Here is a 72089-nt window from a genome sequence, read left to right as displayed (position 1 = left end):
GCATGAAGTAAGTTGATCGGAGAAGGACAAACATATGGTTTCACTAATACACGGAATATAAAAATAGTGAAAGGGATTATAGAGGAAAGGAGAGAAAATGGGTGGGAAAAATCAGTGAGGGTGACAGAACATGAGAGACTCCTAACTCTGGGCAACGAGCAACGGGTGGTGGAAGGGGAGGTGGGCAGGGGGTTAGGGTGACTGGGTGACAAACACGGAGGGGGGCACTTGGCGGGATGAGCACTGGGTGATATGCTATATGTCAGCAAATCAAACTCCAATAAAATATATACAGAAAAAAAACTAATCCTCTCAAGAGTAACTGCTTCTCAGTCCTAGTAGTAGTACAGGACTATTGTCTGTTATATATATATATATATATATATATATATATATATATATATATATATGAGAGAGAGAGAGAGGGAGGGACAGAATTACACTGTGTGCACTCTTTTGTGTCTGGCTTATTTTGTTCAACTTTTGTGAGATTCAGTCATATTGTTGTATGTAGTATTTGTCCATTTACTTCTCTGAACTATGTAGTATTATATTGTAGGAACATACCAAAATTTACTTATTTTTTCTACAAAATTATCACTCTGATAAGTCAAGTTACCATTTGTCACCATACAATGTTATTACATTATTACCAAGTACATTATGTGGTATTTTACATCTCTGTAACTTAATTATTTTATAACTAGAAGTGTGTGCCCCTTAAACCCCCTCATCTATGTCACCCACTCCCCCACATCCCTCTCCTCTGGCAATTCCGTTTGTTCTCTGCATTTATGAGTCTTCTATTTTGTTTGTTCATTTATTTTGTTTTTAAATTTCCACATATAAACAAAATCACACAGTATTTGTCTTCTCAATCTCAATTATTTTACTTAGCATAATACTCTCTAGGTCCATCCATTTTGTCAAAAAATGGCAAGATTTTATTTTATTTTTTTATGGCCAAGTACTTTTCCATTATGTATACATGCCACATTTTCCTTAGCCATTCAGCTATTGATGGACATTTATGTTGCTTTCATACACTGGCTATTGTAAATAATGCTGCAATGAACATAAGAGTGCATATCTCTTTTGGAATAAGTATTTTCACTTTCTTTGGATAAATACTCAGAAGTGAAATTGCTGGATCATATAATAGTTCTATTTTCAATTGTTTTTAGGAAACTTCTAAAAAATTAAAGAACTACTCTATGATTCAGGAATTGAAAAGGATACAAAAATACAGATTCGAACCAGTACATGCACCTGAATGTTTACATAGCAGCAGCATTATTAATAATAGCCAAACTATGGACAGAGCTCAAATGTTCTTTGATGAATGGATAAAAAGATGCAATATATATGTCACACACACACACACACACACACATATACACATACACATATATATATATATATATATATACACATATACACACACACAAATATATATATATTTGGAGAAAGAGAATGGAATATTTTTCAACCACCAAAAAGGATGGGATCTCGCCATTTGTAACAACATGGATGGAGCTAGAATGTATATACTAAGTGAAATAAGTCAGTCAGAAAAAGACAAATACCAAATGATCTCACTCAAATGTGGAATTTAAGAAAGAAAACATGAACATATGGGAAGGAGGAAAAAAAAGGAGAAAGGGAAACAAGCCATAATGGACACTTAACAATAGAGAACAAACTGAGAGTTGATGAAGGGAGGTGGGTGGGGGATGTTCTAGATAGATGATGTGTGTTAAAGAAGGCACTTGTGATGAGCACTGGGTGTTGTATGTAAGTGATGAATCATTGAATTCTATCTATTCCAGACCAATATTGCACTGTATGTTAAAATTTTTTTTTCAAGAACCTTCATACTGTCCTCCATAGTGGCTGCATTGATTTACATTCTTACCACCAGTGTGCTAAGGTCTCCTTTTTTCTCCATCATCACCAGCACTTGTTATTTCTTGCCCTTTGGTGATAGCCATTCTGACAAGTGTGAGGTGATATGTCATTATAGTTTTGATTTGCATTTCCTTGATGATTAGTGATGTGGATCATCTTTTCACGTGTTTGTTGATCAATTGTGTCTTCCTTGGAAAAATGTTTAGTCAGGTTTTCTGCCCATTTTTTATTTGAATTGTTTGTTTGATATTGAGTTGAGTTAATAGGAGTTCTTTGCATATTTTAGATATTAGCCCTTTTTAATTTTATTTATTTTTTTGAGTAGTAGTTTTTTTTATTGTAGTTCAATTTGCCAACATATAGCATAACACCCAGTGCTCATCCCATCAAGTGCCCCCCTCAGTATTAGCCTTTTATCAAATATATCATTTGCAAATCTGTAATGGCTTCTCTGAACTTTCTTGTCAGCAATTTTATCATTCATGAAATAGTAAAAAAAAAATGCCTTGTATTGCTTTAACAAAGTTTTAAGAGTGCAATAAAGTGATTAATGTGAAAACATTGAAACTGTAAAGAATTTCAATTTAAGACACTTTTTTCCTATAATGTAACCCATTTGAATAATTTCAATTATTAGAGTTTTCTGAATACTCAAATCTGCCTCCTTAAAGTAATCTGCCCACTAAATTGTTTCCTATGGTATTAAAGGTTTAGATTCTTCAAACACTTTCCAAATCTTCCACCTTCCTTTTCATAAATTCAGATTTGAATACTGTTATAGATTATTTAGCATTATTTTTTCCAAAACTTACATAATCCTCTAGATAAGCTCCAGTATGAAAGCAATGTTACATTAAAGGGATGCTTAGAAATAAACGTGGTATGACCAGAGCAGATAATAGGGCACTCCAGGGTTTTCTGGAGTACCTAACTTATTTTCTCAGTAATTATACGTAGAACATTTACTATTAAAGCCTGTCTTTCTTTTTCTTTCTTTCCTTCTTTCTTTCTTTCTTTCTTTCTTTCTTTCTTTCTTTCTTTCTTTCTTCTTCTTCTTTCTTTCTTTCTTTCTTTCTTTCTTTCTTTCTTTCTTCTTTCCTTCCTTCCTTCCTTCCTTCCTTCCTTCCTTCCTTCCTTCCTTCTTTTTTCTTTTTACTTTTTTATTGGCCTCCATATTTCATTAATGCTGGATTTTGAATGTACCCATTGAAATCTTTAGATATTTGCTATAAATCTAGAATGGTGTTTGATCCCACATATAGGTAAATTTTAAAGAAATGTCATACCTATCAAATGATTGAACTGTGGATTTAAAGACAAAGAGAGAAATGTCAAAATTTCCATATTTATTCCAGCACTTGTCTCTGTGTGTCTACATATTACAATCTTAAATTTGGATTCACCAATATAACTTGTAGAATTATGAACAACTGAAATGTTCTTTGCATCATACTAAGATCAATGCTTCTAACTCAGGCTCCCCTGCCTCCCACCCCCCACCCACACACACTTTTAAAAGTAATAATGCTTATAATTAGAGTTTTCCAATGCCTTAAAGACTTTTTAAGAACATGGACAGTAGGGCCGCCCGGGTGGCTCAGCGGTTTAGCACTGCCTTCAGCCCAGGGCGTGACCCTGGAGACCCGGGATGGAGTCCCACCTCGGGCTCCCTGCATGGAGCCTGCTTCTCCCTCTGCCTGTGTCTCTGCCTCTGTGTGTGTGTGTGTGTGTGTCTCATGCATAAATAAATAAAATATTAAAAAAACAATTAAAAAAGAACATGGACAGTAATAAAATATCATAAATGGTGATTTGAAAGAATGGGAAACAGTGAATGAATTAGGCAGAGCATCCAAAGAAAAAAAAAACTATCCTATAAAAGCTAACACTATATTGTCTTATTTGTAAGCTAGTTGACATTAAAAATTCAAGCTAATTAAAGAGGTACTGATATAAAGATATGTGTTTCTCCTCAGAATAAACAACTGAGGTCAGAATCTCTATGCCATTAGAGAATCAACAAAGTTCACTCTGGTACCTGATAACAAGTTGCCCTAAATTACAAAATGACAAAATCCAAATAGAAATTCTCTTTAAAGAGATAGTTATAGAGCAAACTTAAGCACCTAGACATATTTAATCTATATATTTTTTTCTTTTGAACAGAGAGACTTCTCAGTCTTAATCTTGGTTACTTGTTGTATCTCTTCCAGTAATACCTGCCTGCTGTATTCAGAAATCTGTTACATTTTATCCCTTATAATATGAAGTAATTGTACTCTTTTTTTTTATTGAAGTATAGTTGACACACAATGTTCCATTACTTTCAGGCAGCAACCCTTGTAATATGAAGTAATTTCACTCTTTATAACAAGGAATAACTTCTTGTGTATGTGTGTGTGTGTGTGTGTGTGTGTGTGTGTGTACAAAATCATGATTAAAGGATTTATCTCTTTAATTCGTTTGGACTAAGCTTATTGACTAAGAAAAACTTCCAATGGTAATATTATTTATTTTATCTTTTTTAGTATAGTCCATCAAGTATAATCCATAGAGGCAATCTTAGTTCCTACACAGTTATTTTTTTTGATCCTGAGCTATTTTCTCTCTTATGCAGGAAAATGACACAACTTCCTCCCCACTCTCGTCCATGTGGATGTCATATGCAGCCTCATTGGAAGCTGCTTACTCAGATAGTTAATAGAGCAGAAGGACAGGGCAGCAAGCCTATATAGTGTTATAGTAAGAGTAGGAATATAATGAGGACATATTAGAAAACACTTATTTTATCTCAAGATTCTAGACTGAAGTTCAACAATTCAAATGCTTTAAACAATAAAAGAGAATCTTGACATTTTCTTCTTGGGCATATAAATGCTCTTTGTCATCACAGAAATTAATTATTGCAAAGGCAGATACTTCAAAGCAGAGAAACAGTGTTTTGTCTCTGGAACAGATCCCAGTGAGAAAAGTGAAGATTGAGTAGCTTTAAATTAAAATGGCATTCACATATAAATATTAAAAAGACACTAGATATAGATTAAATAGAAGTATTATATGAATATGAACTTTATAGAAATAAAAAACAAAATATAAGCAATTATTGAGAATATTCCAACATCTGAGCAAAGTAGATGCTTTATAAAATATGTCTCAGATATTAATAAGTTGATTCATTAATTCACATTAATATGAATACTCTAGAGACCAATTTTTTTAATCTTACAGGATGTTTTCCATGACTATTTAACTCACTTTTCAGACTGGATTTCAATTCCACAGTTTATTAGTTATACAGATGTGGACTTAGATTATAAAACACTAGTGTTTCCATTTCATTATATATAGACTGAGAATAACAATACTAGCTTCAAATTGCTTTGATAGTCAATTGATTTGATAATCCACATAAGGCGGTGAGAAAATACTTGCCACATGAGTGCTCAATAAGTAACTTATTATTAATGGAAATGTATTATCTATATTTATGACCCTAAATATGGTGACAATAATTTGTATAAATTTGTGATGTACAATTTGTGATTCTCAGAAGCCCAAATGTTGTGACTCTGCTTTGTTTTTGAACAGTGTTCACTTTTAGGTGACATAAGACTTTTAGGTTTAAGCTTCCAAATTGTACAAGTTTTAGATGATTGACAATTATATAAAGTTAAGTAAGTGGGTTGAAAATCATGTGATATTTCATGGATTCAGGAAATAGGAAAAGGAAACAGAAAGTTTCCCAGTACCAGCATATCCCATCCTTTCAATAATTGAGGTAGGTGGCAAAGAAAGAGGAAGAGCAAGTGGAAAGAGCTCCCAAGTATCAGTTTCGTCATCTCAAAATAAGCACAGAATGAAATTAAAATTTAAAAAAATTCTGAAGGAACTCTCCTTTTCTTAGAGCAAACATTTCTCCCTGTGTATTCACTACAAAGAAATAATATATCATCATCCAATAAAGAATAGAAGCTAAAACTTAACAGACAAATAGATGAGGTTATAGGCTAAAATACCATAAATAGAACATCCCTGGTACAAGAAGAAAAAAAGGAACTTCATGCCAATAGATACTGATCTGAATACAAGATTCACTGAAGCAGAAAGAGAGAGCAAATGAGTTTGCAGATCCTGTTGGGTGTCACTTGAGAGAACATTTGAGCTATATTCTGGTTCTCTTTGAAGATTTCCTTCCAGGCAAGTACCAGATGGATTGTGTATTAGAAAAGATTTCATCTGGAGCATTTCCAGATGTCATTATATAGATACTTTCTTAGGAGTCTTTGCTGTAGCAATCTAGGTCAAATCCCTGAAGAAACCTAAGCAAGACTTTTATTTCTGAGTGAAATATAATATAATGTGAATGTATTGTGGCTGGAGGCCAGGTGTTTTCCCTTTTCTTTTTTTTTTTTTTTTTTGATTCTTTGAAACAACCTATTTTGTAAGTTGTAAAATGAGTATTTAATAGATTGGTATCCACTTAAAACTGAAAGAATAAATATCCTAGATAAAACGTCACTTGCAAAAGAAATCTATATTTATTGCCTGGGAAGTGACAGAGCCAAATGGCATTGATTCTGGTATAATCTATGATAGCCCTCATCCATCTGCTAGAGACTTGATGTGAGGTTCAATTTGTTCTTTGCCTGGAGAAGTACAAGGCATTCTCTGGCTTTAAACATAGAGTCTCTGCATTGCTGACGTGATTAAAGAATAATCAAGGTCTATTTTAGAAGCTTTATTTCCAACACAATGTAGAAGGACAGTTTTTACTTCAAATTTTTTTTCTGATCAATATTTGATTTTCATTTTTTTGTTTATTGCAGTTCTTGCAAATCTATTTTGGGGCAGTTTTATGACTTATATCTGTTGAGACTTCCAAATGAGACTAAGTAAAGGACATCTGTACAACAGTCTAAAACCTAGCACTAAGTACAATGTAACTCTTTTTAAATGATCAATAAATATTTATGTTGGAATATTAAAATGCAGCTTGAATATTTTCTAAGACCTCTGCTTTGCCAACCAGTCAGTATTATATGCTTTAAACAGTTGTCTACAATTTTGTAGATTTGAGGATTGTTTCAAATGCTTCTAAATTTGTTGGTAGCTTTTTTCTATGCTAAAAATAAAAACTATGAAATCTATAGTTTAATGCTAGAACAATTTTAAACTATTAAAATTTATACTGCTTTAATAATTTTATGGACATTAGTATAATACACTAGACATCTGAAGCATAGTGTTCATCAGTTTAAATATATTTGCATAAAGGAGAAAACTCTGTTATTCCAAGGCAAAGAAAAATAAAAGTTTTATGTTAAAAAACATTATAATATAAAAATTCCTGCAATACATGCTTTCCTTCTAGATGGGGATTGGTGGGGGAGGGGGATGGACTTTGAGATTAAAAAAGTAACTGGATAAATTATTATATAGTCTCTCACTTTCTTTCCATACAAAGCTAGCTCTTACTTAAAGGACTTTTTTTAAAAATGCATTTGAACCAAAAAAAGTAATTTGGAATGAAAATAAAAAGCAAAGATAAACATTCTCACACCACTTCAAATATTCAATGATTCCAACTGATTAGATCCAAGGCAAATCAACTGCGAAGCAGTGACATTTACTTAACAGATAACTGTACAATTATGTCATGGTTTCAGAAAATGTTTCACATATTTTAATTTTATATGAATGGGTATCCTATCAGTATCAAAAACATGCTTCATAGAAAATGAAATTTTGGGCACCTGGGCAGCTCAGTGGTTGAGTGTCTGCCTTTGCCTCAGGTTGTGATCCCAGGATCCCAGGATGGAGTCCCGCATCAGGCTCCCTGCAAGGAACCTGTTTCTTCCTCTGCCCATGTCTCTGCCTCTCTCTCTGTGTCTCTCATGAATAAATAAATAAAATCTTTTAAAAAAAGGAAAACCAGGTTTATTTTTTAAAAATTAAATTATATTTTATAGGATTTTACTTATTTGAGAGAGAGACAGAGAGAGAGAGAGAGAGAGAGCATGAGTGAGGGGAGGGGATGGAGGAAAGGCAGAGGGAAGAGATGCAGACTCCCCTTGTGCATGGAGCCTGATGTGAGGCTCCATCCCAGGATCCTGAGATCATGACCTGAGCTGAAGACAGATGCTTAACCCACTGAGCCACCTCAGCACCCTGAAAATCAAATTCTTGTTTGGACCTTGATTCAAAATGGAGCCACAGTTACCATTAAGGACAAATAATGGAATATGATGATTGTTTTTCAGTTGTCATGCTATCCAAATATGCCAGGCTTCACAGTGACTAGCAGTTGCTATCCTATAAAGAATTATTTAACAGCTGATATGAAATCCGTTTGTGATATAAATTTTGTTCCTGGTGACATGTGGTGTAAGGGTTAAAGGACAGTTTGTGGAAAACACCTGATGGAATTTTAAGGTAAAAAATGAAAAAAAAATGACCTAATGAAACTTGAGTGGGAATAGAAGATGTCATGTTAATAATTATCAAGAAATTATAAATCCAATGGCAGACAAGATTTTGAATTATTTTATATTTTCTTATATAGGTAGAGATCTTTAACTAAAATAGTTGATTATTCACTGGACTATAATATTTTCTATATGGTGTAATGATGCAAAATATTATCTGTTGGATTAAGGATTGGGTTTATGACATTGGTATCACTGATTATCAAAAAGTCCAAGATTGTTGATACAGCAGTTATCAATTTCTGGTACGGATAGAAAAGTAGAATTATACATTTAACTGAAATAAAGACAATAATTTAGCCTGTAGACTTTACAGGGATGACTTAATTACAAAAATTTGAACATCAAAAATTATATAGTAAATTTTGAATATATATGTTAATGAAAACATGGAATAAAATATATTCAGAATTTGCTTTGGGATATTTTATGACCTTTTAAGTTGCTAGTCAAAAAGAGTGTTCTGAGGAACAACACTAAGTTTGGTCAAGAAGACAGTCTGTCACCACTCCTTAAGATTTTGTATACTTTTTCAGTATATTATATTTAGATAATGTCAGAAAAATGCAATCACATATCTCTAGGAAACAACAAATATTCTTCATTCAACATCTTCATTTTATAGACTTAAATATGCTGATAATCAAATGAACAACTTACTAATCGAATCCAAATAGAATCAAGTTCCCCTTACATTATATTCACATTTTAGCTTGCTTTATAAATGTTTCTTCCACTCATGTACAAATACTGTTTTTTTTTAAAAAAATAGGATTGATATTTTAATAGGGTCTATTCTACCAACAATGAAACAGTATCTTCTCCAACTTCAAAATGATATCAGGAAACTGTTGACTGGGTGTAAAGTCCTTCTAAAGTTAATATTAAATGAGGCTTTGGGAACTCTTAGAAATTAAGATACAGATCTTATAAAAAATTTTTGCTTTTGGCTTTAGGACACAGTGTATTTGAGTCCAAGTACAAAAAGAAGAGAAAGAGAAGAAGGAAAAGGGAGAGGAGAAGGAGAAGGGAAAAAGAAGAAAATGTACAATAGAGAGGAACATTTTTTATTTAGCTGGATTATCTAAAGGCCAAGCTTCATTAACTTTAAACTCTTCATGTCAAGGTAATATGTTAGCAAGAAAATTTAATAAAATATTTTTTTGGAATCTGTCCAGTTTAATTTAGTATTCAATATAACACTTTACAAGTGTCACAATACATTATGCTTTACATGATGTAATATACAAATAATTACCAGCAAGTTAACACATGTCTTTTAGGGTTGCCTTTAAAAATTCAATATTAAAGATCAAAGGAGAAAGTATTTTTAAATAAAAGAATATTTCAGTATATACATGTTGAATTATTTCCTTTGCTGGTACAAGGGAATGAACACTTGGATCATTCTATTCCTCCCAAAGAAAATTATACTTTTGCTAATGATAAAATGTGTATTTTGCACAAAATATGATATACATTGTATTCATGTAAAATATTCCCTCCAACATTCTTTTAAATTTACCCTGTTGAATTCTTTTTGCTTCTTTATTAAAACCACAAAGGATTATTTGCAGAAGTAATACATTGTTGTTACTGTTGTTGGTAATGGGAATGCAAAATAGAGGGCTAATTTTATTAATTATCAATAATTATTTTTTGTTTTTTTTTAAAGATTTTATTTATGTTTGAGACACACACACACACACACACACAGAGAGAGAGAGAGAGGCAGAGACACAGGCAGTGGGAGAAGCAGGCCCCATGCAGGAAGCCTGATGTGGGACTCAATCCCGGGTATCCAGGATCATGCCCTGGGTTGAAGGCAGATGCTAAACCACTGAGCAACCCAGGGATCCCATTTCCTTGGTCTTAAATACTGCTGACCACTCTCTACAGTGTTTTGTCTCTGTGTGTCTGGCAGGAGGTGGGGCAGGAGAGAGATTGCTCATGTCATTCTTTGTCTGATACTTCTCTGTTAGTATTTTAACTTCAGTATAGGTAACACACAATGTTATATTAGTTCCAGGTGTACAGTATAGTGATTCAACACCTCCATGCATCACCCAATGCTCATCACAATTTCTCTCTTTAATACTCATCACCTTTTCACCCATCCCTGCCCTGCCCACATCTTCCCCGGTAACCATATGTTTGTTTGTTCTCTAGAGTTAGTGAGAGTTAGTATCTGTTTTTTGTTTCTGTCTTTGTCTCTGTCTCTGTCTCCCTTTCCCTCCTTCTCCCACCCTCCCTCTCTCTCTTTTCCTTTTTTTTTTTCTCTGTTACTTTTAAAATTTTTCTATTTCTCATTGATTCTTTCAATGATCCTGAGGCCTCTATAAATTGATAAGTGCAGATATGTAATATGGTTAGAAAATGATAAAGCTTGGAGAAGGGCACTTGATTTTTTAAGATAGAATCTTGAGAATGTTTTAAATTTAAATGTAATTAATTAACATAAAGTGTATTATTGGTTTCAGAGGTAGAGGTCAGGGATTCATCAGTCTTATATAATACCTAGTGCTCATTACATCATGTGCCCTCCTTAATGCCCATCACCCAGTTACCCCATCTCTCCACCCACCTCCCCTCCAGTGACCCTCAGTTTGTTTCCTCTAATTAAGAGTCTCTTGTGGTTTGCTTTCCTCTCTGATTTTGCCTTGTTTTTTTTTCCTCTCTTTCCCTATGATCCGCTATTTGTGTCTTATATTCCACATATGAGTAGATCAAATGATAATTGTCTTTCTCTGATCGACTTATTTCACTTAGCATAATATTCTCTAGTTCCATCCACATTGTTCAGGAGGGCAGTTAGTAGTGTGCAAATAATTGAAAAATCATGCAAGAAGGGGCAAAATTGGAAGAAAAGAAAACATCATTAAGGGAGAGATGGAAAAAAAAAGGGAGAGATGGAAGCACATGGGCCTCAAATCCCAGGTAAGAGGAAATGTCTGGAGGAGAGAACATCCACATTTTTCTCTAACCTGAGGGAAGAAATAAACCCAAATGCTTTACGTAGCATGAGGATGGCAGGCATTTATTTGCCTGACTCAGATTTAGCAAACACCCAGAGACAATAATATGAATAATTTGATATTTTGGATTTTAGTTGAAATCTAGATCTTTTCTTGTGCCAAAATAAAGAATCCATACATTTCATATAATTAAGTAAAGAAAAAGACATTATTTCCACAATAAAACAAAAGTAGGTAAATAGCATCTGTAAAAGTTTAATGGCCGAGGTGTCTGAGCCATTACCTAACCTTGACATTGATTTAAGAATCTGATCCTTAGTATCTGTGTACTAAAACAAGACTAATTCCATTCATCCTGAACACAACTTTGAGAAAGTACATTATTTGACAAATCCCTATTTATTCATTTATTGTTTATACAAATTCTACAGTGTAAGGATCATCATCTGATTTCAGAGATGATAAAATTGAGGACTAGAGAGATTAAAGAAGCTACCCAAGGTCATATATCTAATATTTGATGTAAAAGAGATTTAATGACTAGGATTTTGCATAATGTATGTACTATCTTCATACTTTACTTAGTGCCTGAGTAAGCACAAAGTAAAAAAAAAAAAAAAAAAGCAAACAAACAAATACTCTGATGATGTGATGATGAATCATTAGTTTCCCCAAATAGGGAAGTAGTTTTATCTTTAAGACATTTGAAAATATTGTTTCTGTTCATTAGCATATTTATTCCTGTCATTTTTTTCCCTAACCAGTTTCTTTATCCCTTTCATTTTTATGTTTGGCTATTCCATGCTAACAATTGGGAAATTTTCCTGTTATAACAGACTTAATGCCCATTCCATGCCTCTCTCCTTGGTTCAACAAATATAATTTTGGGAAAACTCCTTAGATCCAGGAGTGAGCCCTGATTAGTTTAGCCTGGTCATGACACTCCTAATCATGACACTTTAGCCTAGTTATGGCATCTCCTTTGTCGGTGTTTGGCTCACTGGTGGGGGAAGCATTAACTTTTACCCTGCATGCTCCAAAGAAAGGCCTTCAGTCAGCTCCTGGGAAAAAAAAAAAACAAACCTGAGTCCTTGGAATATTCCGCCTCATAGGAGGTTTGCCCTGTAGGCTTGGGCCATGCTGTATGAATGGATAAGTATATCCTACCTAACAATGTGATAGACCATAAATGCCTGTAATGGTGAGTGGGGGCTGGAATCTGAGTAGCTGAGGTGAGTCACCCAGGCACTGCACCTGTGACACCAAAGCTTGGGTGAGCTCCCCAGTTTGGAAACATTTTGCACAAGTTGTTATACACTGTTGCTGGGAGAATTAAGTGCATCCTCACAGGATTCCAATAGAAAGGGGTAGCTGGAAGCTTGAGTCTGGTTTTGTCTGGACTGTGCCCCATGAACCCTCTTTGCTGATTTTGATTTGTAATATTTATGTGAAATACATTGTAATTGTGACTATAACAGTTTCTGAATTCTATGAGTCCTTCTATTGAATGATCAAACCTGAGACTGGTCTTGTGGACTGTCAACCCATTCAGAAACCCAAATTAAGCTACTTTCAAGGCAGTAGTTTCTCCTTAAATATAAAATAGGTACAAAGCCTCAGTAGGCCCAATGAGACACACACACACACACACACACACACACACGCACACACACACACACACAAACTTTAATATCACAGTACTGCTAGATTTTGTTATTTCCATATTGTTTCAGTTTTACTGTTTGTTCTTTCTTTTTTTTAACTATAGTCTTTTTTTAATTTATTTTTATTTTTTATTTATTTTTATTTATTTATGATAGTCACACAGAGAGAGAGAGAGAGGCAGAGACACAACACAGGCAGAGGGAGAAGCAGGCTCCATGCATCGGGAGCCCGACGTGGGATTCGATCCCGCGTCGCCAGGGTCGCGCCCTGGGCCAAAGGCAGGCGCCAAACCGCTGCGCCACCCAGGGATCCCTGTTTGTTCTTTCTTTACAGCCAGAAAGCATTTTAAGTAAAATACAACAAGATATATTATGTCCATACAACACGTGGTTCCTTTTGGGTTCAATATTAACCCAAATGAAGAACTTACATCACCTTTAGTATCAAAGCTTTTCTAGAGTTTAAGGGGCATTTTTAAAATAGCATGCTGGTAATTGGATTGTCTCCAATTATATTTATATATATAATATATAAATATATTTATATATAAATATAATTATAAGCAATTATATATAATTGTATATATTATATACATATATATGTATATAATATATATTATAGTATACATATATACATGTAGTATACATATGTATAGTATACATGAAGTATACAAACTCTTAGGGAGTAGTGACAGACTCTCTTCTTGACCAAATAAAATCTTAAAAAAAAAAAAAGACCAAGGAAAGAAAAAAAGTGTAATGTTAAATTTATACATTTAGTGAGATTAGGATTAAATATTCATTTATTGGCTATATAAGATGTCTCTTTGATGCCTGATGGCTTTTGTTCACATTTTTCATTTGAAGTAACATTTGAAATAAAAGCAGTAAAAACTCAGTGGTAAATTTTATTTTTCAAAAATTTTAAAGGAATTTATTTATTTATTTATTTATTTATTTATTTATTTATTTATTTACAAGAGAGAGAAAGAGCATGAGGGACCAGGGGAGGGGCAGAAACAGACTTCCCACTGAGCAGGGGACCTGACTTGGGACTCCATCCCAGGACTCTGGGATCATGACCTGAGCCAAAGGCAGATGCTGAACCCACTGAGCCAGGCAGGCACCCCTCAGTGGTAAAATTTAATGACATTAATATTAAATAGAATATTAGTTTATCTAATTTTTAGATAGAATTTAGATAAAAAATTTTAGGTAGAATTTAGAGTTTAGATAATTCAATCTAAAATTTAATGACTTTAATATTTAGATAGAATAATTTAGTAGAATCCATGTATGCAAAATATCTCTAAGGGAATTTATCTATAATAAATATCTTCCTCACAAACTCTCATTTCTACTGATTGAAGGGAAAGACAAAATGTGGAGAATTATATATGTCATTATTTCCCCCTCTTTGTGGTTTAAATGAGTTATTTCTTGAGTTATTATATGCAGTCAATTCAATGTTCTAACTATCTGCTTAATCTGCCCCCGGGGTACTCCCACACCCTCCTCACTTCCTGATGCATATAAGGACAGAGAACTACTACTTATTTTTTCAAGAAGAGGGTCCAGCCACTCTCTGAAAGATGCCCTGACCACCAGTTGTGTTTGGCCTCTTTAAGCTGGTGTGGGAATCAAACTTTCTCCTCACTGAACCTGGGCTGGAGCGTTTGCAGTAAAAGAAACTGTTCAGTCTATTCCCTCAGGGCAGGGCGAGAGCTCCCTGGAATCCAAGAGCTACTTCCTGCCTTGGCATCTCTTGCTTCTTACTGGTCTGCGTGCAGAGCTGCTGATGTCTGGCTGCAAGTCCTAAGACCCCTGGCTTCCAGATCTTTCCTGGAGGAATCAGTTAAAAGGCCGTTAGCTCTTTGATGATGAACCTTCTCTGGTATCTCACCAGTCAAGTCTGCTGTCTGATATGAGGCTCCTCATAGCATACAGGACCTTTTTGTAGTCTTTTGGCCACTAATAAGGAAGAGAAATCGAGGAGACCTAGCCTGAGCAGACACTTCCCTTTGCTCTTTCTGCTCTTTTCTCCTGCACCACATTGTGTCAGTATGGACATAGGAAAATTGGGCAGGTATTCCTCTAGCCCTTTGAAATCTCCCTCTCTCAATGCCCCAACCATCCCTAGGTAGGATGTGCTGGTTCCTACTTCATTCCTTTTTTTTTTTTTTTTTTTTTTTTATTCTTCTTTCCTCTAGGTCAGTTTTCTTTCCATTCTAGCCTCCAGCCTTGCCATCTGGGAGGATTCTCCTCTTCCTTCCTAGACAAGAAGGTGGTGTTACCGTAAGCAATGTTCTTTCTACTTTGCGGATCTATATTCAGACACCACAATACCAGCACTGGTAAATAAAAAATGGTCTCATCCAATAAAAACAGGCTGTCAGAATTCCTGCCACAAAATCACTTCAGGAGATTTCATACTTAATGATTTAATCCACAGCAAATTTATATTTTGTGATAAGGCTTGGCATTAGGTTGACTTTTAAATAATTAGCATGGGGGCACCTGGGTAGCTCAGTGGTTGAGTATCTGCCTTTGGCTCACTGCCTTGAACTCAGGTCATGATCTCCAGGGTCCTGGAATTGAGTCCTACATCAGGCTCCCCTACATCAGGGAGCCTGCTTCTCCCTCTGCCTGTGTCTCTGCCTCTCTCCCTCTGGGTCTCTCATGAATAAATAAAATGTTTAAAAACAAACAAACAAAAAAACATGGATTATCAGGTTTTCCAGCGACATGTATTAACTAACCCATTCTTTGCTTACTAATTAAACTAACAGCTATATTGAATATTAACTTTTCATACATACTAAAATATCTTTATGGATACCTTGTTCTGCTTTACACATTTACTTGTTTTTCTCCTAAATCAATACCTTCTTGATTACATTATAAATTCTTCATCACTTACTGTGAAATTTGGTAAGTCAAGTTTGTCTTAGTGGTCTTTCATTAATAATATTTTTGGATATACTAATATATTTACTACCCCTATTAATTTCAAGACCATTTCATAGAATTCCCAAAAATCTAAATTATTTAAAGTCTAAAGGAAATATGCATAAAATTATTAAAAGTAACAATTTTCTATGACATCAAGCTTACCTCTCCAAGAACACTATCTGCCATCCCACTTGTTTATTTGTGATTTTGAGACTTTTTAACTATTATACTACCTGTGTTACACTTTTTTTTTAAAGATTTTATTTATTTATTCATGAGAGACACAGAAAGAGAGAGAGGCAAAGCCACAAGCAGAGGGATAAGCAGGCTCCATGCAGGGTGCCCAATGTGGGACTCCATCTCAAGTCTCCAGGATCACGCCCTGGACCAAAGGTGATGCTAAACTGCTGAGCCACCTGGGGCTGCCCTACCTGTGTTATTCTTAATTAAGGTTTAATCATTAGGCAAATCATTTTTACTCAAGACTGCATCTAGTAGCCTGTTATGTGATGCCATTGATGGATATTTGCATTTGTCAATTTGTCTGGACTAAAGGATGCCCAGATAGCTGGTAAAACCCTTGTATCACTTCCATTCACTATTGTGAATAATGAGGATCAACTTCATGGAGATGTGTTATTGTTGTGGTGGTGGTTTTCTCTTACAAAACACAATTTTCTGAGAAAGTGCTATTGTAACTCAAAAATATATGGTAGACATCTTTCATTTCTGAAGTACTGTTAAACTGAGAATTCTGAGGTAATCCCAAACTATTCCTCAATGAATAAAGGGAAAAAGATAATTCCCTTGGGAGAATTTTTTATGAGTGATTGCCTCAAACAGAATTTTCTTTCCTGGTGGCTTTGAAATTCCAGGGCTGACAGTGGCAAAATAAATTTATTTTACTCAATTCAAGGCAAAATAGTTGAAAGAGTACTGGTTGATTCAAATATGACCATAATAACTAATTGATCAAAAAGACAAAATGATCAATAATGCTTATTTCTAACCCTTTATTTTTAATAATTTGCAATCTTGTGCATATGAGAGTGTTTTTGTCACTTTATTGCAACTTGAAGCATTTTCATTCTTTTATCTAAATCTGGGAGGAGTTTTTCCAATCTCTGAGATGGTTTTGAAAACTTACACATGCTTCTTAGCATCTTAATTCAATTTTCTATGCATAAACATATCATTGAATATGTCTGAGATTGCACATGATTTCTTCTAAAGCTTTATTTAGCAATGAAAGCAGAAATTTAAGTGGTAGAAATTATATTTAGAATGCCACTGGAAATCCTGTTTTTATAGAATTAAAAATGCAAATAAAATATTGAAAACATAATGAAAGTGGCAATACAGCCATCATTGATCAAATAAACCTATATTTTAAAGTAAAAATACTAGAAAAAATGTAAAAATTCATTCAAAAAGCATTTAATTTTCTTAATCATCTATTTTCATGAAAATACATATATTTAGACAATCAATGTCTGAAGACAGGTAGATAATTGACTAAAAATTAAATAGGAAAATATCTGAAAAAGAAGTCCCCCCATACCCCCTTTGAAATGTTATAAACCCATCCCTAAGATGCAGACAGTCACACATGTGAAAACAATTAGTGACTGAAAATACATTTGTAATTTCCATCAAATTGCTTTAGAGCCTGGAGTAAGGGCACATAAATAGGTTTAATTGTCTCTGTTATTTTCTGGCAGTATTCAAGTCCTCACTGTATCCATAAAAATGACTGAGTTCAAATGTCCATAGGATACATATTCCATCGTTTCTTATGTGACCACAAAACAAAATTGAAAACAAATCTTTATTAATGGTATCTGACTTATATAATACCTTTAATGACATTTTACTCATCAATAGATTACATTTAAGCCTCTGAAAATTTATCTTGCCTAAAAATCCCAATAAGCGGGTTTATTGTACATGAATTCTTTATCTCTATGGTCTGAGATCATGCTGCTATAGGAACTCCCATTATCTCTTAGTGCCTTTTATTCTTTCTGGCTTCTGATTGTTGACAATACATTATAGAACATAGACAAGGCAAACAATGGAATTACTACGATCAGAATTGTCATTAAGAGACATGCTACAATTCCCAGAATGTTCCCTCCCAAAAGCTATAAACCATTGAATTTTAGGGGAAATGAGATGTTTTCTTAAAATATTAGAGAGCTTTAGGTAAAATAGTCTTACATCAAATATTAATCTTATTTTTAAATCTTTCTAATTAAATGTAAGTGCTAGTTCATAAGTAATAATAAATAATAATAAAATAATAAGTAACATGTCATCTCTTCAAAAATATATTACTTAGAATACCTTAGATAGAAAAAAATAAACCTCAACTATTCTTTTGATAAAATCATGCAACTCATTCAAATTTTTCCACTCAAGGTAGAGAATGTAGAAAGGCAAACCTCCCTCCTAACGGCCCCTTTATTCCAGCAAGGCAATTGACATTATAAAATAATCTATAACCTAGAGACTATGGAAAGCTGAAGGAAATTGAATGCACTGGGCTAGTGAATCTTAGGCTAGTGTTCCCATGGTATTAAGAAAGTATGTCTATTTCCCTCTAAGATTCCAGCACATTCCCCTATCCATCTATTATCATATTCAACTCTCGGGCATTTACAAGTCCTCAATTTATTGGAAAGAAATATCTTTTAAAAGACAACTTAGCACTGAGACTTTCTCATGGGATCAAAGAGGAGATTTCAACAGAGAAAGGTTTCTCTTGTGAAACGAAAACTGAAATTATTAAAGTTGTAAAATATGACTGTATTACACAGTAAATCTAAGGTTCAATGTTGAAAATGTTTTCCTGGGAGATTAACACGTTAGACTTCTATCAGTGTGAAAAATAATTCTCTCAACAAAAAAGGAAGAAAATCATTCTAGGCTTAAATTTTTGTTTATTTTTTAATTTTTATTCTTTATTTTGTGATCTTTAGCCCCACTGCTGGTGAAATATTTTGCTTACAGAAAACAACATATAAATATTCAGGTAAAATTGATGTAGAGTTTATGTTTGCCTTTCCATTTATCATGTATCAAGCCCACTAGACAGCTTTCTGAAACTCTAATTTTGAACTAGTTCACCATAAAAACTCTGATCTAGTTCTCCTTAGAATGAGATTTTCCATTAATGTGTTAATTTTTATAGAAAGCTGCTAATCTTAAAATGGTTTCAAAGAGACAATGTGCCTGGTAAATTAACTAACTTACTCAAGCTTCATTAAAATGCGTAAGTATTGACAAAAATCAAGACATTTCTACTTCTAGGCCAGAGTTTCTCAACCTTGTCACTATCTACATTTTGCCCCCAGATAATTCTTTGCTGCAAGTGGGTGTCCTGTGCACTGTAAAATGTTGTATAGTGTACCTGGACTTTATCCATTAAATATCAGTAACCCCACCGCTCCCAGTCACTACAATTAAAAATGTCTTCAGACAATGTCAAATGTCTCTTGGGAGATAGGGACAAAAATCATCCCTGGTTAAGAATAAATCTTTTAGGTTCATCTAAACTTGTAATACAATATGAGATGAAATTAGAATAACAGTTTAAGGACCAAAATATTTTAAAATAAGCATGAAAAAGTATGGCCTCTAAAATATATATTGTCAGATTTATCTGCATTCCTGTATCCTTTAAGAAATATGCAATAATAGTAATGGTAGCTCTACGAAACTTTTTCATTAATAGAAATGTCACCAGATTATTCATAGTGGAGCTACAAGAAAATTACCCGGGCATCATTAAACATGAGCCTTCACTCTAAATACTGAGGCAATTCCACAGGATTATATCACCTTAGGGTAAGGAAGGTGTGGTTCTTAAAGGGTTTATCACAAGGATGTATTGGCTAGTTTCAGGAGTAATTGGTCATGAATAGTTCTCAGAAGAGGGAGAAATTGCTCTTCCAATATAGCAGCCAGTGATGGACAATTTGGTTTCATCAAAAAAGGTAGGGAAAAACAACTAGGGGAAGTCAAGTCCTTTATGTCCACAATGAACATTTTTCATCCAACAGAGTTTTTTCCAAACTCATCTTCGAAGTCTGGCCATGGTTGTGGTTTTTGAACAGATGAATTTGGGACTCTTGCTCTTCCCTCCTAAGATTTATGGGTCTTCAAATGTTGCTGTCAAAGCAAAATTATGCCAGATAAAGTTAAACAGGCAAGGAAGACTTTATTTAAATCTATTGCAGTAGTAAATTCAACTATGTTAAAACAGAAGGTAGATGAGTTTTTAAGCCCCTGGTGTGAGCTAGTATGAAGTATTGGAGAACATTAAAGGAGGAGGTTGACCAATGAAATGTGAGCATATTGGATTACTTCTGAGTTGGCAAATGTTTTTCTCTGTAATTAAGCCCTCTGTGTCTGCTAATTGGCACCCAGCAAAGTTAGACTCTTATCTTGGGGAGTGACCGAGCCTGGGGAGATAGGGATGCTATGCCCTTTCATGTTTACATTTCAAAGAGTTGATTTTCACGTCCTTGAGAAATTCAGTCCTGGGTTATAAAACTGGGAGGAATATTTATATACACTTAAAAAGGACAGAGAAAGAATTACCAATCGCAAGTTTTCTCCAAGTAAAAGCTCTGGGAAGGTCAGTGACCTATGGTCAGGAACAAATCCATCCAAAGTTTAGTTAAGCTGATGTAAATATTAAGATTGTCTTGGTCAATGCTCAAAAAAGCTTAACAGATTGGGGTACCTGGGTGGTGCATTCAATTAAGCATCTGACTTTATTCGGACTCAGGTCACGATCTCCATCGTGGGATGGAGCCCCACATCAGGCTCCATACTCAGTGTGTAGTCTCCTTGGGATTCTCTCTCTCCTCCCCCTCTGCACCACCCATCTCAAATAAATAAATAAATCTTAAGAAAATTAAAAACATGTAATGGATTCACACTTATAAATGGAGTTCACTATTTTTACTCACTTCAGGCCAAAGCCAGAAGCATTAAATCCTTTGTAGGGATGTTAGAGACCAGCAAAGGAAACAAAAATTGTGTTTACATTTGTCTTTCAAAATAGAACCTTATAAAACGACTTTAGGCAAAATAGCATGGTGTTGTTCCATTGCAAAAACTTGAGAGGGGAAAGTTTATTTTCCGAATTTCAAGTTTTTCCTAAATGCCATAAAATAGGATAAGTGATCAAAATTCCATAAAAGGGATGCCTGGGTGGCTCAGTAGTTGAGCATCTGCTTTCGGCTCAGGACGTGATCCTGGGAAACTGGGATCAAATCCCACATTGGGCTCCCTGCATGGAGCCTGCTTCTCCCTCTGCCTGTGTCTCTGCCTCTCTCTCTCTCTCTCTCTCTCTCTCTCTCTCTCTCTCTCTGGGTGTCTTATGAGTAAATAAATAAATAAAAGCTTATAAAAATGCCACAAGAACATTTTATCTCATATTAGAAGTTGAAAGTCCTTTTTTCTTGGGGGAGTGGAATTTCAAGCCGTAATTTAGTTGGGATAAAACTAGAGAGAAGAACTTACGCTTTGAATGAGTTCTCAGTGACCATCCCTTACTCTTTTCTGCAAAAATTGAAAAAAATGTAGTTTCCATCAGGAGAGTTCCAATGAGAAAGAATTTCCTTTCCATCAGGAACTCTGGAAGAAGAGAACCTTGAAAAATACTCAGTGGCAACATGTAATGGCTGCAGGAGAGGTAGAATGGCTTGGACAGATGGAGAGAAGGCCCAGGAAAATGCTTTCTGGTTTTCATGAGATAGTTATGGTCTGCAGAAAATTAAAATGTTCTTTTATGCCTCATGGATAAAAGAAAAAGGCTTAGAAAATCTGCATTGTTGACCTGAAATTCCTGAATTTTGGACAAGTGCCCCAAACATGGAGATCTCAAAACCAGGGCATTTGAGATGATTACATACACCAGGAATGGATATCCATACACACCCAAAGGCTGCATTGGACTCATTATATTCCTGGTGGATGTCAACAAGGCTTTGTAGAAAAGTTTAGGGCTAGAGGTATCTGTCAATTACAATTTGTAAGCTTCTCCTAAAGCTTGGGGATATCTAGGAAGAAAGAAAAAAAACATGTACATAGGAAAAAAAATTCAGTGTAAATTGATATTTTAAAAATTGTAACATTGGTAGCATTCTGGAACCAATAGAAAAACAACTAATTAAAATGAAGTCTGTTACTAAATTAGAAATATAATGAACCCTTCATATTTTAAAAAAAGTTAAATAATTATTGATATTCTGGGTATGTGTCTTTAGTTATTTTGTTATTTAAGAGGGAGTTATTTTTAAAAACACGCGATAATCTAAAAATAAAAAGGAATGAAAATGAGCCATGACAAGATACCTGATTCAATTAAATAATAAAATTTTGAAATAAATAATTATGAGTGCCTACTGCCCGCCAGGCTTATAGCTAGGGACAGAACTTACATTATTTTATAACTACCTGTTAGTGTTTTGCTCAAATTTCCCTGACTTTGTACACAATGAGCTGTTAACAATGAATACCATTCATTTTTATTGTCAAAATCATATGCTGCAGTGATTCCAAAATGAAATTACTGCTGAATCATTTTTCGATAATTACAGCATTGAGAGCTGAATTCAAGGGTATGGGACCAATAGACTTGTAAGTGGTAGGGTCCTGAACTAAGGAGGGCCCCATGCCTGGTTTTAAGCTCCGCTGTTGCTATCTTAAAATGATTAAATCTTTTGTCTCAGAAATTCTGGTTTTTAAACATAGTAAGAGAATAGAAGAGGTAAGTGTGTGAGCAGAGGATATTCTCTTACTCACGTATGTGCTCAAGAGGCTGCTCGAGCTCAGGACTCCAGTGAGCCAGTGATTCATAGGAAAGGAGTTCAGCTACACTCAGGTCAAGGACAAGGTAAGTAGGTGAGGTCTATGACTAAGCGTGGGTCCCAACAGCACTGGGAGGCCAGGCTCTTCCCCTGAAATGGATCTCGGTTTTGCTTAAAGAAGACAATGGGGTTCTAAGAAATACCAACAACCAAGGAATCCTGTGGTAGTCTTTCTTACTCATAAATTACTTTGCTGTTTTAACCAACCACTTAAATGATGACACAGAAGGAAGAGAAAACGGAGGGCAGCCCATAATTCCTTTCCTTTCTATTCTTCTGTATCGCAAGCCAAAAGTAGAAGGTGTTGGTTGACTGTGCGTGTATAAAGAACTAAGACAAAAACATTTCAGTTGGCTTGTGTAGTGTTTCCCTGTCCTGCTAAGAATGGAACACACATGCATATACAAGCTATGAGACACAAGCTGTATGATTTTGGGAATTTTGTATATGAGCAAAATGATCTTACATTGCATTTCAAACTGCCATCGTACAAGATAATAATGAACGGTAAGATTCATGTTAATCAAATACTACTTTTTCTTTACTCAGACTGGCATTAAATAGCACATAAAAACATGAGAAGTCTGAGAGACACTGCAGAAAAAAAATGGAAAAACCTCCATGTGTTGGTTCCTTTCATGACATTTTTTTCTGCATTTTGAACAAGCTGCCCCATGTTCTCATTGCTTACTGAGCCCCAGAAATTAGGTAGGTGGGGCTGGCAGGACTCTTTGTTGAAAATCTGATGGCTCTTACAATGTTTTGCTCCTACTGATACCACATTTTGCTGTTGAGATTAGGATTCTGACAAAGCCAACGTTGACAGCAGCAAAAAAGAGAACCCATTCTGAAAAGCTATTTTTTTTTGAAAAGCTATTGTTTAATAACTAAACGTGTCCTTCACTTTGGAAACCAAGGCTGTTTAAAATAGCTCCCCTGAGACCTATTGCAGAGTTTGTTGTCAGTTGTCCTTCTTCCCTGGATTCACACATTCTGACATGTTCAATCTTGAAGCAGGCAAAATAGAGCCAAGGGGGAACAGTGTCCTGTGGTCTGGGAGATGGGTGACACCCAAGCAAATATAAAATAATTTCTCATCGACAATAAAATTATGGAAATCTGGTCTATATAATTCTCAGTAGCAACATAAATATATGTCAAGAATAGACATCCTTGATAGAAACAATGTTGCTATTTATACTGATTTCCATCAAAACAATATTTGAGATGTCCTAAATGATACGCTGCGGTATTACCTTTTACATATTTTTAATAATAGAATCTTTCACTTTTAAAATGTTTCTGAAGCAAATGTGACTGGTATAAAAATCCTTAAAAAAGTGCCTGAACACCAGCTATTACAGAAACTTGAGAATGAGTTTCCCAATGTAAATGGTGTGCATCGCATGTTACCAGAACAAGGTGCTAGCAGAGTCATCAAAATAGAAATAATGCACATCCCAGATGCCTGTTCATTCTGAAGAAGGTGACAGCAATCCTTGTTCATAGGTTCAGACCCTGAGTCTGAAGATTCTGACAAGGGAATTGCCTTCTTGAGCCATTCTGTCCCAAATTTTTAAAAGGGGTCGCGTTCCAATCAGTGTCTCAACACTCCCACAGCCTGTGGTCAGAAGATGGCACAATCATAATCATAATTAGAGGCTCCCTGTTATGATAGCAGGTAAATTTTATAATGCTGGGAGAGAAGAGATAAATAAAATGTCACCAATGGTGTTTATAAAGAAAAGGACGTGAGATGTTTCTGTGCTACATTTTTTGAAAAAGGCAATAGCACGGCATATGCTAGGCAAGCTGCCCAGTACATTCTGCACTGTGCATAAACGATCAGCTTGGCTCTGCTATGACTTAGAGACATGTCAGAGGAGCACAGCTCTAGAGAGCTGGCTCGGGGTAGTGATGTTGACACACATCGCAGGAGGAAGGCTGGATGCAGCAATGGATAGCCGTGTTTAATATAAAACATTGCATCAGATGCTGAGTTTATGGGCTGGCTGCAGAGTAAGTGGTTTCTGTTTCTATATCTAGTAAAGTATCAGGTACTAGTAGAAGAAATATAAGATTTTTCGATGAACCTGTTCACATTGCTTCAATGTGTACTCTACTCTGTTTTCTTTAGTATCTAATGACCTGTGCCATTACAAATAACTTAGTTTGAATTAATTAATATATCATCCAACTATCCAGAATTCTTCTTCTTTTGTTGTTGTTGTTTGTATTAGACGATTGATAAGGTCTTAGATTTATCTACCTATTTATTTTTAATTTGAAAATCACAATCTTAGTCATTTTTAAGTATACAGTTTAGAGTGTTAACTCTACAAATATTGTTATGCAGTAGGTCACTAGAAATTGTCATCTCGCAAAGCTGAAACTCAGTACCTGTTGAACAACTCCTCTTTTCTTCCCACCAACCCCTGGTCCCAGCCCCTGGCAACCACCTTCCACTCTGCTTCTATGAGTTGGACATATACTGAAACCAGACAGTATTTTTCTTTTTGTGACTGACTTATTTAATTTAGCATAATGTCCTCAAATTTCATCTATATTGTAGCATGTGTCAGGCTTTCCTTTCTTATAAGGATGTCCCATTTTCCACTGTATGTATGTACCACATTTTCTTTATTCACTCATTCATGGACCTTTTGGGTTACATCTACCTTTTGGCTACTGTGAGTAAAGTTGCAATGAGCATGGGTGTGCAAATATCTGTTCAAGATACTGTTTTCAACCATTTCAGATATACACTCAGAAGTAAGACTGCAAGACCATATAGCAATTCTATTTTTAATTTTTTGAGGAAACTCTCTATTGTTCTCCTTAGCAACTGCCCCATTTTACCTTCCCACCAGAAGTGCACAATGTTCCAGTTTCTCCACATCCTCACCAATACTTGCTATTTTCTGTTTTTGTGTTTATCTGGTTGGTTTTGGTTTTCTTTTTTATAATGTCTTCCTAATGGTTGTGAGATGATATCACATTTTTATTTGTATTTCTCTAAAGATTACCGCATTAAACATCTTTTTATATGCTTGATGGCCATTTGTATCTCTGCTTTGGAGAAATGTCTATTCAAGTCTTGCTATTTTTAGATTGGGTTATTTGCTCTTGTTGTTGTTGAGTTGTAGGAGTTATTTATGGAGTCAGATATTAGCTCCACACAGTACAAGACTTGCAAGTATTTCCTGCCATTATGTAGGTTGCCTTTCACTCCATTGTTTGTATGTGCAAGGGTTTATTTCTAGGCTCCCTCTTCAGTTCTGTTGGTTTATGTGGCTGTCTTTATCCTAGTACTAAAAACCAAATTCAGGCCTTAGAGGCCAATTTTAATGACCACCCAAAATTAGATAATTACTAAATGTCATCATTGTGAAACTGCAAAGTGATAGCAGTCTGACAGGGGAGTGGATAGAGGAAGAATCACCAAGGAGTCATCTGAACTTTAAACTTGCCCCACAGGTTTTGTGGAGTCTTAAATAATACTTCTACACTTGTCTCCTAGAGCTGTGGTAATACAATACCACAAACTTGGTTGCTTACCACAACAGAAATTTATTCTCACACAGTTCTGAAAGCCAGAAGTCCCAAATCAAGATGTTGGAAGGGCTGGTTCCTTCTGAAAGTTCTGAGGAGGAATCTATTCCATACCTTTCTCCCAGCTTCTGGTGGATGCTTGATAATTCTTGGCTAATAGACACAACACTCCATCCTGTCTCCATCCTTACAGCACTTTCTCTGCATCTGAAATCTCTCTCATAGCATATGGGTCATTGGATTTAGGGCCCACCCCAAATTCAAGATGATCTCATTTTGAGATATTTAATTACACCTGCAAAGACCCTATTTCCAAATAAGGGCACATTCACAGGTAGCAGAGGTCAGGACTCGGACATATTTTTTTGAAGTCACTAAATATACTACTGCCAAAATCATGGCAGAACATGAATCTAAGCATTTAACACAATGTCAGTCCAGAATAAGCGAAACCTCTGATGCTGGCCAACGGAGACTAAAAATCTTGTCTGGACAATTCAGGATGGTGGGAACTCTAATAAAATATAACCCTGATGGAATATGAATTTAGAGTTATTAACCATGTGAGAGGGAAAGAAAGATAATCCTTGACCATAAATAAAAGAAAGATTGTATTTAAAATAGTCAGAAAAAAACACATTCTACTGTCAATTGTGTCCTCTTCCAAATGTCCATTGAGGCAAATCAGGAGAAAAGGGTTCATTCATTTCTTGCTTTTTCTCTTCTTTCATCTCTGTCATTCCCAATCCCTGTTCCCTTTTTCCCTCACCCTCTTTCTCTTTCTTTTAAAATCTTCCTTTTTCACCATTTCCTCTTTTTCCTCATTTTCTTCTTTCCTAATTTCCATGATTGCAATAATAGTTTAAGATTAGGGCTGTGTGATTCAGAACTTGATGACTATTTTCTATGAAAGAACAATATATGATTCTAATAGTTGCTTTTGGTTTTTTTTTTCCCTATTAGAAATAAAATGTTTCAAGATTAGAATCCTCCTGGACAAAATATTGCCATATAGTATCTTACTTCCATCAAAAGAAATGTTATAAAATAAATGTTTTGATCAGATTCTTTCCAATGTATGTGTCTTCAGAGCAATACCATTGTATTTGACCTTAGGCAGTTCATGAATCTGGTCTTTTGTATTTGAATGTATTTTTATTCTAGCTTTAAGCAAGAATATTTTTCCTAAGCCATAAAAGTAGTATATCTTTACTTATTGTTTACCTTGTAGCTATTTATAGATTTATAGTTTAGTGACTCCAGTGTTTTATTCCACAGTTTCTAAGTTTTCATAAATTTAACATCTCATTATTTTAATGAATGGACACAAACTCAAATTTTCCAGTCATATTCTACAAGTTCTGACAAATTTGTTGCAAAGAAATGAAGAAAAAAATAGAATTATGACTTTGACTTTCAGTGACTATATTAAAAATCTTAATCATCAGAATTCCCTCAGAAAATTGAAGACAACACTTCCCAAGTATGTATGCTGCACATAACTTGTTTTGATTATCATGTTAACTAACACTGATTCTGATTAGGAAACGCTTCTGATTAAGAAAGTAATTTGCATCAACTTTCAGACAATAGTCTTAAGCTCATGGAACTTAAACTACTGTAATCACATATTCCCCATTAAGAGCTGGCCTGATAAAAGTGACATGGCCTATTAAATGTGTGTTACATGAGGTGACACACTGAAAGACTGAGATTCAGACAAACAGGATGCACTGTATTTATAACAAATGCTTATTGCTTTAGAAAACGAATTTTATTTCCACTATCCAAAAGCATGTTAAAATTTAAAGCTTTTTTTCCCCAGAATCCCAACTTCTCTTAGCATCTTGACATTTTAATTTATTATGGAAGAAATTAAAAAAAGATTAATACTCTATTTTATACAGTATATTGATAATTTTAAAATTTCACTTTATAATTTGAAAGTGCACCTACCTACTTTAGCTAAGAAAAAGGTCAGCATACGTAAGTGACTTCCAAAGGAACAAAGTAATATTCAGAGTAGTTCCGTCACATAAGTAAGGCATACAGCATAGGGTCAGACATTTTGGTTTAATTGCTTTAATAAAATATAAAGGTCTGCTATTAAATAATTGCCCCATTTCTCAAACTTTTATATCCTATCAGATATATTCATATGTGTAATGATGAAAAGTAATTAAAAGTCTAGAATTTATTCTTCAAGAGTCAATTGAAAGGAACATATTTTAAATAAAGATGTATTTTGACTCATTATTCAGATAGAATACTAGTTTTTACCATGGCTTAAGGTACATTACTCCTCTTTATATAATCATTAAAGAAATAAAGAAAAGATTTTCTCTGTGAAAGAGTATTGAAAGTTAGGCTATATTATGTCAGCACGATGCTTTTCTCTAAAATATGCGGTCCTGGTTATCCTGGAAAATAAATACTCAGAATAAATGTATCCAACTAGATGAACTACTGACCAGTTCTACTGCAAAAATTCCTATATATCTTTGCTTATTATTAATTTTATTATTTTCATCCTTGCTGTCTAAGTGAACACTCAACTGTCACAGTCTCTGTTAACAAAATAAAGGTGAGTAGATTGAAATACAAGCAGAGATTTGTGCTACACAAATTGGCTTCTATAATAATGATGTTTTCTCTTCCATTGGAATTAACTGTTGCCCTTTTTAGGTATAACCAGATACTTTCACTGTGTAGAGAAAATGCTTATGGAAAAAAATTGTCAAAATTTGGTAATTTGGTGAGTTTCTCCTGGTTAATTCATCTCTGTAGGGCACCCCAGCAATTTTACATTTCCTGGCACATAACAGATGACCCACAAATGTTTCCAAGTTTGTGAGAGCTATGTTTTGCAAAATATGTTCCCTCCCACTCCATACCTGAGACCAGGAAAATAAAATTAACACTTGACTAATATGATTAATTTTTTATTGGACTCAAGCAACAGTTCCTGGTATGCAGTGAAATAACAATTCACCAAAGAAAATAAATCTTAAAATTCATGCAACCACACCACTTTGCTTTTCCCTGACATTGAAGTAAAATTATTTATTAGCTATTCTAATTAATCCTCTAAAAACTGAAATTAACCATCACCCTACTCTAATCTCTGCAGACTATGAAAACACATCAAAAGGTAAAGAGATGCTAAACTCAAGCTGCAAACATTTATTCCTCCAAATAAGTGATTATATATTTAAAATCAGCTAAGGAAATAAAATGAAGGATGCATCCTAAAACACAGGAGTTCTCTTGTGAAATTGAATTTCAGTGATATAAAAGCTAATGAGATTTGCAATGACTCCCCTGCCATTTTAGTGATGCCTCAATGACATGGAAATATTAAGGTGGAAAAACATTGGGGTATAATTAGGAAACATTTTCATTTTAAGAGGGCCACTAAAAATAAAGAGGAATATTATTAGTAGTGTAATGATACACAGAATACATTTTATTTAGGTGGCAAAATTTGATTGTACCTATTACTTTGGCATAAATTACCTTAGACATTTGAGGCACTTATAATTAATTATCAGTGCAAATTTATGAAGAACTGAAAATTAGTTGTTAGATTGGGAATAATAAAATTTTGGAATAAAGACTTTTCTGTTAAGTAAAATTTCAGTATGCTTTTTTTTTTTTTTTTTTTTTTTTAGTTTTCTTAAAACTTACCTAAGAGAGAGAGAGAGCAGGATCTGGGTGAGAGGCAGAGGAAGAAGCAGACTCCCCGCAGAGCAGAGAGCCCATTGCGGGCTGGATCCAACGATTTTTTTTTTTTTTTTGGATCCAAAGATTCATTTTAATTCATCTTAGTTTTAAAGTACACACAATGGGGGGAATCCCAGGTGGCTCAGTGGTTTAGCGCCTGCCTTTGGCCCAGGGCACGATCCTGGAATCCCGGGATACGGTCCTGGGATCGAGTCCCGCGATGGGCTCCCTGCATGGAGCCTTCTTCTCCCTCCTCCTGTGTCTCTGCCTCTCTCCCTCCCCCCCACCCCGTCTATCATGAATAAATAAGTAAATCTTTAAAAAAAATTGAACACCAATAAAAAATAAAGTACAACGATCTTGATATATGATTAATATACTTAGTAAAGACAATAGGGAAATCTTGGTAAATTTTATAAAAGAGTAAGACTACTTAACTATATGTGTTTTATTTTTTCTTAACATATCGGAAAGTTGGTGGTGGAATATTGTATTTGTAGCACTTTAGCAGATATTCTTAACATTTAAAGATTGAATATGTTGTAATCTAGAATACTCCAGCAATTAGACATATGCTTTCTAATCACAAATCAAATAATACAGTTCATGCTTTAATTTTATAAAGCAAAGCATTTTTATGAATTTTCTAAAAATAAATGGAAACTTTTAAATTGCTGTTTTACAATTAAGTTTAGGTTCATTGTAGATGTTCTTCAAAGCTGCCATTTGCTGAGTCAGGAATTCCTAAATTTAAAACTAAAAAGAGAGACTAGTGTAGGGTTTTAGCACATGTCCCAAGACTCTGTTTTCTACATTTTCTTAATTTTCAAAAAGAAAAGGGAATTCAATAAGAAGCCTTCAAATGCATGGTATTTTATATAAGAGCTAAAATAAAAAGATATATGATTATAAATGGATATTTCACAATTGAGCAATTCAATTCATTTAAACTTAATTTATCTATACTTACATTAAGCCAAGAAAAAATGTACAGTAGGTCATACAAGAAAGTTTCTATATTCTCTTATGGGCCCTGTGTTCTGAGGGCTCAGTCTCTGGAGAAGATCTGCATCGTATTTGCTTCTATGAACTTACTATAGTAATCTGTTTCTTCCATTTTCTCCTTACATATACCTATAACCTATGTTCCTTCTCCCAAAGCACATATTCTCCTACCAGTCCACTCAATATGTCCAAGTACTAGATTTAGCTAGCAATTTTAGGTAATATAGGATAGCTGTAATAGTGAAAACCAGATTCATTCTCATTTCTCATATAAAGTACACATTTGAGGTCCCTGGGTGGCTCAGTAGGTTAAGCATCTCCCTTCGACTCCGATTATGATCCCAGAGTCCTGGGGTTAGGCTCCCTACCTAGTGGGGAGTCTGCTCCTCTCTCTCTCTCTCTCTCTCTCTGCCCCTCCCCCACCAACCCTGGTCTCTGTCTGTCTCTCTCTGTCTCGTTCTCAAATAAATAAATAAAACTTAAAAAAATAAAAAGTGGGGATCCCTGGGTGGCGCAGCGGTTTAGCGCCTGCCTTTGGCCCAGGGCGCGATCCTGGAGACCCAGGATCGAATCCCACGTCGGGCTCCTGGTGCATGGAGCCTGCTTCTCCCTCTGCCTATGTCTCTGCCTCTCTCTCTCTCTCTCTGTGACTATCATAAATAAATAAAAATTAAAAATATATATAAAAAAAAGTTTAAAAAAAATAAATAAAAAGTGAATAGGTATTATCTTCAAGAAAAATGTTGCTTGCTACAGGGAATGTTTAGTACTACGGTCCCTCCATCTAGAATTCTCTTCCTATTGTTTCCTAGAGAAATTACTTATTCTTTAAAACTCACCTCAAATATCACCTTTCCTGGGAAGCTTCTCTTCAGTTCTCTAAGCACAGTAAGTGTTCCCTCTCCTAATTTCCACTCTAGAAAAGGGGCCTCTGGTATAGGTTTACCCACCAGGGATGTGGGAAGACTACAGTAGGAGCTTGGTCATCTTTGTGTTCACAACTTACTTTCTCTAAATATTTAATAAAATTATGAATAAATAAATGTGCTATAAAAGTATAACTTTTTAAATAAACACCCTCAAAATCAACATTTTATTATTCTAGTTATAACAAAGGAGGGGAAAATGTGAGGGTGAAACAGTTTAATATGTTGTTCTGTATCACTTGAGGAACATTGATAAATTTAAGATATATTTTTTTAAGATTTATTTATTTACTTACTTACTTATGATAGACAGAGAGAGAGAGAGAGAGAGAGAGAGAGAGAGAGAGAGAGAGAGGCAGAGACACAGGAGGAGGGAGAAGCAGGCTCCATGCCAGGATCCCGATGTGGGACTCGATCCTGGGACTCCAGGATCGCACCCTGGGCCAAAGGCAGGCACCAAACTGCTGAGCCACCCAGGGATCCCCAAGAAATATTTTTAATGTAGGAAAAATTATAGATAAATATTGAGATGTAAGAAAAATGATACATAAGTATTTTGCAATCCTGGGATGCTCATTATTGGGGATAAATTTTAATAATATTTTGATTATAATCGGCACCTGTCCTCATATAGTGAATTCTTTTTTTTTTTCTTCTAAGACTTTTTATTTATTTATTCGTGAAAGACACAGGGAGAGAGAGGCAGAGACACAGGCCGAGGGAGAAGCAGGCTCCATCCAGGGAGCCCGACGTGGGACTCGATCCTGGGACTCTGGGATCATGCCCTGAGCCAAAGGCAGAGGCTCAACAGCTGAGCCACGCAGGCGTCCCTCATATAGTGAATTCTGTTTTGAAAACCCTCTCCCACTGCCCAGCTACTCAGGATCTGAATGTCTCTATGGAGCTGTGAATTACACTCGTTGAAAAATTCACCGGGATTTGGAAATCAAAGCAGTACGAGGTAGTATTTCTTGTGGAAAACATCATTGGCCATGTTTTTGTCAGCAGCATCAAAAAATAACTCAGAGATGTTCAGTTAGAGCACAGCTGGGTATTCCCACGTACCAAAGACATCGAGCACGGAGAGTTGTGAACATGGGCCATGTAATAGCCGTGAGGGCGAAATGGAGTCTGTGGGAAAGGAGTCTCACTTTTTTTTTTTCTGGGTGAATTTTTGGCAGGGAACTGTCAAGAAAGGCAGTTTGCTCTTTAGCTGACCAACAGATTTATCAGGGAAAGTGGCTTTCACTCTGTGGTTTCAAATTGGAAAAATTGACAATGTTTCCAGCTCTCTGTGAAGACAATAAGGCTCCTGTCTTCCCGTTAGTACCTCCACCCTAGTTAGGTTTGTTTTTCCTGATATTGTTTTTCCTGAGACACCCAGGAACCCCTAGTTTCTTTTCCTTTTTTAAGACTTTATTTATTTATTCATAGAGACACACACAGAGAGGCAGAGACACAGGCAGAGGGAGAAGCAGGCTCCATGCACCGGGAGCCCGATGTGGGACTCGATCCCGGGTCCCCAGGATCACGCCCTGGCCTGAAGGCAGGTGCCAAACCCCTGAGCCACCCAGGGATCCCCAGAACCCCTAGTTTCTAATTTACATACAAAGTTAGCCCCACCTAGTGTTCCCAAAATATGTTTTTATTACTTAACTCTCCTGCATATTTTTTTAATGTTTCGCATTTTGGTAATTTAAATGCCTAACAATTCTAACTTTTACATAAGTCTCTCAAATGTGAATAAATTTCAGCTAATCTTCATTGCTTTTCCATGGTTTCCCCACACTCCACTACATTTCTCAGTGGCTTTTAACCATGATGTGTGCATTATTCTCTGAGCCTTAGCTTATGCTGTTCACCAGACAAGTCTCTTGATCACTCAGACAGACTAGTTAAATTACCCTCCTTTGAATTTTTACAGAACTCATTTTATATACAACTAATTTGACATTTACAATTCACTGCCTGGTACAACTGATTTTCTTTTTAAGTATATAAGATTTATCTTTAAATTGGATTTTAAATAGATCAAAGAGAGAAAGTCTTAGAAGTTTAACCCATATTAAATATATCGTAGATTTTGTACAAATCATTATCAGTAATATATTTTTCCAATAAAACCTTCTGTCAGTCCTTTATTACATATTTCTAAACTCTTTTTTCTCTAATAAAGGGGAGTTTATGTCACTAGAAACCACAGATTTCTAAGAAAATGTTTCCCATGAGAAATGCTAATTTTAGAGATTAAACCTTTTTTTTTTAACTTACTGTTATATTCCCAATTTAGTAATCATTACTGAAGGCAACATTTGAGCATTAGAGCCCAGAATAATTATTTGCATTAATCAGAATACATGTTTGTCATATATAATAATTATTTTATGCTTCTTGATGCACATAGATTATAAAAATTACACCGTTCTCCACCCTTCCTTGTTATTATGTCATTTATATTGTCACTTCACTTGAACCTGGGCTGACCTTGCGAGAGCTTTCGGCCCACAGAAAACAGTGAAAGTGACAGTACACAGTTTATATATTTATGGACAGTTTATAGTCCAGGCCTCAAAAAGCATTGCCACTGTCACTCGAATGAGCCTGGGAATGGGAGGAATGGGAGACCGTGGGAAGCTAAGTCATGTCATGCCAGGCAGGCTCTCCTAAACCAACCAAACTCATCAGGAGCAAGCTGAACTGAAACCAGCAGAACCATGGAGAAAAACACGCTGGGGAACTCTACCAGAGAGCAGAACCAAATCCTAAGGAACACATAGGACCTGCAGATAGGGGGATCTGGCAACATTTGCCTAGTGAGGTGTCAGAATTGAGAGGAATTAGTGACTGCTGAGTACTTTTTTTCATCCCCTTTCAAATATGACACCTCACCGAAATTCTAAGGCACAGTGTCAGAATAATCCATTATTAGTGATTGTTCTTTGTCATTCAATTATTCTAAAATAATTTGCTCACTAGTTCCTCGTCAGCTATCCTATGCCCAATCCCTCTGTCACTTGAAAAGTTTTCTGATATTTCTTTGCCTTTTAATATTTCCAAATAACAAAATCTCTATTTATTCAGTTATTCTTTATAAGATTTGGTTTCCTTGTTGCTTATCTTTGGGACATAGTACATCTTCCACTGTGTCTTAAAATGTGGGGCCTAGAATAAAAGGTCACCCCAGATATGCCCTGACAAGAGTATGGAATTCAGAAAGAACTACTTCTTTCCTTTTTTTCTGGTCATGAGATAGTGATGGCTTGTTGAACTTTTTTTTTTTCACATGATCCGTAATCAGACCAGCTTCCTCACTGATAGTTATCTATAGTTGTTCTGCAAATGGACTAGAATAGCAGTGTCTAGTTGTCCATATCCAGTTTCATTATTTTATTATGGACCAGGTAACAGATTGAGCAGATCTTTCAGAAATTATGCTTCCATAACCATACTTTGCTTTACTTTGTGGCAAAGGATAAAATAAATATTTTGGTCTTTAAAATATTTAATGTCTACAGAGTCAAATCTGAGCCCTGAGCTACATCACTGAAGACATCCCGAGACTAATATTGAGTTTATTTATTGGCACACTTTGAATATGGTTATTATAACAGGTGTTAATTTATGTAACTCAGCCAAAATCCACTTCATATTTCTACTTCCCAGGCAAAATAACTTAAGAAACTTTGTCAAATATCTGGCAAAATAGACATACAATGTTCACATCATGTTATTCAAGTTTCTAATAAAAATCCTATTATAAAAATAACTAGATTAATTTCACAGGATGAATTATTATTCATAGTAAATCTATAATATCTTTAATAGCCAAAATATTGCCCATGGGTTATAAACCATTGGGTTAACTATGGTACACAGACTTATAAAACAGAATCTCTGTAGTCACTCAGGCAATGAACAACCAATAGCCTGTGTGGCAAATGCTGTTATTTACCAAAAAATATATTTTCCCTTCTATTTAGCTGTAACTAACCTCATTTTACAACCTCCCTTGCAGCTAAACATTGCCATATAACTGAGTTCTAACTGTGAAATGTAAGCAGAAGTGTTATCTGCTATGTGGGAGCCAAATCTTTTAAGAAGAGGAATGTCCCCCTTACTCTTTCAATTCCAGGTAGGGATGATGATTAGTAGGGCTCTGGGAATTGCAGAGTCACATCCTGGATGCACCCTGTGCCTGAATCACCACATTGAGGAAATAATCTGCCAGTGATAAACATTTACTTTTAGAGAGGGAGAGATAATCAGTGTGTGTACCCGCGTGCTCATGCTGGCTGGGCGGTAGGGTGGAAGCTTGAGTCTTTAAATTTGAGGCTGTTGTACAGAAATGAAGCTAACCAAAGTCATATTATTTTAATCCTGTATTTATATTCTCTACAAAAGACTTTTGGCTATGCTTAAGGAATTTATTGAAAGAATTCTTAATTCCCCTAAGACATACATTTAGTCATTGCAAAGTCCTGATTATGAGGATAAAATTCATTACTTCAAAATACGTTCACAGAAAGATTTTCTATTTTTTTCCTTCTTTCACAGGTCAACTCTTTACTTGTTTAATGATAAAAATTAGTTAACAAAGTTATCCTTCATTTATTATGTGGTGTTCCAAGGTCAAGCTGAAAAATGACTGAATGCTTAGGTGGAAGTAAAGCAATGACCCCATAATGCACATTATTCTCCAATTCCATTTATATATGGATGATGTGCTGTATCTTAGAGAAGCTATAGCTAATTAATGCTACTTTCTGAAATAGGACATAGCAGTTTAGAGTCTTTGCTAGCCATAGACTGGGCACTGTGGGAGATTGTCTATGGGTTGCTATTTGACATCCCTCCTCTCATAAACGTGCAGTTTTTCTGACCAAACCACAAACCAGATACTATCCCTTTGAGGCTATCCAAGGTCGGAGAAACTCCTCTAGTGGAAAGCGACATGGGAGACCATCTTAATTTCAAAAACAACCTAGAACTTCTCAGAGCATTCCACCGTGGTAAAGCCTGAACCCCCATTCCAACACACCTGTAAGAGGAAAGATGTTAAGGGAAAAGGGATATTGTAAATTGTCTCTCAATCTTTACTTGCCCCCAAACAACCTATAAACCATACTTTGGCTCATAAAAGCAAGCCACAGACATGACTGAGTTGTCTTGGTAATTATATTTGAAATTCCTCCTTTAGCTTAATACAATTATTCTTGCTATTCCATTTACATGGTTTTCTGATTACTCCTGGATTATGGGCTTTATACTGGTGCTTCAGGACATCGCTCTGGGCTTTGTCACGTTGTAAAATGTGCAATAGCCTTTCCTAGTTTTGCAGACAACAGTGTTCCTCATGTTTTTCTCCTGGCTTTTTAATTTTTCAATGATGTGAGAAACCTCTGCCTCATCTTATTACATGGAAGTCCCGCCTTATCTTTCAACTCTCCCTCACATAATACTGTCATTGGTATTAAATTGCCCTGTACACTGTTCACACATAATAGCTAATCTCCTGCATAATCAGCCTCATTACTTGTTAGAGCTCATCTTCTGTTACTTTCTCAACATCCGATGCCTCCTTTTGCTGTAGGTATTTTCACTGGTTGTTCTCCCCTACAATGTGGATGAACCTTGAAAACATTAAACTGAAAGCCAGATGCAAAAGGCTGCATTTTTTATGATTCCATTTACATGAAGTATCAAAAATAGGTTAGTCCACAAAGACAGGAAGCAGACTAATGGTTGTCAAAGGTTGGGGGAATGATGGGGAGTGACTGCATAACCTGTACAGAATTTCCTTCTGCCGTGATGAAAATGTTTTGAAACTAAATAGAGAGGATAGTTTCACAAACTATGAATATACTAAATGCCACTGAATTGAACACTATAAAATGGTTCATTTTATGTTAATTGAATTTTACCTCAATAAAAGTTACTAGAAATTAAAAAAAAATAATGACTTCCTAAAGCCACTTCTGATATTTACACTGCTATTTTCCTCACCTCTTTCAAGTCATTACTCTCATGAAGGTTTTCCTAATTAATCAATCAGAACCTGTAACCTTCCTATTAATAGTGCTCATCCTCCTTCCCTGTTTCATTTTTCTCCTAAGCACTTACCCTCATCTAACGTACTATGTTTTTCCTTAATTATATGTTAATTGGCAATCCTCCTCTACTAGAAAGTACACTATACGAGATCAGAAATTTTCCTTTATTTTTTCAAATATCTTATTTATTTATTCATGAGAGACACAGAGAGTGAAAGGCAGAGACATAGGCAGAGGGCAAAGCAGGCTCCATGCAGGGAGCCCCATGTGGGACTCGATCCTGGGACTCAGGATCACACCCTGAGCTGAAGGTGGATGCCCAACTGCTGAGTCACCCAGGCGTCCCAGAGGTTTTCCTTTAATGTTTGTAACCCCAATTCTTAAAAAAGTGCCTGGCACAGAAAAAAGGTGCTTAATGGATGTTTATTTAAGAAATAAATGGGGGGGCAGAAATGAATGAAAGAAATGAAATGAATGAAAAAAAAGAATGAACCTCACGTGTCATTTTTTATATGTGTTGCTCTAGTCTCTACATTAAGTTGGATCATTTCAATATGTGTCTTAGAGCATATGCATTTTTAATTAACCCATTCAACTATATCTTCTGAGAGTTTTACCTCATCTTCTAGTCTGTGCTGGAATTAAGGTGAGTCAAGTAGTTGACGTTTTAGAATCATTGAGATGTGGATTTGAATCTTAGTGTACAGATCCTGGCTGTGTGAGTTACAATTACTTTAATAATTTCCTCTAGGATTCTGTTACTTCAACAATAAATATGTGTATTAGTCAGAGTTCTTTCTACCAAGAACAAAACCAATAGATCTCCTAATATATATCAGTTGGGTCCAGAGTAACAAAGAGCATATATATATATAGAGAGAGAGAGACAGAGAGACAGAGAGAAATGGAGAGACAGAGACAGAAAAAGAGAGATTATTACAAGGAATTGGCTCAAAATTCCAAGGCCTATAGTCAACAAGCTGGAGACCCAGGAGAGCTGATGGTGTATGTCCAGTCTGAAAGCTGGAAAGCTCAAAACCCAGAATGAGCCAATGTTTCAACTGAGTCTGAAGGTAGGAAAACAAAACAAAACAAAACAATGTCCAAGCTTGAAGTTATTCAGGAAGAAAGAATTCTCTCTTATTGGGAGAGGTTCAGCCTTTGGTTCTATTCAGGTCTTTGATTGATGGATGACACCCACTCACATCAGCAAAAGCAATATACTTTACTAAGTCTATTGATTTAAAAGTTAAAATTATCCAAAAATGGGACGCCTGGGTGGCTCAGTGGTTGAGCGTCTGCCTTTGGCTCAGGGCATGATCCCAGAGTCCCAGGATTGAGTCCCACATTGGGCTTCCTGCATGGAGCCTGGTTCTCCCTCTGCCTATGTCGCTGCCTCTCTCTCTGTGCCTCTAATAAGTAAATAATTAAAATCTTTAAAAAAATTATCAAAAAATACTCTAACAGACACACTCAGTAATATTTGACTGAATACTGAGTACTCTGGCCCAATTAAGTTTACAGAAAATTAACAATCACAATACATACAACAATATCTAACTTACAGGGTTGATTTGAGGGTTGGATGAATATATTAAATGCTACAGAATTAAAGCTTAGTATTTAAATTATCTTCTGTATTTTTCCTTTATGTTGAGATATTCTTAACTTCAGCTGTTATTCTTGCTTTCTATTTCTCTGATCATTTACTGACACAGTTGTTTAATAGAGTAAGATTAAGAATCAAATATTGTATATTTTATAAATATGAATCTAAACTGATAGGGTTATAGCACCTCTATTAAAATATTGATTAATTATCTATTTCTAAACCAACATTTAAATAATTAAAATATAATCACATTTGTCTGCTCTCAGTGGTCTGGTAATTTCTACTGTTTTCACCATTAGTCAGTGATTATTCGCCATGGCCAAGCAATTAATTTGCAGCTACTTTCAGCATAATGAGATATAATTATTCTTAGCCAAGAGACTTGAATTTATAAAGAGAAACTAGGGATCATACAATCACTATTTCATCTTACATTTCAATTCATTCTTATAAATACTTCCTATATCTTTTTCAATTCAAAAAATCTTATTTTCTAGAGAAAACTGAAGTGAATAGGAGCTGGTGGATTTTGCAACTGCAATATCATCCATAAACATTAAGCTGTTGGCCTCAAGCAATGATTCAACAATTCTTACATCATCATTTAGTTCTAGATATATTTAATAAAGTAATCTTTGCAATTCTTAGCAACTATTCATGCTCATATAATAAAATCAACTTTATTGAAGCTTGGAACTTATCAATATTATTCTTAAAATTCTATGGTAAATACCTCATATGCCTTATGTTCCTCATTTCCAGCTTAGGTAAATACTTTCTCACTTCTGTGAGAAGTGCAGTTGTACTAACTTTTAGAATACACCTCCACTTTTTTCTACAATAAGTATATAATTGCACAAAGAGATATACTTTTTTTAGTGCTTTCCAGAGTTCTGAAATAGTGTCTGTTTCAGGGATATGAAATAAATAACTTGTATCTGAATTTTTAAAAACCTGTTTTCCTAAACTCTAGGGTCCATGAGTAATTATGATATGTCTTCATTTGCATGTCTATCATAAATGTGAAGATGGCATGATTATGGTTACTCTCTGCCAAGTCATTTCCTCTTCACCCTCTACTTCATTCTTGTTTATTCCTTGAGATTGCTTGAGAAAGCTTTTCACAAGAGGATGCATTCTAGTTTCCCCATTATAACTGATGAGTCTTGATATCTTATTTTACAAAGGAAAAAAATAAAATGTCTTTATCCTAATCCTCAGAGAATATAAAATTGCTATTAAGAAAGCTAACACTTAAAATAAATCAATGACCTCCATAACTACTTAGGAGACCTTTGTGCTAATATTCAATGTTTAGAACACTGTTGTAGTCATATTTGCCATGCTCAGAAAAAGAAAACTTTTAACCATATAGGGAATTAGCTTGATTGTATAGTTTTAGCAAGATAAAACCTGTCAAATGATATATGTATGGTTAGAGTGTCCTTATAACCACAGTGGCTTGCTTAGGAGTCAGTTTTGTAGTCTATTTTATGAAAAGAATTAGTCATATCCTCTGGAAGTCTCAGTTGATTAAAGTCTACATCCACAATAAAATCACTTACTTTCAACTCTTCACTGAAACTTCTCTAAATATTAAATCCACAATGGAGGGGGAGGCACCTGTGTTGCTTAAGCAGCTGCCTTCAGCTCAGGTCATGATCACAGGGTCCTGGATCAAGGCCCCATATCAGGCTCCCTGCTTAATGGAAAGCCTGTGTTCCCTCTCCTCCCTACTTGGGCTCACTCTCACTATCTCTATCTCTCTCTCAAATAATTAAATAAAATCTTTTTTTAAAAATCCACTATAGGAATCATGTAACTTCCATACTCTATACTGTATTTCACTATTGGGTATGATATGTAATTTTAATTGAATATCTCCTTGATAATACTCTTCTGCGCCAATCACACTTTTTTTTGTTTTTATTTTATTGTTGTTACTTATATTCTGTTTTTTTTTCACTTTCTCACTTTATTAATACAAAGGGAACGTTTTAAAAGGATGACTTCTGAAATTCACACTTAAGTCATATGGTAGCTTGTTAAACTGATTAGCAATTTTCTTTTTTTTTTTAGAAATTTATTTTTTGGGATCCCTGGGTGGCGCAGCGGTTTGGCGCCTGCCTTTGGCCCAGGGCGCGATCCTGGAGACCCGGGATCGAATCCCACGTCGGGCTCCCGGTGCATGGAGCCTGCTTCTCCCTCTGCCTGTGTCTCTGCCTCTCTCTCTCTCTCTGTGTGTGACTATCATAAATAAATAAAAATTTAAAAAAAAAAAAAAAGAAATTTATTTTTTATTGGTGTTCAATTTGCCAACATATAGAATAACACCCAGTGCTCCTCCCATCAAGTGCCCCCCTCAGTGCCCGCCACCCAGTCACCCCCACCCCCCGCCCACCTCCCCTTCCACCACCCTTAGTTCGTTTCCCAGAGTTAGGAGTCTCTCATGTTCTGTCTCCCTCTCTGACATCTCCCACTCATTTTTCCTCCTTTCCCCTTTATTCCCTTTCACTATTTTTTATATTCCTCAAATGAATGAGACCATACAATGGAATATTACTCAGCCATTAGAAACGACAAATACCCACCATTTGCTTCGACGTGGATGGAATTGGAGGGTATTATGCTGAGTGAAATAAGTCAATCAGAGAAGGACAAACATTATATGTTTTTGTTTTTTAAACAAAGATCCTGAGCAGTATCTTTACTCTTTCTATATTAAATACATATGCATGGAAGCATGTTCAAATTACTTTTACAAAAAAAAAACATAGAGGTCCAGTTTTGTAAATTTCTGGTTTAGATATTGCTAAAGAAAAGCATTGCAAAGAGAAGCATTTCTTTTGAAAACCAAACCAAAACAAAACAAACAAAATAAAACACCCTGACTTCTGTAATGCCTCTGATATTTGTATTATTAAGATAATGGTTTTGTCATCCTGCTCATAAAGTTAAATCAATACTTTCCTGCCTCTTCAAGCTTTCTACATTATTTGCAGCTGCTGACCATTCTCTTTTTCAAAACTTTTCTCCTTATTTCTCTGAGTTTATAATATCTGATTTTCCTCCTGAATCTATTTCATTCTTTCCCCTTACTTTCTTCCTCCAGTCATCTTTTATATATTCTATTCCCACGTCTTTGTCCTTGGCATTTGTTCTTGTTATATGTGTCTTCCTAGATGACCTCATATACAATATGGCTTTTAGTGCCATGTAAATGCTGACAAATCTCAGAGTATGATAAATCATCTCTGTTGAATGTCATATCAAAAGTCAAAGCATTTGTACGTAGGCATCTCAAAGCAAGATATTTATAATATGTTCTTGTCCTCTTGATCTCTTAGTCTCAGTGAATGAAATCACTCAGCCAAGATCACTCCAAGTCTCTCTGATCTCACTCATTATTCAGTTATTTATGAAAGACACAAAGAGAGAGGCAGGGACATAGGCAGAGGGATAAGCAGGTTCCTTGGGGGAGTCCAGTGCAGGACTCAATCCCAGGCCCTGAGGATCACGCCCTGAGCCGAAGGCAGACACTCAACCATTGTGCTACCCAGGCATCCCTCATCCTATATTTTTAATAAGCCCCAGAGTTACAGAGTCTACATTCTTATTATCATTTATATCAATTCTCTCAATTTCACCTGTCATTACCCTCATTTAGGATTTACCAGTTTTACCTGAACACTGGAGTAACTTGCTAATAAATTTAATACCCATTCTCACACTTCTCTTCGCACACATCCAGGGTGATCTTTGCAGACATTCATTGATAAAATAATTTCTCTGCTTACAGTTCTTCAGTGGACCCCTATAAGTTCAAATGCCTTAACATGGAGCTGAAGGTATTTCATGTTCTGGTAGGTGCCAACTTCTACAGTTTTGTCTCCTGCCAATTCCACAGGTGTTCCCTCTTCCTCATCTACACAAAACTAATCTATTTCTCTGGAAAGGACTACTAATGAGGAAGCGTGTCATTCTACACTGTTCTTTCCTGTCTTTATTTACTATCCCATGATATACACACATATTTCTCGGATAGTCAGACAAGCTTCCTAATGCATGTGTGAGAGACGGGCATGATTGTATGTGTCTGTGTTATCCACTTAGGTCATATTTCTCTTATTCCAGTCATATTTGTGTACATACTTATGCATACCTCTTTCATTTGTGGCACTTACCTGAATACCCATGATTATTTTTACTGTATTTTAAGTAGTCTGAGGGCAGTGTCCCACATTTTTTTCTCTAGTAGGGTCAAACAAAATATATCACAAGAGATCATAAACATGTATTATTTGAAAAATGAGCAAAACTGTAGAGAATAAAAAATAACTCAAAATTTATGATATGCCATTGCTAAATATTTCCTCAATATAATAAATAAGATATTGTTTTATTCTCTTGTCACAGAAATATAACCACCAGAAATGTTGCCGATGCTTGTTAGAAGTGATTTACTTCTGAGCCTTCATAACTATTGATACATGGGGCACCTGTTGACAGTAATATTCACAGACAATTAAGTAATTTATTTCTCTGAATTTATACTTGAAATCTTTGGCCTGTGTGTTCATTCATTTCTTTCCCTGTCAGATTGTCCTCTCTCCTTCCTATATCATTCCATGGTACCAACGGAGAGAATGTTTTCTTCATCCATTAGAGCTCAGGTCCTCAACCAGTCTTCCCTCTCCTGATTCTCCTCAATCACTTGACAATAATCCTCACTTTGATACCATGACCTAAAAAATGATAATCTATTCCCATTGTTGTCGCAGATTATATTTAGGGCCCACCATTCAAATAATATTTTATCCTGACAACAGTCTCGGAAGGCTACTTATTTTCTCACAAAAGTCTTATCTGGGGACAAGCTAAGAATTTTTCCAGATCTACATGAGCCTTCCAGACTACAACCTTTTTGTTGTCATTGTCCTTTACTGTAAAATCATACTACACAGCAAAATTTTAGGCATCACCTGCTGTGGCAGAGAATGCTGGTGTTTACCACTAGTCCTATTTCTCCTCTTCTTTCTGTGCACACAAACTATAATTCCCAGCTCTCATGCAATTACATGGTGCTTTCTGAGTTCCACTCAAGGAAAAAGAAGTGAACCTCTGTGTACCACCTCAGGGCTGGCCTCTGAAACACCTCACTGCAATCTCTTCACTCTCCCATCTCTTAACTTCCAGCAAGTCCTGCCTGGAATAATCCTGGGCACCTTTATCACCCTAACACATAGTCATTTGCACTATGCTGTATCGAAAAGGGAGCTTCCTGATTTTAAGGAATGAGACTTGAAGATATTAAGAATAGCTGTTGTTACTTTTCTTAATCAATATATCTTCTAAATACCAGGCTGTAGCCTTTCATTCCAAGGAGAATATGATGAGCCACTCATTTTGTTTTTCTCAATTTCCACGATTTTCATTATCTTGAGTAATTTATTGCATTCTAAATTTCTTAATATTTTTATGACAATGATATCACATCATTTTTCTTCAGTAAACTCCTCCTGAGGCCAAAGGAAGGATTTATAATCCCATAAACTGAATTATATTCCAAATCCCCATCTCTAATAACAGATGCTTATCCTCACTAAATATATCCGTTCACGCACTTCGGTCTTAAATCTCTCTTTCTATATACTTATATATAGTTTTTCATATCATGCTTCCTGGCTTAACATTCCTAATTAGCCTCATCATCATGTTGGGCCACTTCCTATCACTCTTATGTTCCATCTTCCTGTGATCCTGCCTTTCTTCTACTTCCCTCTGAATGCATTCTCAACCTGGATCTTTCTAATCACATTTTCCGTCTTCTGAGCTGCTGAGCTTTCTTGGAGAACATCACATAATTCTGCTGGGAGGGGGGCAGATTTATAGTTTTCAATTTTAGTTGTGTCCTCAAAACCTTTTACTCAAATCCTTTTACTTAAATGCCTTGGAGCATGATAGCACTGACCTGTGTAATGGTGTGAACACAGCTCTTCTTTCCACAGCATCTTGTACTTGCTTCGGGGTGCTGGGAGGAGGCTTTTGCACACACCCCAGCGTGAATGAACTATAGTCCCCATGCTTTATTACCCTGCTCTCCAGCCACTCCTTTACCTTCCATTAGCCCACACCTGCTCTACACACCATTGCTCATGGAAGCCTTGCCACGGCCAGTCGCCACTCTGAAATGCCAGCATCCCTCCCAGAGATGCTATCATCTGATGCTCTGAGCATTTCTCTTCCTTACAGAGTCAGAATGATGCATAGTTCACCCTCATGGCAGAAGAAAAGAGCTTCATCTCAATGTATAATTGTATTCCGTCACCTAAACACCATGTCATCATCTACCGTATACTCATTCTTTTCTCTGCTAGGTTCTTCCCCAACAAAAATATCTTTTCCACTACTATATAAGAAAATAGACAATTGTATACAACAGATACAAGTATGCAGAGGTAAATTAACGTCTAATCCACTTTGGAAGTAATGAGCTAACTATTCATTAATACCTTTCTCTGTGTCCTCTCTTTTTACATTTTCCTTGGCTGATTTAGGAACAATGAACATTCTACCCAAAACTTTTAATTTTTATATTATATTTATTTATTTATGATAGTCACAGAGAGAGAGAGAGAGAGAGAGAGGCAGAGACATAAGCAGAGGGAGAAGCAGGCTCCATGCACCAGGAGCCCGACGTGGGATTCGATCCTGTGTCTTCAGGATCGTGCCCTGGGCCAAAGGCAGGCGCCAAACCGCTGCGCCACCCAGGGATCCCACTACCCAAAACTTAGATAAGAATAATGTTTGATGTAGAAGCCTATACGGGGAGAAGAGTTTCTCCAAACATTTATTCAATAAAAATGTGTTCATTCATTCATTCAACAAGCAATGTTCTTGGAATTATACTAGTTCATGAGGAAGTGTGTGTGTGGTGTGTGTGTGTGTGTGTATAAGATTGTATTTATTTATTTATTTATTTATTTATTTATTTATTTATTATTTTTTACTCAGACTCAGTCCCAGGACCCCAGGCTTATATCCTGAGCCAAGCTGGATGCTTAACCAACTAAGCCACCCAGACACCCCAGGAAGTATGTATTTCTCTATTGCTTACTTTCGGTCTGCAAGGTAGGCTCATTGTAGGAGTGGGACAGTTTGACAGAGAAATAAGTACAATAAAATGCCAAAATTACTATGATAAGATTTAGTGTAATATAAAATGGAGTCACAAAGGAGAGTGAATAATTTGAGATGGAAAATAAAAGCTTCTTAGAGGAAATGTTATACGAAAAGTTTGAATTTGTTTATATAAGTAGTGGCTATTTCTCCTAAATAAGATTATTGCAAGCACCAAAATGTAGGAAAGATATAGAATCATTTTGTCAAGTTCAAAAAAGTAAAATAAAATGATTTTTTCTATGCAGATGTGTACATACATAATTGCACAAGAAGGTTAATAACCTCCTATTAAATATGGACTATCTTTGCATTCTGTTCTTATTCTTACTCTTCCATGGACTGGTCCTACCACATTTATACAGTAAGCATAATCTGACCATAGATTTTTAAATTTTACTCAGTATAGTTCTCTGTCAAACCTCCCTGTATCTCAACTTGCTTGAAGTTAAACTTTATTATTTTAATTAAAGGCATTTAGAGAGTATCTACCTATGTTCAAGGCACTGTACTGTATGTTGTGGTTGAGGAGGTAAAAGGCATGTATGTTGATGAACAAAGTTTGGTCTTTACTCACAATCAGTTTACACTAGAAGGAAAAGGACAAACTATTATCTGAGTCAGATCTCCTTCATTTATTTTTTCCAAAAAGTCAACATGGGTGCTTTGTTTTAAAGACTACTTTTTAAGTTTTGTCTCAGCCAAAAGATGATAATCATTCTCTGCTTGAAGGCAGTAGTAAAGACCTGATAGAAGTTAAATTAATAAAGAACAACAGAACAGCATGGTTTAGGTGGGGGGAACGGAAAGCATAGTTTGGTACAGATTACAGCCCTAGATTTGTTATTCACAACAGATATATATGATGGTTTTGAGAAAAACCACTTCGAACATTCCTATGTAAGAGCAAAAGCTTACTAAGAATTGCTATTAAAGAATAAAATTTAGGTTATTAACTTCCACATGAAAGGAAGGTTTTTTGCTTTTTTTTTTTTTTTGTAGTTGCTTTTTTGCATTGTTTATTTGGATAATGGGCTAGCCCTGCCTTAAGATGGCACATAGAGATAACAAGTATGCAGATGCTTCAAAGCTACTTCATTCCCATCATAGTTATAGGTCTCCAATGTAGGACACTAAGATCTAAGCAATACATCTTTTTAGTAAAGGTCATCATTCTATACTTTCTGAAGTAAACAGAGGCACACTAAGTATTATGAGACAAGAGGAATTAATAAAGTACTTAGGGTTTTCATACATGTAGAAAGAGCAGAGGCTGTGCAGACAGATCATGAGGCTATTGCTGGAAGGTCATGGAAACAGTTACAGAAGACATCAGGCTGTGTAATCAAAAGAAGTGTGCAGGGAAAACACCACAGTTCTGAATCAATTGAGTACTATCCTACATACTACATCATCTTGCAACAGGCAAGTTGGAAATTGCTGAGGATTCTGAGTAGCAGCCATATTTGGTCATCAGTATCTCTTAAGAATATAACAACTTCTCCCTATTTCTGTTTTTCATACCAAAGCTGAGGGTCACTAACTGGCAATTACTAATTTGGAAAAATTGAGGAAAGAAAGCCGGAAGAAATGTAGTACGTGAAAGGAGAGTAATACCGCCTTTACTAGAGCACAAGAAAGATCTAGTATTTTAAACAAGACTTGATATTTGCTATCCCAAGGCATTGCTACTCAGCCTTTTTTATACTAGTAAATAAATAATTTGATTATTATTTCAATTATGATAATTTAGCATAGTTTTATAATCTAATTTGAAATTTTAGAGATAATGAATATTAAGCCTTCATTTCCTAATACATTTCCTGTACACTGAAGAGTACACTGAAATCTGCTATTATTTATGAAAACTTGTTTTTCCTCAGCTTGTAACAATTAAATGACATCAAAACAATTTTATTAGGTTGATAATACAATGAAAACTATTGATTCTATCACTAATTTTTATATTAAGAATGTACTTATTTTTCTGTAAAATCGAAATATACAGTCATTTATATTCTCTATTTTTCATGAGCACATAAAGCCCTTATTTTTCAAAAAAAAAAAAAGAGCCCATGAGACACATGGTGCCAATGCTTCTATGTTATACTTATGGTTTATATACATACACATATATGAGTGACTAAGCTCACACTCTGCCTCTCTTACACACACACACACATAGGTAGCACTTTTATCCAGGTTGGTTACTAAACCTATCAGTAGAAATTCTCTATTCACAGAAACACAATTTTCTTATTAAACACCATGATTTTTTCTTTCTGAGCCAAATCCAATGTCTTGAACTACTGAAAATGTTTTTTTTTGTTTTTTTTTGTTTTTTTTTTGTTAGTACTGCCAATATTCCCAGAGTTAAAGCAGTGATGCTTTTCTTAAAATAATTCTGCCTTCTGGGCAACAGGCATTTTTCAGCATTAAATAAGAAAAAAAATGGTTTTGTAGCTGCTGTTTTATTGTGTGTAGACCTATGTTAAGATACTTTTAAAATTAAATGTCAAATCCAGATTGACAGAGGAAACACACCAATGCTTGATATTTGATGAGAAGCTGTCAACCTGCCTCTCCCTGTCAAATTACCAGCCTCTCCTTAAGACTACTTTAGTAAGTGATAATACAAGCAGTGCTCCACACATGAAGGTCTCAATCCTATATAATGTGTGTGCGTGTGTGTGTGTGTGTGTGGTCCAGGTGGATATGAGACAAGTTATTTATTATTTGGAAATTGAATATCATTCTCTTAATTCAGGTTATGGTAGGAACATTCTTTGTAGGTGAATCAATGATTCAGAAATACCATTCAGAGTTAGGCATGAAAAGGCAAGTTGAATTCCTTCTCAGTAGTAATTCCCATGAAAAATTGCCTCTTTGAACCTTAGGCTATGGTTTTAAGGGAAGTTTCTATTCCGTTTTTTGCCATGGCAATACTCTTAGTATTTCTTAGCCTGTCATTTCATTTCATTTTTACTAAATATCGTATGTGTATAGGTGTGCATGTGACCGTGTGTAGCCAAGAACATGGAAAGGAATTGGTTGTCGGGATGTTGTAGCCCTATTTTACATTCTTACACACACACACACACACACGTCATTTTAAGTGGTTATAGATTTCTCAGGAAATTATATAATTGCTAGTGTTTCAGAAAATGCAGGCAATTACCTAAATGTTTGAAGCCCTTTACCTCACCCCTAATCAAAACAAAACTTAAAAAAAGGAGGACATAATATTGCATTATTGCCAATACGGGAACCCAAAGAGATAGATACTTCTGCCCTGATTTCTGAAAGCCGCAACACAAAAGAGTGCTCTTACCCTGGACTTCTGATTTTAAACAAGTAGCCCAGAGATGAAACCGGGAGTATGCAGTTGACTCATAAAGGCAGATCCAGTTGAAGGGTCACTGGCGCCTGGCAGTGGCAGCAGCAATCTCAGGCAGCACTGTGCCACTGACCCTGACTGCTCCCGGCGCTGTGTCCTTGGGTGCGGGTATGAAAGCCTAGAATTATTTTCTGTTTCCTCATTGTCTTCCTGCCCTCCAGATATCATGAGCTAATCACTTCATTTTGTATCAAAAGTTTTTTCTACCTAAGCTGGTTATTCTTTCTATTGCTTAAATTGGAGAACCTTGACTCGAAGATGATTTCTAAAGCTATATTCAGAGACACAGGCTAACTTAAAATTATTTTATCTTCCTGCTAACTTGAAGCTTTAATCACCATGCAGTTTTCATATAGATAGCCACTATTACTCTTTTCCTTATGGTCTCTTTTGTCTGATATGAATATAGATACAACCACTTTTGTGCAGAATTTATGCGTAAATAAATATAAATTTATGTACACAACTGTGTGTGTATTGTATAAGTGTGTGTGTGTGTGTTCTTAGATTTCAAGATTTTTCATTCTTTATATTTTACATATGCTTCTTTTAAAGAGTATAAAGATTAGTATTTTTTAAATCTTGTCTGGTACTCTATATCTTTTTTAGATTTTATTTATTTGAGAGAGAGAGAGAGAGAGAGAGAGAGAGAGAGAGAGAGAAAATGAGGGGGAGGGAGAGAGGGAGAAACAGACTCTTCACTGAGCAGGGAGCCCAATGCAGGGCTCGATTCCAGGACCCTGGCATCATGACCTGAGCCCAAGGCAGATGCTTAACTAACTGAGCCAGCCAGGCACCCCTGGTACTCCATTCTTTTGCTAGAAGATTTGTATCATTTAGATTTAAGCTGACAACTGATAATTTTAATTATTTTATTTATTTTCCTGTTTTATGCTTTCTGTTGGTCTTGTTTAATTTTTATTTTTCTACCCTTCCTTTTTTTTTGAATATTTGAATGTTTCTAATTGCTTTTTCATTTTTGCTTTTGAGTGAAACACTGCCTTAATAATTATTTAACAAAATTCTACTGTTAACAAACCCTCTGAAAATCCTGTTAATATTTTTAGAGCCCAGTCCAAGAATATACTTGGAGACACCTGGTTCTTCTCCTCCCTCCTACATTTTCTGACCTCAGAGGCTCCTAAGAACCTGAGTGTGGACACCGTGGCCACATGACTGTGCTCTGCTCAAAATCCCACCCATCTCTTCAAAGAGCCACCTTTTGGCTCCTCCTCAAGCCTGAGAGTGCAACAAGAGTTACAGTAGGGTTATCATCCAGCCAGTGGCAGAAAAGCCTAGGGCAGAAAGCCTATCCTGCATAGGTCTAAAGAGTAACTTGAAGTAATTGAAGGGCACAATTCTGGGGTTCTATATCTCTACACAGCATAAGTAGAAGGAAATACGTCCTAGGCTCTGATGGTCATATCCCCAAGTCCCCAGAGATTCAGAGCCCTGTCAGTTAGCCACATGGTAAGAAGGCCTGGAAAAGAAACCCTAAAGCCAAAGGGTTAGGACAGAAGTCACAGTTGCCATTAAGTGGCCTAAGAGTGGTACTATCTCCATGAAAAATATTTTCACAGCTATAGATTACCAGTGACAATTTCTCTAAGTACAGAGATTCTCTCAGTACATTATCATCACTGTAAAGAATCAATTCTCAGATTCTCCTTTTTCTGATTTTAACTTCTTCTGTTCTAGCAATTTTTTAAAGATTATTTATTTATTTATTCATGAGAGACACGCAGAGAGAGGCAGAGACACAAGAGGAGAAGCAGGCTCCATGCAGGGAGCCCAACGCGGGACTCGATCCTGGGACTCCAGGATCACACCCTGGGCCGAAGGCCGCGCTAAACCACTGAGCCACCCAGGCATCCCTGTTATAGCAATTTTTAAGACCATCTCTCTGAATTTAGTTTTCTGAAGTGACACAAGGATATGACTAGGCATATCTGTGTGTATGTGTATGTGTGTTTTGTGTTTGAAATTTATCAGGTTGTTGGATGTGAAGATTTATGTTGTTTAACAGTTCTGGAAAATTTCCAGTTGTTACCTTTTAAAATATGTTCTCTGTTCTCTTGCCTCTCTTTCTGGAACGCCAGTTAAACACACATTAAACCTTCTCATCATAGTCTTTATGTTCTGTTTCCTTGTGTTATTTTGGCATATTTTTTTGACTGACATCTCCTCCAACTTTATATGTTTCTAATTTGTTGTCTAACTACTTCATTGAGTTTTATATTTTCCTTGTTATATATATATATTTTTTCTTAAACTTCTATTTTCTATACAAGTCAGCTACATAACATTTTATAGTTTTCTGTTTCATGAAAATATGTTGAAGCTCATGTTATTTTTTTTAACATACTAGTCATAGTTAAAATCTCTGGTACTTAGTACAAGAAATCTGTTAACATTAGTATATAAAAAGTCTTTTCCATCATCTACCATATGTTCATGATGCTGCGCTTTCTTGTATGCTTAATTATTATTTGATTTATTGTGAGATGCTTATCACTTTGTAAAATAACTTTTGGCAATGATTTAAACAATTTCCTGAAAAAATGAAAGAGGTTCCTTTTGTTAAATAATTTAGCCAATTTAATGTCTCCAATTCTTATTTCAAACTGTACTTTTGTTGAACCACACAGAAGAGAGTTCCTAGGAATAGATCTTGTCAGTTTTAGTGATTTACTTAAGCATTTGCCTCGGTAAAGACATTATCTGTCCAGCCTTAAAAATGCTATTTGGTGTTTTTAAGGGTTCTTTCATAGGTCCTTTCACATTTTTTTAACTATTCATTCATAGAGATTTCATGAATATTTGACCATCTTTGAGATTTCAACCTCCAATCTGGCCTCAATTATCATCTATACAATGATGACTTTCCAAAGTATATTGATCTCCACCAGAGCTCTTTCTCCTCATTTCCTCATATTTTTGGAAATATTGATACTATTTGATATTTTTGCTGCTCCAAGAGCATCTCAATTCAAAGTATCTAAAAATAAAATTGATGTTAGTCCACAAACTTATTTCTCCCCCTGCATTTTCTGTCTCAAAAAACAGTAACTCAGTGGCTAGTTTATCCAAGCCAGAGAGCTAAAAGAAGAAAGATATTGATAAGAAATTAATCTCAGCTCAGTATAAAGTTCTTAGTATAATATTCCCTCACTTGAGCTCTATATTCTAACAATATTGCTGGCTCTCAAGATTTTCATGTCCCCTGGTAGTTCTGAGTCTTTCTGTGTGCTATTTGCCTGGAAAATGTGCACCTCGCTGTTGGAACTGCCCAACCTCTACACTTTCCTACAGTTCTTATTGTCATCATCACCTCTTTACCTTCTTCCTTAAACTTTAAGATGAGACTAGTTTCTCCTATAGCATGAGTACTCCACCTAATGACATTGCTTATTCTAATAAGAAGAATAAGCACCTTATTACACCTGCTTGTTAACCTTTTTCAGTGAGGGACTGTATTTCCTCACTGTTAGCTGTAGGCCTGAGCATGGTGTTGGCCATAGAAGGCACTTGGTTAACATTTGCTGAGTTGAGAGTGGAATTATACTTTTATACCAACTATAATCAATAAAAAATATCATTTAAGTGTCATCTTTAACAGGCCATTATACTGTATACTGTGGAATTTAAGGCATATAATGAAGCATAAGACCTCTATACTCAAGTAGTTATAACTTAATTGGACATAAATTACCTAAACCTATTATGACTGTAAGCAGATAATGAACAAGAAGCTGTTTACTGTTGTCAAATATGTAATACAAGGAACAATTCACATAGGAGATCATTGGAACATTTATCCTAATAATTCCTTGAAATTTTATCATACCTCTGTTCTGCTAAACCTTAATGAAGCTCAATTTCTTGCCTGTAAATAATACCATTTCCATGGTAAATAAGAACAGCCTTATCCAATTTGAAAAATAAATAATATTTTGCAAATAGATTCATTCAATTGCACAAATATTTTCAATTTCCTTCACATACTTACATTCTAGTGAGGGAGCTAGTGATCAAAATATAGAACTTAAAGCAGCACAGCAAATGCCATGATGTCCCTAATCAGAATGTAATAGTATGGAATGGTCAGAACTAGCTTGAATAGCTATGAAGCTTTGATGTATATGATGTTATAATAATGTATGGAATCTCATGAATAACATAAAACAAATCTAGATATGATTTTTCTAAAATGCCATTTAAATTTAGTTAGGTATTTTTTCTGATACCTACAATCATATGAATCTTTTAACATCTCTATTATGTCTTAGTTAATCAAACAGATTTCAAGAATGATAATAAAAATGAAGAATTTAAGCCTTAATTATTTATGAATAATTAATTTTGTCTTGTAAATTGTCATATAGATTAACTTCACCAGAATCTTACATAGTAGGACTTTTTTTTTCTTCCAACACTTTAAAATAATATACTGGGGGAAAAAAACAAATTAAATAATGAGGAACTCTTAGTAACTTCAAGAATTTCAGGCTATTGTCATAATCACCAAGAGGATTAATCCTATAGTACAGAAACTAAAACATATATATATATATATATATATATATATATGTGTGTGTGTGTGTGTGTGTGTGTGTACGTGTGTGTGTAAATATAGTGAAACGTTTCTTACAAGTTTTCTAACGTGTAAAAGTATCTCTTAAGAAAAATCCATGAGAATAGCTATAAAGAAAAGGGCTTTTCTCCCCCTTTATGCTTTATTGTTTAAAACTAGAACAATTGATTTAAATTATTTCAGTCAATACCAGAATTGCTTTTTTATGTAAAACATGCCCTAATACATGCCAACTATTTTTCTTTTTAGAATAATCTAGAAGAAAACATTATTAGCCATCTAATTCAATACTTTTTAAAAGGCATGGTAATGTCATTCTCTGAGCCTGCCTGTAGGCAGTGGGAAGACAAGCATTTTTTTTGTTTGTTTTTTCCCCCCTTAAGAACCTTGAAAACAGATGCGAATAAATAGTATTTCCCCAGGAAGTAAAATCAATCTTTGGGAATTTCACAGAATACGTGCTGCTGGCCAGCAGCACTGCACATTTAGAACACTCCCCAGCGAGCTGGAGGTCAACCTGATAACACCGGCTCAGTGGAGAACGAGTTGGCACTTCAGGATAGATTTCCCTGCCAGAGCCTATTCCTGTTTGACACTTTCATTTGAAGAAACCCACTCATGGTTTCTTCTCTCCAAGGTTTAAAACCGAGATCAAGTATATCTCTTTAATAATGTCACATTCCAAAGAATGACTCCGATAAGGGGATTGTTCAAGGGCTTAGGTATTCACCTAAGGACTATCATGCAGGGAGATAATAAGTAATGTGGCACAGAGATGCTGCCATCAGGGCGCCAAGAATTAATCCAAACAGCTGTCATAGAATTTCGTAGGAAATTTGAAGTGGATATACGTGATTCCGTTTCTGATTTACAAATATTCTCAGGCTGTCAACCATTCTCACACAATCACGTGTTAAACTGTAGAATGTGCCTATGTTTTTGCAAGTTAAACATGCGGAGTTTTTTCAGAATGGTTTTCACGTGATGTGTCGCACTGATTGTCTTCAGTATGGTATATTTTAGTGGGCTAGTTGTTTTCTCCGGACCTCACCAATCCGATCATTCCCAGAGGAGTTTTGTCGGTGACTTGATTCCAACAAGGGCGGCCTCCGGGAGCTGTTGAGACTGCTCTGTTAAATTCGCCTTCCTCTCTGTAATACTTGGTCACACACACTCTCCCGAGTTGCTCTCAGCTGTTCTTCCCTCTAGCAGCCCCACGTCACCGCGGATCAGCACAGAATGTTCCCGTTGCGCAAGGTTTTGTGCCCTCTCCACTGCTCCCTTCTCCCAGTCCACTGATTGCGCTGCGGGCCTGGGGCACTAGGCTCTCTGGCTCCCCCGAGCGCTGCGCCTCCGGGCCACGCTGCGGCTGAAGGCCCCCGGGGCAGCAACGCTGAGCTTCCTGACTCTGTTCTTCGGAATGACTGGGGGAGACTGTGCCTAGTCCTGATCGGTTATCTCCCCGGGCACTCACCTCTGCATCACTGTTGGAGCCCTTGCAGGAGGCGAGGCACACTCCACCGCTGTATCTGTCTTTCCACGGAAACTTGGCCCCCTGCCTGTCTGGACAGCTTCTGGATATGGCACCGCGGCTGAGTCTCATGCTGCGCATACCAGTAACTACAGCCTGGCGCTGGGTATGTGATGTATCATTATATCCTCACTATCCATCACCAAGTCTGGAAAATGAGCAGTAATATTTGAGGAATGGTTCCTGAGACTCACTTCTCTTCTAAGGAACACAGAGTGGAAGTTAGGCCTAAGAAGCGCAGGTTAGTTAGAGCAGTTTTTTTTTTTTTTTTTTTTTTTTTTCCTATTTTAGAGAAGTTCGTGGCTGCCAAAGTTGGAGCAAGCTCCAGCAACAGCCATGCCATTTTACCTGGAATGACTGTTTCATGTGGCACCTGTGCATTGTAACAAATTGCCTAAGGAAACTTCAGAGATTCATGGAGACCTTCCCTTGCTGGCTTTTTTTTTTTTTTTTTTTTCATTATCTTTTGGACATCTTTCTCTCTCTACCCAATCACATGATTTTATCAGACATGCTATGTACATTTGTTATGTAATGCTATTCATCTTCTGCTTCTGTTGTTTAATTTCATACTAATATGTATGTGTGGGATAGAGTGTGACTAATAGGCTATTTTCAAATGGGAGGAGTTGCATTCAAAATATGTCCTTTTCATTAACACGTAATGATATTAAGAAGTCAGCCTACAAGATATAGTGAAATTAGGTATTTAAGTAGTGCTAATAAATTCTCAGAGTCTTCGGGTTATTTTTTTATGAATTAGCATTATTGATAGGAATAATGAAGTTGATTAAAAACATCAGCAGGCCCTTTTCTTCTTGGTATAGATTTTCAAAAAAGCACACTTTCTTTTATTTTTTAACTTGTCATTAGCCCTGTTTAGTCCTAGTCATGATAATTGATTGGAAAGATAGCAACGTCAATTAAAAAGAAAATACAGCTCAGAATCAAATGAACACCTGGTGCCTTTGAAATTCATTGTATTATTTGAATTTGTTGGAAAGTAAGGAAAGGAGAGAAAAAAATAACTAAGACCAAAAGGCAAAAATAAAGCAAAAAAAAAAAATATCTGTACATTATGACTAGAGATATGTTACTTTCAAATATCTTTTCATTATCTGCTGATGACAAACATAAATGCATTATCTGCTGATGATAAACAGCAAATTCAGTATTTGCTGAATTTCAGGTTGTGGCCATTTTCTTAACTATTTGACTTTTTTTTTTCCAAAAAAATTAGAGATTTGTTTATAGTTTTGACTCTGCTATGTATAGATTAGATATAGCATTTTAAAATTTGCTATAGATATTTTAAAGATATAAAGAGCTAAACAAAAAAAATCTTATAAGTGTACATTTTGCTCTTTAATATAAGTTTTAATCACTAGTATGATGAACATAAAATTTGTAGATATTAGATTTCACCCAGCTTCAGCAGGCCTATATTAATTTCAGTTCTACCTTGGAATGTGGTGACATATATAAAAATTCTAGCAATTATTCTGTGGTTAAAACCATTGTATAGGCTCTGAGTTAGTAGTTGTTTGAGTTAAGCTATTTTCTGATAAAAGTTTAAAGATATCTGGTGGTTAGTTGCTTGAATTTATCTGAATAAATGGCCTAACAAGGTAAGATGGTTGAACCTATGGAAACCTAGAATTATGCTTTAAAAAAATAAAACTTTAAAATCTTATAATGTGATGTAAACTTACTCGTATGGGTAATGGGTATGTGTTGCATTATTAGAATTTAGGCATCTAAAATACTCCTGGTATTTGAGAAGTATGGAATATATGCTAATAGAAATGGTAAGTTTTGCTTACTTGAATAAATTGTATTTGCACACATTTCGCAATCTTTCTGTTGGCAATTTATTGTTCTTTTGGGATAATTACCCTCTGTTAGGTTGACAAGTTCTTTAATTGACAGAAATAGACATCCACCCAACCCTAACAAAATTATATGAGTTGTTTGTCAGTATGTTAGCCAAAGAGAGAGGCCAACTGCAAATGCTTAATTTAATGTCTTCTCCATTCAAATAAATTTTAATTTTCATTTCTGGGAAAAAATTGCATAAGTTAGAACAACACATATTGGGAAAAAAAAAAAGGACAAGGATCATCTAACACCATCCTTTTAAAAAAAAGATTTTATTTATTTATTCATGAGAGACACACACACACAGAGAGAGAGAGAGAGAGAGAGAGAGAGAGAGGCAGAGAGAGAACCGGGCTCCTCGCAGGTAGCCCGATGTGGGACTCGATCCCAGATTCTGGGATCACGCCCTGCGCTGAAGGCAGACGCTCAACCGCTGAGCCATCCAGGTGTCCCAACTAACGCCATCCTTTCAAATATTTTATACTACTACCTCTACTTGGATTTTAATGGTCATAATGGTAAATCTAATACCTACTATAATGCAATAATATAGAATAAGAGCAAGGAAATATAAACATCTCCTTATATGTGTCTGCTGCATGCAGATGTTTCAAAGGTTTCCTGAAGATATGCAAACTAGAGATTTAATTTAAAAGTGTTCTTTTCAAATCAGGAATTCATGCTGTATATGCCTTTCTTTGGTGGACTCATGTAATTGGGATTTGCTCTTGCAGCTGTCATCTCCTATTCTGATTTGTCTTTTTCAGTATTCAAATATACAGATATTCTTAATATCTTCATATCTTCTATCCTAAAAAAAAAAACCCTACTATAACAACAAAACCAACTCTCTTGACTCCACATCCCTCTTTGCTTATTGCATAAGAGGATCATTTTTAAAAATATTTTATTTATTTATTCATGAGGGACAGAGAGAGAGAGAGAGAGAGAGAGAGAGAGAGAGAGGCAGAGACATAGGCAGAGAGAGAAGCAGGCTTCATGCAGGATGCCCAATGTGGGACTTGATCCCGGGACTCCAGGATCCCACCCTGGGCTGAAGGCAGACGCTCAACTGCTGAGCCACCCAGTTGTCCCTCATAAGAGCACCATTACTCTTTTCCATTTATCTGTTCTTCACAGAAACATTTGCTGGAGAGTATTTGTAGTATCATATCACATATCCTTACCTCACATTCTCTCTTTAATCCATTCCAGTAGGGCTCTCATCCCCATCATTCCCCAGAAAGTGATCTTGCCAATGTCTCCAGTGACTTAAATGTTGCCAAGTGCAGACTTTTTTTATTTCTAATCTTAAGGAGCCTGACCTCTCAATAGTTTTGGCTAAAACTGATATCTTCATTCTCTTATTATACTTTTCTTTTTGGTTCCATAATGCTGTTTACCCTTATTTTTTGCCTATCTCACCAGCCATTACTCAGGTTTGGATTCTGTGATGGGGTCCTTGCCTTAGTCATTTTCATCTTTCAAATATCACTGCTCTCCTTGTTCTTTAGCATTACAAAACTGCCTTTCAGGATGTGGATCAACTATCATATCTTTCATTCATGTGCACGTTAAAAATGGCATTCTGATTCATATATTGAAGATTTTGATAGTAGCTTCACATTTAGAAGCCATACCAGCTTAATTCTTAGAAAAAGCACTCAAGTTTCGGAGTTTAGCAAATCACAAAGACCATTAGAATGATGATACATGACTCTTGGACTTTTCTAAAGAAAAGTCCAATGTTTGGAACCATGGCTTTCACTTAAATGGCTTAAGAACAAAATATTAAAGTTTACGTATGTTAGTTTTTGTAAGATATGTGTATGCCAATGAATAATGTGTACCCTGCCACAAATCAAGTTCATTGTCAGTCAACACGTTTTAACTGTATATATCCACTCTCCTAAGAATTGTGCTAGATGCTAAGTTTACCTTTTAAAGAATTCGGGACACCTGGATGGCTCAGTTGGTAGTGCAGAGACTCGTAATCTCAGCGTCATAAGGTCAAGTCCCACAATGGGGATGCAGCCTACTTAAGATAAAAATAAATAAATAAATAAAATCTTAAAAAAAAGACTCATGATCCCAGACCTCAAACTGGTATGGGAGACTGACAATAAATCAATAATAAATACTTCAAACTGGAAAAGGGCATAAAAGGGAAAGCAAGTCAATATTAGAAAAGATAGCAAAAGAATGTTGTACTTAATTTTCTTTGTTTTAATAGTGAAATAAAAGGTTATTTCAACTGAGTTCAACAAATTCTGAGAAATTACTAAGAGACACTATGTTAGTTAATGAGGATGGAATGATGAAGAATATATATTACTTGATACCAAAGGAGCTTATTTTCTAGTATTCATAACTACTGAAGTGGTTGTTGATGCTCTTAGATTTTCCTAAATAAATGCTTAGCTCATTTACTCAGTCTGAAATGTAATTTTGAATATGGTACAAACTGAATTTTTATTGGTAATGAAATTTACCTAGACCAATGTTTTCAAATGCTTTCATTATAAAGATCTATATTCAGAATTAACATATCAAGTTTTTACATATCATTTCTATTTTCTGTCATTTATGTAAGAAAATTAGTCCATAGTAATATGAATTTGGCAAGTCTTTAAAATAAGTCTGCATTTATTCAGAAGAGAATTTCTATACATTTTAAATATAGCCATATATGTATCTGTGATGCGGATTATTTAGTCAAAATAATTCATACATTTGGGACAGAAATCCCTATAAAACATCAGCTAGATACAGAGGTGGAGCTATTGCTATGCTTGAACTATCTCACTTTTCCATTGCCTCCTGCTAAGACATAAGGGAAAACTCAATGTTGTACATCTGCACAGTGTTTAAAAATGAATAGGGGAGAGAAGGATGAGCAGGTGGAGCACTGAGGACTTCTAGGCAATGAAACTATTATGTACAATATAAATTAGTGGATATGTTAATAATGGGGAAGGTTGGGTAGGGGAGGGAATTAGGAATAATATGAGGACTCTATTTTCTGCTCAATTTTGCTATAAACCTAAGACTTCTCCAAAAAACTAGTCTATTAAAAAAATAAACAACTTAAATACATAGGGGAAAATACCTACTTATGTATGTGCATACATGAATATATATGCATCCATAAATGCACATATAGTAAATGAGACTATGTATATGAGTGTGTAATGACAGATCGATGATAGATATAGGCAACATATGAACCAGTCTATGCACATGTAACTTATGACACTGTATGATACATATATTTTCCATCTTCATAGCAGTTATTGAGATAACTGTCATTGTCATTTTAGAGACATACAATCCAATACTTATCACATTATTACCTTTCTTTGCTGAATTTATATCAATTTAATGAAATTTAGGAACTAAAAGTGGAATGTGACGTGTGTTAAAGGTTTGCTTGAATTTAAAAATGAACAGAGTTAAATTAACATCACAGTAATGGTGTACTGGCGTTGCTGTTAAGAAATATGGCTACACAATAATTCAGGCAAAAGATCTATTTTAAATAAAGGGAAAGTGAATTCTCAAATTTAAAGTAAAAAAATTATCAGTTTCACCACCACCAACATCATTTACCAAATCAAGTCATGTCAGTGCGCAGGATCTCATGACTTGAGAAAATATGAGAAAACATTTCCTAGTGCTCAAATGAAATTTCACTTCAGCCATCACACACTTAAAGTTTTAACATCCCAAGATAGAATTCATATTTCCACATCTTACTGGTCTTATTGTCTAATTTAAATAAGCTGTCCCTCAAATCAATAAATACAAAGTTGCCAACATGAATATTAAAATATAATTTGTAAATTTGAATACATTGGTTTTTTAATACATTGTTTTCTCATTTCCTAAATTATGCAAACATCCCCCCAAGCAGTCAGTTTGCACATCAATGTATTTTTCAAATTGTTAAAAAAAAAATAATAATTAGCTGACCCAATGCAGTAGCCCAAAACACATGATGCCAGGATTCGGGAAGAAGCAGGTGAATTGCCTTGGGAGATGGTCTACCATTTGACTTCTTTCATACTCATTGAATACCTAAAACTTCCAGTTTAATATTTGGAAATGTGTGATTTTTTTAGATGATGGACTTATAATTTTTCTCCATAATTGACAGGAATTTGCGGGTACTACTGTGTTTTAGTCAGTGTGCATAGTTCCTCCTAAGATATGTATGATTTAAAGATGGTGGTGAAAAAAACCCCACAAAACTCCTCTATTTCCAGAGAAAATCAGGAGATGGGAGGGTGTGAATTCTCTGGTAATCTGATCTGTCATTAAGCCTCAATTACTTCCATGTACTCACTCATACTGTCTATCCTCTCCTGCCATGCCAGCCCCCCTTCTGTCTCCAGATTATATTGGTCTGGGCTCCCAAGAGGCATTCTCTGCCATAATACAAATACCCAGGTTCCAACACACTCCACAAGCCACATTCTCAAGGATATTTCCACATCTCAAGATGTTTTCACCTGCAAGAACTTCCTCTCAGGAACTGTTCCAATATGTCATTTCCTGTATAAAGCATCAGTAGTAAGTCTTTTATTATTTTACTAAACTATTCTCATTTAGTCTAATTATGTGAAAACTTAACATTTTACCCTTGTTTTTCCAAATTAAAAATACCGGGATGCCTGGGTAGCTCAGGGGTTGAGCATCTGCCTTCTGCTCAGGGTGTGATCCTGGATTCTGGGATGGAGTCCAGCATCAGGCTCCCTGCAGGGAGCCTGCTTCTCCTTCTGCCTATGTCTCTGCCTCTCTCTCCGTGTCTCTTATGAATAGATAGATAGATAGATAGATAGATAGATAGATAGATAGATAGATAGATAGATAATTTTAAAAATAATATCAGACTATACTCTGTCTTCAATAAATTTTAAACTATTAATGTTGCAAGTCATCTTCTTAAACCCATTCCAGGTTAATACACTATTGGCTATACATATTTCCTCTACAGGTAAACAAATACCAAAGAGAGATAAATGAAATATTTACAAGGTTATCGGGGTTTATTTTAATTGAAATGAAATGGAGAATTATACTGATCACCAGGAAAATAACAGGGCTTAAAATTTGCTTGTCTTTTATGAAATATGTAGGTTGAAAAACACATTTACACTATTTAGGAAAAATGGGAGACACTTTTAGGTGCTAGAATAATCTTCTTTTAAACAAAATTTACTTTGAATACATCCTAGAAAATCTATACCTGTAGACTTATTTAAGGAATAAAGTTTGGCAGTCATTGATGCCAATGAATCAGTACAAAATCTTCAAATTCAAATATCAGACATACCTTTATGACTTCTGCAACTTTTGGTGACTAGCTATTTGTGTTTTCTTTGAGCTAATGAATGCCTGCTTTAATAATACCTTGAGTAATCATAATGGAAATTTTGTTTCCACATGGTCCATTTTAACAGAAATCAAATTATCACACTAAGATCTATTGCAGGATATTTTTTTTGGAGTGTAGTATTAAAGAGTGACTTAATTTGTATTGCTGAATGTCATTTGTAGCATTGCTACATAATTTGCCACAAATTTATACTCTGACAACTCATTTTTGTGGGGAGTTGAGATGTATACAGCATCCTTCCCCCTTTCTCTTTCCATAACCTCACTACCTTTCATGAACCCGTATTTTACAAGAAATATGCTTTGCTTTTTTTCACAGGTGAAGCATGTAACCTAACTTGACCAATCAAACCAGTATACCCCTTTACCAAATGAGTTCACTAAAGGTAACTCTCAGTGTTCTGAATTCTAGAAATCTGGTTTTTATCTCTTCTTCTCTACTATGTAGTATGCAGGTATGAAGTCTAGAACTGCTATAATCATTTGCTCACAAGCAGAAAGTTAATCTGAGAGAGACAAAGCCAAGAAAATCCCAGGGAAATCCATCTAGGCCCTAATCATATTTAGTGTTAAGTCCAATTTAACTCTTGGAATTGTCAGTTACATGAGCTAATCTTCCTGTAATCATTTGCCACTTTGAGTCAGGCCTGTAATTACTTTCAGCTGAAGTATATAATGGATAAGAATTTTGTGGAAGACATGGGTGGCTCAGTCGTTGAGCATCTGCCTTGGGCCCAGGGCATGATCCCAGGGTCCTAGGATCAAGTCCCACATCGGGCTCCCTGCAGGGAGCCTGCTTCTCCCTCTGCCTATGTCTCCGAGTCTCTCTCTGTGTGTGTGTGTGTGTGTCTCTCATGAGTAAATAAATAAAATCAAAAAAGAAAAGAAAGAAAAGAAAAAAAGAAAAGAAAAAGTTAGTTGTTACCTTGAGTGGGGCTACAAGGTAACAGACTAGAACTCCTTAAAAGTGAGGCAAGTGAGAAAGAGCACTCTGTTACATGAGAAGTTGAAAATCTTTAAGATTGCACAATGGTTGGTCAAAGTGGAGTTATTTAATTTGGGGGCCTCAGGGCATGTGTTACCAACAAGACAGCAACTGAAGGGATGGGGGAGTAGAATGATGGATTCTATAGTCTAAAAAGAAACAATCTTGCTTTGTTATAGACTTCTCAAAGCAAAGAGAAAAGAAAGCTAGGCCAAGAGTGGCTCTTCTGTCTTTAATCTGCAATACAAGTATACTACATTTAATTTCCAAAGACCTCCATGACTGGAAAAGCCAAATTACCCACAATAAACCAAACAGAAGGCTATCAAAATCAAAGATGAGAGATGTCGTGGGACGAAAGCGAAGAATGGGAAATCTATGGCCTTATGCTAGCATATTTTTCAGGCATTGTCTCCTGAAAAAAAAGCATAAATACTCACATTATGGAAAAGAAATCAAAATGAAGGTTGAGAAAAGGAGATAAATAAAATACCCACTACAGGCCATTCTTTCTATTGGGTTCAGTAATGATACTATCTATACAACTATATACCCACATACACTTTAGTGTACCACATATCCAAAGTAGGGCTCATACAGATGAATGTTTCCCAATTAATGATGTTAGTGGTGCTATAGTTATAATAGCATTTTTGACAAGCCTTTCATAAGACTACCTACCCAATTTCCAAACTACTTTAGGTTAGTGTGTTTTCCGCATGTAATTAGCTGACATCAAGACATCAAGAAAAGCGTCTTCAAAATGATTTACAGGTTAAACAATATTTTTCCAAGATGCTGTGGATACCAAACTTATAACAAGCCTCAGTAAGAATAATTTTTTTAGAAACATAGCAAAAAACACTAAGTCCGATGTCCTTTTACAGTAAATATTTAATTTTTTTCATTTCTAGTTTACAAGGGTTTCAAATGGACAAGAATGATTTACCTCTCCAGTAACACTCTTATATTAATTCAAGATATTTCAATTCAATATATGGTAATAAATTTCCACATATTACCCATTAGTGGTTTTTTTTTTTTTTTTTAATGGGGATGTAACATTAACAACCGCTATCTATAAAACGCATCATTATTTTGGTGGTTTTAACAAATGTCTCCTCCCGCTGTAAGTTCTAAAAAAAAAAAAAAAAAAAAAAAATCAAACAAAAATTTAAAAATTCTAAGAATTAGAGAACACTGAAAAACGTAATGAAGTTGAGTTCCACCTTTATAATAATTCCGTTTTACCCTAAAGGGGAATATTCAAAATACCAGACCACCTTGCGACCGCTCTAAAAGATTGGCAGGGGCAAGAAACTGTGTCACTGATAGGCGGGAGTTTTTAGTCCTCTCTGCAAATCATTAAGAAAATGTTCCAACGCAACAAAACAAAATATGGTGGCGATCCCTGAACCATCTTGATGATGAGTAGCTTAGTCCATATCAAATTTTTTTCCCCACTCATAGTAATCATCCTCCCCTCCAATGCCTTTAAAAAAAAAAAAAAAGAATACATTACACAGAACAATCAGAACAATAGCAAATCGAAGACAGCACAAGTTATTTTCAAGAACAGAAAAAATCTCTAGCGCACAGGTATGTCATAGCAGAGCAGACTTCTTTGGGGCCAGGCGTCAGTCAGCTTGGAACTCATTAGGAAGGTTTCTCTTTCCTTTTATGGGGAGAGTCTACTCTGTTCGCAGTCGCCACCCCATTTTCTGTTCCTTTTCTGGAAGACCTCCCTTTAGTCCGTTTCTTCTTCACACTTGGGGCCTGCAGGGTAGCGTCTTCCTCCATCCACCTCTGAAGCTGGACATTAAATAAATTCCAGGTTATGTACGCTTGGATGGTGCAACTGGACGAGAGCACCGCGATTTTCGCGGCCAGCACGTTGACGTTCCCGGCGGTGGCGTCGGAGTTCCGAGCCTGCCCTCCTGCCAGGTGAAAGCCAACAGTCACCACCGAGACGATCAACGTCCCAAGCCGGCCCAGGATGAACACAACGGCCCACAGGGAAAACTCCTTGCGGTACCTGTCGTCACTGAAGTAGAACAGGTCACAGATGTGGGAAAGGAATTCCACGAAGTAGTGCATCATCAAAAGGACGAGGCCCAGGTGGTTCAGGTACAACAGGTAAGCTCCGGCGATGTGGAAGAGGTGAAGGCCGATGTAGACCAGCTGGCGGGGGACGTCCTGCTTTTTGATCCTCTGGAAGTAGAGTTCAGGGAAGGCATGGAACCAGTAAGCCAGCTGGGATATGTAGAAAAACTTCATTTGAAAGGTCATCATGTTGTGAGGAGGGGCCCTCCATAAGAGGGTTGGGTCCGACAGGCAGTTTTCCGAAACTAGGATGAATGTGCCCCAGATACAGGACACGAGGTAGAAGGCGCTAAACTGGCCCGACTCGTTGAAGCGGCTTTGTTTCGGTTTGGGGAACTGCATTCGCCTGTTGATTTTATCCAACACGTACTCCTGAATGGTGGCGTGAATGATGATCGCCACCAGCATGTAGAAGAACACCGTGGCCAGGTCCTTGACGCCGTAGTAGTACAGGAACTTGGATTCCGGGGCTCGTTCCTCGGCCGCGGGGAAGGGGACGCCGTGCTGGAGGGTGATGAAGACGATGGAGGCCTCGGCCGTGCCCTCGAACATCAGCCCCAGCACGAAGAACATCCCCACGCAGGCCACGAGGTCCGCGTGGTTCTGCAGGATGAATTCGTGGCTCAGCACCGGGGGGTTCTTGGCGCTCTTCTTGCGAAACGCCATGGCAGCGCTTCCCAGACGCTCACCCACGAGCCGCCGCGGCCTCCTCCCCCGCGCCCCCCGCCCCCCGCGGCCGCCGCCGCCGCCGCCGCCGCCGCCGCCGCTAACCCGCCGCCGCTAACCCCCGCCGCCGCCGCCGCCGCCCTCCTCACCGCGCCGCCGCCGCCGCGCAGCAGCAGCTCCGGGGGCTTCCCGCCCCATCCCCGAGCCAGCCCCGGGGCGCCGCGGCCGCCCGGAGAACCGCAATCAAAGGCAAGGGCCCGGCCGCACTGAGCATGCGCGCCAGGGGCCCGGCGGAGGCAGGGAAGGGAATCGAGCGCCGCGCCCCTGCCCGGCGCCAGGCCCGGGCTTGCGAGCGTGGATGCGAGCGTGGATCGTCGGCTCCCGGCACCCGCCCGCGCCGTCGAGCGGCTTCCCGAGTCCCCGCGCCGCGGCGGCTCCGGGGGAGATCGGGGCGAGGCGGGTGCCGGGAGCCGACGATCCACGCCGGTTACGCGTCATCGTCGCGAAGATCGCGAAGACCGCGTGAGCGGGGACGGCGGTAACACGGAGAGCAGCGGCCTCGCGAGGAGCTCAGCGTTTGCCAGGTGCCCTTCCGGGCGCGCCGCCCGCGGGTACAAAAGCGGCCTTCCCGGAAAACGCGAGGAGGGCGGGAAAAACGGGCTGCTAAGCACTTTCTAAATCTAGGTTTTTGATTTATTCTTTTTGTTTTTTATTCATTCATTCGTTCGTTCGTTCGTTCATTCGTTCGTTCATTCGTTCGTTCATCTATTTATTCATTCATTTTTCATGCATTCATTTATTTATTTATTCATTAATCTATCATTTATCCATTCATTTATTCATTCATTCGTTCGTTTATCCATTGATTCATTCATTCATCTATTTATTTATTCATCCATCCATCTATTTATCCATTTATTCATTCAATCATTCGTTCATTTATCTGTTTATCTATCTATTCATTTATTCATTCATCCATCTATTTGTTCATTTATTCATTCATTCATCCATTTGTTCATTTATTCATTCAATCATTCATTCGTCTATTTATCTATTCATTCAATAATTCATTTATCTATCCATTTATTCATTCAATCATTCATTTATCTGTTTATTCATTCATTCATTCATCCATCTATTTGTTCATTTATTCATTCAATCATTCATTCATCTATTTATCTATTTATTTATTCATTTATTCATTCAATCATTCATTGATCTATTTATCTATCTATGTATTTATTCATTTATTTATTTACTTTTACAGGTGAGAAGCGGAGGGACAGAGACGTTAAGTAATATGCCCCAGATCACACAGCTGGTAAATATGTCAGAACCAAGGTTTGAATCCAGCCCGGATCCAGAGCATGGGCTCTTCACTACTGTACGGTTATTGCCTTCTATTGTCAGTCATTCACGCGTGGAAATATTTTGCTACAGCAAGAACGAAGCAGGCTAAAAAAAAAAAAAAAAAAAACAAAACAAAAAAAAACTAGTTTGCCGCGTTAGCAATGATGACAACTGTGACATTAACTGTATTTATTGTATCTTCAGAGGTTGAGTTGGTAGTTGGGAGGCGAGAACTATTTGTCAGCACATGGGAGAAGGCATTTCGGCTATAAAGCCCAAAACTGATTTTCTGTACTCAAGCAGATGAGAACCTCATGTTTCATTTTTATGACTGTTGCATATAAATGTGCTAAAATACACATATTGGAAAACAGCTTCTTTTGTAAATGCTAATGCCTTACTCTATTCAAATATCATGTCAGGTTTCAAATTTCTCTTTGAATCCGGAGCCATTTTCTTGTTTCTTCTGGGGCCCATGAGATCATAATCATTACTGATAGTTAAAGTTTGAAGTTTGGAATATACATTTCAAAGGAAAAGTGCCACAGAATTTAAAGAATAGAGCTCACATTAAATTTAGAGTGGCCAAAGTGCCTTTTACCACTGTTTCTCTGCATGCTGTGCACTAACAAAAGATGCAGTCCAACTGGTGTAAGTACTTCTAAGGTATTGAACAAATACTCTGGATCAATGCAGTGTGCCTACTTTTCTTAGAGCATGGAATTTGTTGTGGACACTGCTCCTGAGTTAGGGAAGGTACTATGTATTGTACCATATAAGAATTCTCCATTTGGCCTTCCTAGCTGTTACTCCCAGCTGTTGACCCTAACAGCTCAATTATGAATGCTATTTGGGGTTAACAAAATCAGGAAAGAATTACAAATAGAGATGCAAAAATTAGGGCATCAAAAACTGAAGAAGAAATCAAACTTGTTGGAAGTTGTCGGGAGGAAACAGTCAAGGAGAATAGTGCCTTGTGGGAATTATCAAGAGTTTATTCAGGAAAATACATATTTACCTTTTTGAAATGAATCATTTTAAAACAGAATTCATCAGTCTTTCTGTAAGAATACACAATGACTATGCTTATTTTGTGGCATACTAACTGAATATAAAAAATACGTGAGCAGAAACTTGTGTTTGTCCCTCTGTTTGGCATAACTTTTGACAAGCCTTCCAACTCTACCTATGCAAATGTGATAAATTTTGCCTTCAGAAAAGGTCCACATCAAAGTGAAGAGCATAAATGCTTATGCATAGATATGAACTGTTATTTTATTACTAAAAGGAAGAAAGGCCATTATAAGTTAGCATAAAATTGTCTCTTAACTGTCTCTTGAAAAAACCTTTTCCCCTCTTGCTTTCCTTGTTTTTTAAATAGAGAAACTACTTTAGCTATATATCTTCCCTTCCTTTGAGTTTGTAACATCAAATGATGTTCTGTAGTTTGAAGTTTCCGCTTAAGCTTTACTGTAAATATAGTTCAAGGGCTTGAGTTTTTTATTTAGATTTCACACTAACATCCTTATAAAAATAGAAAAATGTCAAATTTCTGAAATTATTGGAATCTGTAAGACTATTATAGTAATATATAATATGATGTTTGTTTCCAGTAGTTTTATTGGCACTTTTCTCTGACAAAGAATAAAGTGCATATAACAATATTTTCAAAAATTTTGATGATCAATATAATGATATTATAACTTCATATATTTGGGGAGAGGGTATTCCTCCTTTATGCACAGTCCTCTGCCTAGGCTAGATATTCATTTTTTTTATAATAAATTTATTTTTTATTGGTGTTCAATTTGCCAACATACAGAATAACACCCAGTGCTCATCCTGTCAAGTCCCCCCCTCAGTGCCCGTCACCCATTCACCCTCACCCCCCGCCCTAGATATTCAATTCAAATGGAGACTTCTGCTTTCTGTCATGATGGAATAACTGGTTAATTGGTTGAACTTACACTCCTACTCTAAATAATTGGCAGAATAGACAACTTCTATGAAATAATTTGTTTTCATACATTGGGAAGCATCAGACTATAATCACTGACAGAATGGAGACAAGTGAAGTGAACCCCACAAAATTGACCTAATTTTCTACCTGGAAGCATTTTCCACTGTGCAGGTGTCACCAGCTATACCCCAAGACCTGACTGCTCCCCTCCTTGTCCCACATCTTTGTCCGACATTTTTCCCTAAGCTCTTCTTTCTAGCCTATCTCTTAACTCAGGCAGATGGAAATGGAAACCACCCCTGAAGCCATAGCAACTGCCCTGACAAAACCTCCAGTCAGCCCAGACCACCCAGATCAGTTTCACTGTCATCCCTCACTTGTGCCAACACACAGGGACCTTGGAGTGACTCGAATGATCAACAACTACCTTTACTTCATTATAATACTAAAATCTCCACCCAAGGAGGAACACAAGCCTCATTTACATAACATACAATGTGTGTATGTAGCCATGTTTCCTTAAGGCGCTTGTGCGAACTTAGGCCCACCTTGACATCCAATGACAGGGCTTCCTATCTGAATATTCATTCTAATCCCAAATAAAAGGAACCCATCCACTCTTGCTCAGGGAATCACAGCCTTGGAAGCCATTCCTTGTGATCTCCCTATTTGTTGTAAATAAAAGTTTTCTTTGTGACACAACTCAACCTGGTACAAATTCACATTGATTGGTTCAGTTACACAGGGAGGAGAAATCTAAGAAGAGCCTGGAAACCTTGCTGAATTGAGGAGAGACAAGAATTAGGACATGCTAGAGCCTCTGATTGGCTAGGCATAATAACTACAGAGAAAGTTAGGTCTTTAAAGTGCTCCAGAAATCTGCAAAAGTGTTCTCTAGACACTGCTATTAATATTAAGACCTATGTGCATAAGGTTAAAATATGTAAGACCAACCAAAGACTGGTGGAGGAAATGTAAAAGTTTCCAAGGATCCCAACAGGACTAGGAGACTTTCAAGTTTGGAACTGTTAGAAATTAGAATTTTCTGGGAATTCTTGTGAAACTCTACTTCAGTAGAGTCCCAAGAAAAGTAAGGCTAAAGTTGCCCTTGGGAAAAAGCTAATTCCCATTGCCCACATAACGTTTTCAAGAAGCCTTGAAGAGATCAAGGTTCCCTGAAAGGAACTTTACTGGCTGCCAGAAATATCCAGCCCTCAACAATGTGAAATTCATATTGTTTAGCATGTAATAAAAATTATGAGGCAAAGGCTGAGTTCAGCTGGAACTATTTTATTGGAAAGCCTATACGTGGC

General features: G+C 36.2%; 1 protein-coding gene and 1 long non-coding RNA gene across 2 annotated transcripts; one reads left to right on the top strand and one right to left on the bottom strand.

Moving 5' to 3' along the window:
• Positions 1 to 24754: 24754 nt before the first annotated feature.
• Positions 24755 to 70208, top strand: LOC129521121 (uncharacterized). Its single transcript, XR_008666765.1, has 3 exons — positions 24755 to 24887; positions 46751 to 46830; positions 68734 to 70208. It is a non-coding gene; the product is annotated as an uncharacterized LOC129521121 (long non-coding RNA).
• On the bottom strand, positions 65574 to 67497 carry TRAM1L1 (translocation associated membrane protein 1 like 1). The gene has a single exon (XM_055342340.1). It carries the CDS (start codon positions 67464 to 67466, stop codon positions 66354 to 66356), a length of 1113 nt encoding a protein of 370 aa, XP_055198315.1. The 5' UTR covers positions 67467 to 67497; the 3' UTR covers positions 65574 to 66353.
• Positions 70209 to 72089: the final 1881 nt, after the last annotated feature.

Source organism: Nyctereutes procyonoides, unplaced genomic scaffold (genome assembly GCF_905146905.1).
Source record: "Nyctereutes procyonoides isolate TBG_1078 unplaced genomic scaffold, NYPRO_anot_genome, whole genome shotgun sequence".
Lineage (NCBI taxonomy): Eukaryota > Metazoa > Chordata > Mammalia > Carnivora > Canidae > Nyctereutes > Nyctereutes procyonoides.
Note: the sequence above shows the minus strand (reverse complement) of the source record. Positions and strands in the feature narration are given on the sequence as shown.

Excerpts from the sequence above, each read along its gene's own strand:
- TRAM1L1 (XM_055342340.1), bottom strand. The coding sequence starts at position 67,466 with ATGGCGTTTCGCAAGAAGAGCGCCAAGAACCCCCCGGTGCTGAGCCAC.